Source organism: Hipposideros armiger, unplaced genomic scaffold (assembly GCF_001890085.2).
Source record: "Hipposideros armiger isolate ML-2016 unplaced genomic scaffold, ASM189008v1 scaffold_1437, whole genome shotgun sequence".
Classification (NCBI taxonomy): domain Eukaryota; kingdom Metazoa; phylum Chordata; class Mammalia; order Chiroptera; family Hipposideridae; genus Hipposideros; species Hipposideros armiger.
Genome location: NW_017732787.1, coordinates 36,262 through 108,350, shown reverse-complemented (window position 1 = coordinate 108,350; position 72,089 = coordinate 36,262). Strand labels below are relative to the sequence as shown.

The following is a 72,089-nucleotide window of genomic DNA, read 5'->3' as shown; positions in this document are numbered from 1 at the left end:
TCTACCTGGCTTCTCTCCAGGATGTAGCTTCTTATATTCTTCTTTAGTTACATTCATTGCACTGCCCATGGACAAGTAATGCCCTGGCCCAATGCCAGAACCTGCCCTGCACTTTCGTGCAGGAGGCAGGGGCATAAGTACCTGCTTTAGCTTAGCTCTTTTCATTGCAGATTCACATAATTTTTGTGATACAAAACAACAACAAAAAACTAAAGTGGATGGAGCCGAGTGCAAATATTGGTCCAACTGCAATATCAAAACAATAAAGTTAATATTAAAACTATAAAGACTTTTTCTAGGCTACTCACCTATAAGTGAAATTATTGGATAAACCAAAAGCCAGAAAATAACCTTAAGTTAAATGCAGATATTACAATGCCTTTTTATACAAATCATAGATTCTCTAAATCTATAGCTTTTCACATTTGCAAATAAATGGATATTAAATAAATTTATTTCTGGTCTTGGAAAGATAACTAAGTCATTTTATATTCAATCTAACAGTATTTCCTAAAATGGGGTTTGATGTTTATGACCTTTTTCAATAGGTTGGGATGTAAACAAGGTCATATCTTCATTTTTTAAATTGATTGCTTAAAATCTCACATGTCCTTATTAGCAATATGTTCAATTTCTCCTTTTTTGAGGGCTTTAGCTTGCATTTACCAAGAAAGAGAGTTTACTTGGTGCAAAGAAATCAATTCTTCTTCCAAAATCTACTCACACAGAGAGCTCGAGAGTCTGGTTCTAATACCATTGTGTTGTCATATGAAGTTGGACTCTAGTTCTCTGCGGTCTGATGGTTGCTTGTCCACTGCTGAGGTGAAGTCTTTGATGGTTTGGATCCTTTAAGGCACACAGGGGTACCCTGGTCTAGGGCTCCAACTTTACTGTTGTGTGTGTGTGTGCTTGCGCATGTGTGTTCTTAATGTGACACTCCCATTTTCAGTCCTTATTCTTCAAAGTAAAATGGGACCGCCTCAGAGATGGAGCACCTATTTCTCAATCGTGTGATATAAGCCCAACATATTTCCTTTGAATAAGAGTCCACTGATGGGGTGGCTGGTTAGCTCAGGTTGTTAGAGCGCAGTGCTCACGACACTGGTTGCCAGGTCGATCCCCGCATGGGCCAAGGAGCTGTGCCTTTCACAACTAGATTGAAGACAACTACTTGACTTGGAGCTGATGGGCCCTGGAAAAACACACTGTTCCCCAATAAAATCCTTAAAAAAAAGAGTCCACTGATGGAAGTCTCCTAATAGCTTTCATGAGTGAATGATCGTCCGATTTTTCTTTTTATTTTAAGTACAAATAGAGCTTAGACACTTAGGAGTCATTCTGGATTTGGGCTGTATTCAGATTCTTGTCTGGTTATTTCCAGTTTTTTAACATTGCCTTTGATAATTACCAGAGCATGTACAAACACTGTAAACAGATACCATAACAAACACAAATAGTTCTTGGTAAACATTCATCTCCCGTGGGAGTGGGCTTACAGTAAAGCAGCCTACTAGACCTGAGTTTTGAGTATGCCCTGGGCATCAGTTAGCTTGCTTTACAGAAACAGTGGAAAGTGTTAGTTAATTTAGTTGAGGAGAAATAGGTTCCTTACAGGGGACCATGATACATTAAAATGACATACGAGGTCGGACAATTAAGTTTGCAAACTCATCCTAGATAAAGCACTACATACCTCATTGCTGAATATCACTACAGTCACCTTTGAAGTAATCCCCTTGGGAAGCTATGCAGTGATGCCAGCACCTAGTCCACCCTTCAAAGCAATTTTGAAACTCTTTTTCTGGAATGATCATCAAAGCTGTCATCCTATTACGCTTGATGTTCTGAATGTCATCAAAATGTCTTCCTTTCAATATTTCCTTTATCTTCAGGTAAAGAAAGAAGTCATTAGGGGCCAGATCAGGTGAGTAGGGAGGGTGTTCCAATACAGTTCTTTGTTTACTGGCTAAAATGTCCCTCACAGACAGTGCCATGTGAGCTGGTGCGGTGTCGTGATGCAAGAGCGAGAATTGTCCAAAAAGCTCAGGTCGTCTAACTTTTTCACGCAGCCTTTTCAGTACTTCCAAATAGTAAACTTGGTTAACTGTTTGTCCAGTTGGTACAAATGCATAATAAACGAACCCTCTGATATCAAAAAAGGTTAGCAACATTGTTGCAACAAGTTCACAAACTTAATTGTCATGTCTCGTATAAAGTATGATAGTACAAAATAAATCTGAACTGGGAGACACACGTGTCCCTACATTTACAATCTTTCACTTAACATACCTTCACTCATCCCTGATTAATATAAGTCTTATAAATGTTTGATTTGTATTAGTATGCAGATCATGGTTTACCCAAAGTGAGCTTGGTGTATGTTTTTTATAAATACTACTTAGTCTGAAAGACTAAGTCTCAAGGTGGAGAGAAAGGTGATTAGCAATGGCCAGGGGTGGAGGAAAAGGGTGAATGGAGGGTCAGTCCTGAGCTGAAGTCTACTAACAGGAATAAAACAAAAGGCAACTAGCAGTGCTTTGTTATCTCTTATTCCCTGGGTATAACATAGCTTTAGGCCTCCTTGTAAAAAATTAGTTGGCAATAATGAAACGACCTTGATGTTCTATCAATTTCAGATGACACTAGACAGAAATCACAGCTCTTTTACTTAATTGCATGGCCTTAGGTAAGTGGCTCAAACTTTATGCAACTCAGTTAAGTCACCTGAAAAGCAGTGCTGGCACCTATCTCTTTGTGAGGTTGTATTCGTTTAGTAAATTTAAAAAACATGCATTAAAACACCTAGAAAATGCTAGCAGTGGATAGGCACTCAATAAATTATAGGTAACAATAGGATAATGTGCAATGATAGTGTGCATCTCTCACACATTAGGTCATTAATACACGTTTCCCAACAGTTAAGTCTTTGGCAGACCTTGACCGGTCATCTGAGTGATGTCCACAGTATCCTTTCTCTTTCCCAACCTTCTGGCCATACTTGACAGCGCACCGTAACAAGGTCTTATAATGGAAGTGTCCTTGCCTCAAATTTAAAGCAGATACCAAATAGAACAGATTTGGGGATGCCAGAGTGAGGGTAACAGAGACTGACTCTTCCAATTACTGAATTTACAAAGGATACAAAGTAGGACCAGTTCCATATCTCTTGATCCCCTCAGCCTGATCAACAGCATAAAAATAGATCTAGAATGGAAGCAGCACCCCTTAAAAAAAAAGAATAGGTATATATGTTCAACCTGAATCAAGCATGAGCTACAAAGTTTTAGTGCTAAATGAAGTTTGGAGTTTTGATTAATATATTGCATCTGAACATTCTAATCACTGAATCGAGATTGTATTCACCACCTAAAGTGACAATGGGCGTTTCTATTACCTGAAAGGGTGGTATCTCACAGATACCCATGAGCTCTGTAAGAGATTTCAACGAAGAGTGGAGGAAGGTTACCCCATACTAGAAATGTTTAAAGAAACATTGGAGGAAAGAAAAACAATTAAGTTGCCTTTTTTTCTTCCAATTTTTTTATTGTGGTAAACTACACATAAAATTTACCATTTTAACCATTTTTAAGTGCAGGGTTCAGTGGAATTAAATGCATTCATAATGTGCCACCTTCATCACTATCCATCTCCAGAACTCTTCATCTTGGAAAACTGAAACCCTAAACCCATTCAACAATAACTCCCCATTCATCCCTCCCCCACCCCCACCCCCCAGCCCCTGGCAACCTCCATTCTACCTTTTGTAAGCTGTCTTTTGAACACGTCTTATTTAAACAGATGAGTTACCCATAAATGGTGGAATCACTTCCAACTCTTCACTGTTTGTTTTTTTAAAGATTTTTATTGGGGAATTGGGGGAGGGAACAGGGTTGGGGAATCGGGGGAGGGGAACAGACAAGTTGCTGTCCTTTTGTTCTTCAGTCTAGTTGTGGAGTACATCGCTTCACTGGCCCATGTTGGTATTATCATTGCGCTCTTCCCTGGGTGAGGCAGATCGGTCGCCGGCCATTGGACAGCCACTCACATGGTGGTTCACGGCAGCTCACGCCGGCTGCCAGCCACTCATGGCAGCCCAGCTCCAGGTCTTAGCTGTAGAGGGCCCAGCGTCACTGGCCCATGTGGGATCCGAACTGGCGGCCCTGCTGCTCAGAGATCGTGCTCCCAAGCCAAATCTTAACCGACGAGCCACTCGGCAGATCCCCAAATCTTCACTTTTTAATATCCATATATCTTGGTTGTTTCCAAACAGACTTTATAATATCCATATATCTTGGTTGTTTCCGAACAGACTTTATTATGATTTATATATATATATATATATATATATAATGATTTTTAAAACTTTTTCTTGGAGTCATTGTCAAAAAATTATTCAGAATACAGTCAACTCTAACTTAATCTAGACTAATTACTTCTGATCTCTTTCCATTTAAAGACTGTTGATTACCACCAAACTATCCTCATTTATGTACATAATCTACTATCTTTACATTTGTTCTGATACTTCTCAGAAGGTATGAGAAGGCAAAAAAAAACACTTTACAAGACTAAACATTGCAGCATTAGCAGATACGCTGAGAAACTCAGGCACGTTTGGAAAACCATTTGGAAGCGTGAAAGAACAATGGACTGGTGACAAAGCCACTTAAATGCTTAGCTTCAGTAGGAAAGAAGTCTGAGAACAGAGATCAAGCACAGAGTGAACATTTCTCAGTACAGATTCAGCAATACCATGTCTGGATTTTGCAGGACACTCCAGATTTTGAATATTTTTCTTGGTTGTCCCTTTAGAACACATAGTTGGTCAGACCTTGTGTCCCAAATTTTGGTTTGATGACATGCTGGTTGGCAGGGATCTAGCGTGGTAATGGCAAAACCAGCTGTATAGTCAGTAAAACGGCAGTGGAAACATTATCTCAAAATATGCAAAGAGTTTTCAGTTAGGTGAAATTGCTCACATCCAAATGAAATTCCACTATACTTCAGGGAAAGACAGTTCTACATATTTCCTGGGGAGAGACAAGGATATTCATGAGAATTGCATGTCAGGCAAATAATACAGTATGGGTTTTGTGTGTGTGCGCACACATGTGTATGTATGTGTTTTCGGACCATTTGATACACTGCTTGCTTATTACAAAAAAAAATGTCGGAATGTGGATCATGTGAAAGATTGAATATGATAACAGCAGAGAACAAAAAGGAGTGAGATTTTTAAATTGGGAAAAAGTAAATACATATATGTACTTTAGAAATGCCTTCTAATTGTTTTTACCTCTCTCTGTTTCTCTCACTGGAATTAGGGAATGGAGTAAACATTGAAAATCATCAGGAAAACACCATGAATCTAAAAGGATATGATAAATGAAAATTGAATTAAGCATGGAATAACTGAAAATATTTTGCATCAGGTCTATCAATAATTAAAACCACACCCTTTAAAATAATTTCTATTTTAGTTTTGCTGACTGCAAAGCACAACTTTAATGTATTTATTGTTCTTCTATTATTTGATCCTGCACTTGGAAACTTGAGCAAAGATTGAAAACCAGATTTAGTTTTTCTCCGAAAAGGAAGCTTGTTTCTAACAGAGAAATGTACACAAGGAAAGGCATAAGGAACAGTAGTGCACATCAATTAAGTCAATAAAAAACATATTAAAAACATAAAAAGACCCAAAGCACACACAACACACACAAATTATGTACTGTCCCTCCTGGGCACACACAAAGCATTAAAACATATGACCAAAGAAGTGTCCAGAGATTAAAATGAAAGTGACAGTATACTGGTAAAATGATTCAAAACAATTTGAGAAAAATGGCAATAGATATTGAATAGAAGACTACATTAGGGGGAAAATGGACTTCTCGAAATCTGCTTTCTCTGTCTTGCTTTTACAAAATTGGTTCTATCTTGTTAAGAAGTAGTAAAGGGTTATCAGAAATCACAGCTTCACTTAGTTCACTGTAGGGCGATGGTGTCAAAACAGGATGGGGGTGTCAATCAGCTTGATTCTATGCCAGCTATGAAAAATCGGTCACTGCGAGGATTACTAGCCTGTCCTTCAGTCGTAATTGTCAACGGAAGTAACTAATAACTTTTACTTATCTTCTAGTTTTTTCTCCTGACCTACCAACTATTCATATAGAATTGAGCTTTTATCATTTTTAAAGTAAACTTTACTTGTCCTCCACTTTAGTTTTCTCTCCATCATCCTGAAAACCCTGTATCCACTCTCTAGACATGATGGTCCCTGGATCAACTTTCTCAAATGCCATCTTTAGCTTACTTTTTGCTTCCACAGGCAGTTCCTGTTCTCAGCACTGTTCACTGGCACACCAGTTTTTGTCTGTCAAGTGATCGATGAAGAAGACTATATATAAGTTTCCTAAGTCTAAGAAATGGGTGGCTAAAGATAAGGAGTTTAAAAGGAGTCCTGACAGTAAATGTCAAAGTGGCCAGAGTTTGAAACCACAACAATGCAGCTTCATCCTCTTCTTTTACCTAGAGATATCATTTCCAGGCCTGTGACTCTTCCTATTTGATGGTCTTTATCACTGGGGATTAGCTGCCCTTTTGTATTTTGTTCCATGATGCTCTTTCAGATGACTTGGATAATTGAACTTCTGCCTTTTACTTCTAGATCCCTGGTCGTTTATTTACGTATTGTGTAGCTGCATAAATGTCTCAAAGTGAATTCACAAGAAGCCAGGGGTCACTCTTAGTGCTCTTCAGTCTCTTTTTTTTTTTAAGCTGAGCCATCCTGCCACCTGTTGGCAGCTCAGCAGCTGCTCAGCTCGGGCCGGGAAACAAACCGCTGTTGCTCAGAGCTCGCACTCTTGAGCGAGCTCTTAACCAACTGAGCCCCTTGGCTGGCCCTTATTGTTCCTCAGTCTTAAAATCTGTTTTTTAAGGTGACTTTGGAGAGGCATCATAACTTGTCTTTATCGGTCAATTAACATATGATCAGAATCTTGGTACTGCATGGAGAATCACAGGTCTCAGAAGTGGAAGCAAAACAAAACAAGGTGGTTTAGAACTAGTGTGTCAAGAATACACTGATGCCAGTGAATGTAGACAATGCTGGCTATTCATCGCCAATGGGACCCAAATCAGTGGCAATTAGAGTCTGCCGATAAGTGGACATGAAAGAAACACCATTTTCTTAGTCACCAGTAATGTGTTGAAGAGTAAGAAAGAAAATGGAGAATTTTTTTATTCTCTTTGCAGCTGCTCTGATACAGCTACTTGCAATAGAGGTTGAACCCTGAGAGACCTGAGAAGATGCTGTGGATCAGGTGCTTCTCAAACTTTTAACTTGTACATGAATCACTATGGATAATGTTAAACTGCAGATTCTGATTCCATAGGTCTGGGGAGAGGCCAGGGAGCTGTATTTCTAGCAAACTCCTAGGTGAATCCAGCACTGCTGGGCATTCTTGAACCACAATTCAAGTAGCAAGGACTGAGAAAACCAGGGACGGAATCTATTGAATGAGCAGGTGGGGAGAGGAATAAGGGATAAATGTGGGTTTTGATAAGGCAAGCAAGACGTGGAAGACTTTACTCGCCACAGCATAGCACCCTTACCCATGACCTCTCAAGTAGTCAAAAAAGTTTCATAAATTCAAAACTATATAGCGCTGGGGTGACCAGATAGCTCCGTTGCTTAGAGCACAATGCTGATAACACCAAGGTTGCCGGTTTGATTCCCACATGGGACACTGAGATGCACCCTCCACAACTAGATTGAAGACAACTACTTGACATGGAGCTGATGGGTCCTGGAAAAACACACTATTCCCCAATGAAAAACAAACAAACAAACAAACAAAAAGCAACTATGTCGTGCTATTTGATGTGTTTTTCCCGGAAATTGGTGAAGGGGCTGACAGTTGCACCTAGGTTGGTTAGGGGTAGAACCGAGCATTGTACTAGATGCAGAGCCATTTACAGAGAAGAACGGAAGAATCAAGAATTGGGTTTTTGGACTCCAAAAAGGATTTTGGACTCTGAAGGATCATGAAATTAGAGATTCAAACCAAGTTTACCTAAATGTCCCAGGGACTAAAAGGCCCTATCTGACATCTGGATTATAATAATATAATAATTATGATTAGTGCTTACCATATGCCAGCTATTACACATTATATAAATTACCTCATTAATCCTCACAAAAACTTGAAGACATAAGTACCACCCCGTTTTATAAAGGAGGGAACTGAAGTTAAGGGCAGGCCCAGATCCATACAGTCAGTAGGTTGCAGAGGGAGTATCTTATCCTGGGTCTGGCTGATTCAAAACAAATTCCCATTCTTGTTTACCAAAGACCAGAAAGCTTGAAAGTAGGGAGAGGGGGAGGGGGGGTTGTGAAACAGGTAGGCTATGGAAAAGTTGAAAACAATGATTCAGGGAAAGACAGAGAGCACTGATCTTCATATTCTGATATTTCCACTTAGATTTGTTTGGACCTGAATGAGCTGACATTTGAATTTTGACAGACTGCTGACAAATCATGCAGTACTACTGACTCACTTTACAGACACATTTTAAAAGGTGAAATTTAGAGGTGAGAGCTACACGGAAATACAATTCCTAAGAGATCATTTTTCCACTAGCCTCAGTCCCCTAGCGTTGCTGACATTTAAGACCACCTTTTGGAAATTCCGGAGAGAAATCGCTTAACTGCATTCTTCGACTTGGAAGCAGGAGTATAAATTGCTCCAGGTACGCTTTCTACTTAATCGTTTTTTAATTTCAGTCTTTCCTTCCGTTAACTTTGAGCCATCAGCATACTTGAGATGTAACAATTTGGGGTTCATCTTTTTTCTCATTGAGACTGTGAGTCTTTCAGGCCACAAAGGAGAGGCGGGATCCACACTTCCTAATGAAAGAGAACTTGCTTACACTACAGACATAGTCCCTACCAGAACACTTAGGAAGGGCTCCCAGCCACGGCAATTTTGAGCCTCTATTACAAGAAATGAACACATGGAAGAGAATACAACAGTGCTAATCATTATGGATGAAAGTATTTTTGAGATGAGAAACTGACACTGTTGCAGTCTAACTTGGGGAGTGGGGGGGGGGTGATCTAAGCAGTCATTTCTTAGATTTTTTTTCTATCTAGTCACAAACAAGTGCCTTCATTCAAATATCTAAGGGTAAAAGGTCTCTGAAAACTCACCAAGAAGTGCACAAAGATGGCTTTAGGGTAAAATCTAAAGTCACAGAGGGGGCTTAGCTCCAAAAAGAGCTCCAAAAAGAGCAATAGAGAGGGTGAACAATTTCCCAGGGTGATTCCCGAAGTTACTCTAACTTCCCTTGGCTTGTGTTTAAGTCAATGGCTAAGTCATGATTCAACACTAAATCCCTTCAAGCTCCACCAAGCAGAGGCTAAACTTGCTCGTCCAACCCAAGTATTCGGCTACTCAGGGTAACCATTTCTGAGGCTTCCAGTGCTCCATTTCAATTCAGTCCTCACCATGGCGCACACCACAAGAGAGGTAGAAATGATGCGTCACGCTGATGGTGGCCAAGAATAACAGAACTGCCACCAGGATGAGAATATGTTGGTTAGGCGTGCACTTGCTTCAGAGTAACCAAAAGCTTCAATTTATAGTTGTAGGAACAAAGAGACAAAAAGTTTTAAAATGCAATCATGAGGTACTTGAAGTACTTATACCTGGTCATTTCTCCACAAAGCTATACATGAATACAAATAAAATATAAACATGGAGGAAGATTTGTGCCTATGAGTGATTGTTAAGAAAAAAGATGCTTTGAAAAACTGGAAAAGGCATTTAGATGTAGTCCCACTGGGAATATTCTAGTTTCCCCTATATTCCTACCTCCTGGCATCTAATCCACACTCTTTTCATTACAATAAACATATTTATTTAAAACTAGTCTTTCAACTCCAGTGGCCTCTTGTGTTTTCACTTCCATGATTTATTTCCTTTCTTTGTGGGAGAGTAAATTATTATGGTCATAGATAGGTACTACTGCAAAACACTGAACTTGAAATCAAAACATCAACACATAATGGGACCAGTGAGTGTGCTATTACTAACTCTAAGAGATTCAACAATATCATGCATTTTAAAATTAGAAAACACATTAGAAAATGATGGAATTTAGTTTTTCGGATGTGGAGTATTTTAGGAGACTTTGGATTTTTGTTAAGATGGCTTATTTTTCTTATTTTGGAGACAGTACAGAGACAAGTTTGTAGGTAGTACAAAGAAGGATGGAGTCACTCAAGGAAGCAGTTGAAAACAAGTCAGACAAATAAATCAAACTAGAGTGGGGGTGGAGGAGGAAGAAAGCCCAAATTAGAGGCAACAAAGATAAGGAAAAAACATTGGCTGACTAGAAATGGAACTTAATGAAGGGCAGGTGATATACAACCTGAAGAAAAGATTTCTTTGTAACTTTGAGGACATAGTCAAGAAATTTTCTTAAATATTTTCAAAAGTACATTATAAGCAATGAACATAAATCCAGGTAAGAGAAAAATATCACAATCCTAGTCATCCCTATTAATCACCTTGGTTTTTAATTTTTCAGTGTTCCATTACGAACTGTTTTCAAGGAGAAGCACTTAAGCTTCTTCCTACTTGGGAGGTTGGGAGGCCAAGGAGCCTGTTAGAAGTTAGAAGTTAAGGAGCTCAGAGTGCTCTAGGCATTCTTTATTAATGGCAGTATCATGATTGAGGGGTAGGGGAATGTTACCAGTTCTCTAATTTCCAAATATAAGAAAACCATGGGGTTTTATTTCACACTGGGTTACTTCTTAGTCTGAAGTCATTTGACACTAACTCGATTGTTTCTTGCATTCAAAATGTTGCCTGGATCAAAACAGTCAGCCTCATAGAAAGATGAGGTTAGAAGGAAGGAAATGGTTACTCATAAAAATTATAAAATCCTGCAGTGTCAAGGACAGTGTTAAAGGGAGAAGGCACTTCTTCCATTCTTCAGATCTTAACCACTATTTGGGGTTTCTCCCAAAATTTTCCGAATGGTGCAAGATCTGGGAACACCCCCTCCCCAATGATCAATAAATTGTTTCTCTTATAGGAAAAAAAATGGAAAGTAGTTAAAGAGACACAGGAAACAGATGACCCACGAAATCACAAGCTGAACTAGTCAATTACAGAATTGCAAATTCAGTTTCGAGGGGCGTTTATTCCTCACGTACACGGAAAAATAGAGCGTTTCCTTACTTAAGAACAGGGGCAAGGTTGTATTTGGCTGAATCCTTAGCTCGAGTGCACAGTAGGTGCTCAATAAATATGTGTAGATTGATTACTTAAAGATATTCCACTTTTCCTAAGCCAGGCTGTGGGCTAGATCTTGCGGTGCATAAAAATAGGTTAATGCCCAGGGAGATCCAGTTTAGCATAATGCAAAGCCGAATGAATAACGGTTTTAGTCAACACGCAGCGAAAGAACACAGCAGCGGGGAAGCAAGTGAGGTTTACTTCACATTTTGCAGGAGCTTTCATTCTCATGTTAGCGCCTGCGTTCCCTGAACAATCGCCCTTCGTAGGGGGCGCAAAAGGAGGCGCGTCCAGAGAATAAAAGCGGCAGCGGGCTTGGAGGGAAAGTTAGGAAACAGGGAAAACTGGGTGATTCCTGGTTTCCGTCCCGGGTTTGAAAAGAGAGGACGAAATACCTTTTGTCACTTTTCTCCTTCCTCCAAATCCCTCAGGATAAGAAATTGACGGGGCGCTGGTGGTGGTTGTGTTACATCACAGAAAAAGAGAAGACCAACGGCCACTGCCCAGGAAACCTAGGGATCCACAGCTGACGCCTTCCAGAAAAGGACCCACCCCGTCTTGCTAAGAAAAGGAAACCCACGTGATGGCGGGGGGTGGGAGCGGGAAGCGTGGCGACCCCGGAGCAAGCGCAGCCAGGGGCGGGGCCCGGGGCCGGGCAGCTTCGAGGAATTGCCCCGCGCAGCCAGTCAGGGGCGGAGGGCACGCGCTGGGCTCCGCGCGCACCGGGTGCGGGAAAAGTGGACTCGCTCCGCGCGCGCCGCGCGCAAGAGGCGGAGAGTGGGGCCCCGCTCCGCGCGCACCGGACAGGGGCGGGGCGGGCGCGAGCCTCTTACGCCCGGAGCCGGGAGTCGGAGCCTGACCCCGCCCGGGTGCGGACCGCCGCCCCGCCCCACTCGGCGCCGCCTCCCGCAGCCCGGGGAGGAGCCGGGGCGGAGCGAGCTGGACTGCGCCGGGGCGGAGCGGGCGCGGGCTCTGGCAGAGCGCGACGAGGGACGGTGGCGAAGGTTCACGGCGGGATCGGCGTCGCTGCGGCTGCTGACGACCCCCCCCCCTCGCCCCGGCCGGTCGCCCCTGCAGATCCACCTTCGCTGCGGCGAGAGGCTTGTAGCCCCGAGGGAGCCAGTCCACGCGCGCGGCGGGGCTGCTTCCCTCCGAGGGAGGTCGGCCGCCCGGCTCTCCGGACCCGCCTGGCGTCCTCGCCTCCGACTGGCCGTCCGGCTGCGGCGCCCGGGACATGGCTTCGGCGGGCAGCGGCATGGAGGAGGTGCGCGTGTCGGTGCTGACCCCGCTGAAGCTGGTCGGGCTGGTGTGCATCTTCCTGGCGCTGTGCCTGGACCTGGGGGCCGTGCTGAGCCCGGCCTGGGTCACGGCCGACCACCAGTACTACCTGTCCCTGTGGGAGTCCTGCCGGAAGCCCGCCAGCTTGGATATCTGGCACTGCGAGTCCACGCTCAGCAGCGGTGAGGGCCCGGCGCGCCGCGACCCCTGCCCCGCGTCCCCCGCCCCGGGCTGCCCCGCGCCCCACTGCCAGCGCCGCCACCGCCTCTCCCCCGCCTTCTGTGGCCCCTTCCCTTGTCCGCCCACCCTGGCCCCTCGCGGATCCTTGGGCTCCAGCCGCCTCCCCGATGCCCGCCCCTTGCCTCTCCCCAGCCCTGGTCGCCAAACCCAGTGCGACGTCCCGCGCCCTCTCCCTCCTCCCGTGGCCATTCCTCGGGCTCTGGAGCGACACGGATGCCATCCGGGGTCATGGTTATCACTTAAGGCGAGAACCGTGTGGCTGTGTTAAAAATGCAGCGCCTTCCTCGCCCCCGTTAAAAAGGAGAGCAAAAGCCGCCCCAACTCCACCGGGATGCCCTGGGTTCCCTCTCGGGCTTCTGCGCTCCCTTCTCCCTCCTCTCGGGGAGGCATCTGCCTGAGGAGTTGACCTCTCAGCGCCCACGTTCCTGCCTCTGCTCCTCCGCTTTACCTGGGTTTTCCCCAGTGAGTTTCGGTTTGGACTTCTTTTCCTTAACGTTTTCCAGGGATGTGGGGAGTTGGGAGAGAGACAGGCTGAATGTCTTTTCCTTTTTTGGTGACACCGTCGTTGGTTGTGAGCTGCCCTCGCTTCTCTCCCACTCCGAGTACCTCCTCTCTCCTCCAGACCTTTCTTTCTCTCCATGAACTACTCACAGGAACCTGGGACTTCATAGCATGTTCAGCCAGCACTGGAAGCTGCACATGGATGGTATGGAGGGTGGAAAAGAGGGTAGTTATTGGGGCTACCAGACCCAGGGGGGCTTTATAGCTTTACTCCCTCCTTGACCCCCAGTTGCCTTCCCCCGCGCCCTTTACTCCCTTAGCAGAAATCTGCCAACTTCCGATTTTTTTTTTGCTGCAACCCCTTTTCCTTGATAATTTTGATTCTTCAGTTGCTGGTGTCAGTGCAGAGAAAGGGGGATGAAGGGAAGAGGACCTGCCCGTGATTTTAGACACTTACACACGCACCCCCGAGAAACTCATTAAATTCCTTCGTGACAGTTTCATGTCTTTGGGACTATTTATAAAGCTTTACTGGAAACGGTTCAAGTTCCAAGAAAGTTGAAATAACACAAAAATGCACAAGAATTCTGATTGACTTTAGTCTTTGGTTTCTTGTTAGAAGAGAGATTAGTTCACTTGGTTAAGTTTCTTTTATAAATTTGATTTTCTGTTTACAAAAGGCTTTTTCTTTGATATTTCCTCAAAATTCCCATTGAAGGGCTTCGGCTTTGTTGCTTAATTCACTGTGGAGGGAACTGGTTGGCAGCAGGAGGTCAACATTTAGGTCTTTTAATTCTTTCAGGGTTGGCTGTTTACAACTAAAGATAAAATAAATTGGTAAAATGCCTTTCTTCGGTAACCAGGGGATCCAAATAAACTTTGGAGAAAATATCTTTTCTTTCCCCTCTCCAATAGAAATGGAAATTTATGTAGGAATGCCAGCTTCAGAGTGTCTCCTTAGCAACGTGAATCTTTTGCCCGTTTCTGTCTCCTGAAATAATAGCCCCCTGATTGCATCAAGACTTTTCAGCTAGGTTAGACAAACCAGCTTCAACTCCCATTTTCTTTTCAGGTCGGGATCCTTTTCTTTTGGCCAGGAATGTGGGGTATGGGGAGAAGCCAGCTCGAGTTAGTTCAGCCATATGCAGTGCTTGCTAATCTTTCCTTAATTGCCTCCATACCCATTTATCTCGGCTCGCTCTCGCTCTCTCAGGAAATAGGGAGACAGGAGCTTAAAGCAAATATAGTGATAATAGGACTGGGCAAGGTAAAAATCAGGCAGGTACAGTTTCTGATGTTTTTCCCTAAACCCGTTTGTTATTCCGCCCTCTTGCTGAAACTCATACCCCAGCCTTTACTTCTATTTGGGTTCCTGAAACTAAGCTTTAGTTTTCTTTTGCTTCAAAAACACTTTTCATCCTAGAGACAGTACACTTCGCAGGCAAAAGGGGGTGGGGTGAGGAGTCGAGTTTGTTGGAGGCTATCTGGAACAAGTTCTTGGCTTTCTTTATGGAATAGCAGTTCATTCTTACCTCCCCAAGGTGGTGGGGGGAGGGAAACAGTATGGGAAGTTGCTCTAGCTCCTCACTTTACAAAATCAGTTTTCTCCCAGTGTTTCGTGGACTTGAAGCTTCTATCCACCAGTGTTGTGAAACGGAGGGCAGGCGGGGGGGGAAGCTTGAATTGAAAGGAGCAATGCTTTCCTTGCCTGTTCCAAAGGGCCGGTCGCTTTTCTCAGTCTGTTTGCTGTGTAGAGTAGCAGAAAGCAGGGAGGGAAATGTCTTTTCTGAAGATTTTAAGAGATCCACTTCATTGTCTCTAGAAATGAATTACCTCTGGAGGAACCAGCAAGGACAGCTTTACGGAAGGCCCTTCACCAGGATCTTCAGGGCTTAATTAAAAACGTTTGTCTTAATTAGAATTAAAATTGCCGGGAAGAGGCCAGCTTGTATTTACAGAAGGGAAATTGCAGGAATGTTTCTACTGACAACAATATGCCCTACTTAGGCCCAGCCCCTACAGAAACTTTGCCCGCAGCCTTTCTTTTAAAGCTGCATTTTAATTTGGGGGACCTGATAAGCGTCCTTTGCTGCTTATAAGCTGCTTGATGGTTTTATGCGAAAGCAGAACCATGTCTTTTGTGTCCTGGTGTGTTGAAGGTTGCGTCAGCACTTCTAGTACGAACCAGTCATCTGGGTGTCAGTCAGCCGAAATGCTTTTCTCCAATGCCCCAATTCAGTGTATGGGGGACAGTCCAGGCACGTATCATAAGCTTTAAGTTCTCCAAAAATACAAATGAGGAAACGACTAATTGTCATTTGCAGTGGAAACAAATAATACAGAGTATGGTTGTTAGGAAGTTTAGAATCCGTAGCATTCCCATGGCTGCTGGCCATAGAATTTCTTCCTAAGGATCGTTTTCCCCACTACCGGTTCTGGCTGTTAATAAATCCTTTTAAATACATGTTTAGTCTTATTTTTAAAAAGTGATAGTAATGTTTTAGACTTTTGCTTAGTCACATTTAGTTGTGATAACTTTTTAAAGAATATATTGCAGTTGTTAGGGTTTCACAGCCGTAGCAATTACAAGAGAATCTTTAGTGCAAATAGGATTACTCAAGTGTGTTCAGAGTGCTGCCACCCTGAACTTGACATCAAACGTGCTGTATAACCAACCTCTAGGGTGATTGTACGTTTTGTCTTTAAGATTTATAAATATGTAGCTATCGCACATAAAGCAGATTGATTTTTTTGATGTGTGTGTGATTTAATGACTAAACAAAAAGCAAGGACATGCAGATGGCCAGATGAACACATTTTACTGAGAGTAATTTGGGAATATAACAAGTGCATTTATCCATTTTTCCATCCACAGAATACTTGACCAAATAGTTAGTGCCTTTTTCAAGGAATATTGTTAACATCATTCATGCACCATCCTAAAAATAGCTGCATTTGTAACATGAGTCACTTGGCAGTTTTGAAATGGCAGTGCACCGTATGCTAATAACAGGTGAGTATTACTATTTTCAGTCGACAAGAGGTTCGTAAAAGAGCACTTTATATGTAGCTCTTTTTTTTAAATGGTAGTATAAAAATCCACTTTAAAGGACATTATAAAAAAACACGTCATAAGTGGTAGTTGAAGATAAACCGAAGTGTGTAAACACCTGCAAATCTTAGAAAGGCTGAGATTCAATGATTCTGAATTCAGACATGTATTAATATCATCTGTGCATATTTTAAATCCATACCTTAATTGGGCAACATAATTTCCTTGGGAAACCTCACCGTGTGGCTTATTCTGGGGAAGGTTCAGCTTGTTGCTTGAAATGAGTTGCTATTGATGCATGTTTACAAATAGCTCTGCAAGCCTGGAGGTCACAACAGTTACACCCTCTTCTGGCTTCCTGAGAAAGAACAGAAGTCGAACAAATGCCATTTCATTGAACCTACACAGCTTAGACAGGTGGCAAATTATACAGAGAGCAGCACTTAGCACCAAAACTTTCTCAAGTCATAAACTGGAGAAAACCAAGTAGAACTTATTTCAAGATCTTTATGATGATTTTCTTTTAACATCTAAGATGTTCAAGTTCCCCATGTTGACTTTTACAAAGGACATTTTAATTTGTGGGCAGATATAATTCCTCTTTTGCTCACATTTATAGAATGATTGTAATCTCCAGGGAGCCATTTAGATCAGCCTTTGCCAGCTAAGGGATTTGAGAGGTATGTGAGAAGGCTGGCCTTCCATAAAACATTTCACAACAAACAAACATAACTTAAGCAACAGACTTTGCCTGCTGTCAGGAGTACATTTTAGGAATTTCTTTCAAGTTTCTGTTTAATAGTAAGATCACTCTGTGAGACCATATATATACATCCAGTGTTACTAGACATATTAGTGAAAAAGTATATAGATGCTTCTAAAGTCCCTGGAACACTTTACCTAAATACCACAGTAAACTTCTGTATGAACTAAGTTATAACGTAATTCTGTAGCAGGGCAGAGTAGTTTGGAGAATACAGGAGGCTTTGGATTCCAACTGCCCTGAACTTGGCCACCTATCAATCACGTGACCTCATACAACTTCCTTAACGTCTTCAAGTGGTTTGTTATGAATATTAAATATACAAAAGTACCTGTTCATTTGGCTTGTGTTTCTTCCTTATTGTATATTCAGAAAAACCCAAAGTGATTTTTTTTTCAATAATAGAGGACTTTTTTTCCCCCTGAAGTGGCCAACTTTCTTTGCCTTAAACAAGGAAGTACATTGTTGGTTTCGAATTTAAATTTGGATATGCATTACCTAGCATTTAACGATGCTTTTAGTAGGTCAAGATCACAAAACTATTATCTAATCGCTACCGTTTATTCAGTACTATTAATAGGACAGACATCTCAATTATTCCCAATGTCACAATAAATTTGCAAGATAGCTAATATTATCCCTATATATATTTTTGAAGAGACCAGAGATTTTTGTAAGTTTACCAAGCTCTCAGTCAGTGGTTTTATCCAAGAGTGTTCCAGTTACTAATGCTGGGAAACAAACCACCCCCAAAGCTAGTGGTGTAAAATAACAATCATTTGATTGTGCTCATGACTTCTGTGGGTCAGGAATTCCAATAGGGCTCAATGAGGATGGCTTGTCTTTGCTCCAGGATGGCTGGGGCCATAGCGAGGGTTACTTGAATGGCCGGGGACTGGAACTTTATGAACTACAGGATCCTCTTCCTAATGGTTTCACTGGAGTTGGCACCTTGGTGGGAATGGCTGGGAGGCTGGACTCAGCTGAGACTGGCAGCCTTTCTAGCATGGTGGTCTCTGGGTAGTTGGACTTCTTACAGGATGAGCGGTTTTCTCCAGAGCGAGGATCCTAAGAAACCAGGCTCTGTCTGAACATAGAGGAGCCCTGTGACCAGCCCAGATTCCAGGAGGGGAAAATCTTGATGCATCAGTGGCAAGGTCACATTGTAGAAAAACATGGAGGATAGGAGATGCCGTTGGTGCATATCTACAGCATATAATTTGACCCTGGAGCCTAGCCGCAAATCTGCATTCTTTATTGCCTCTGGAAAACGAAGAACCACATAGCTTCTTTCCTTAAGAACTTTGACTTAATTATATAAATAATGTCTGGCTAGGGCAAAAACTGCCCTCGGCCAACACATGGGTTCAATGATTGGTCACTTGTAAGGGGTTACTTTGGATTTGGATTCAAATGAACTCAAGAACCTTAAGCTGTCCATAAATAGAGAACTTTTTCCTCTCTCTATATAACCTTAGGTCATCTTTGCCTTACATTCTCAAATGACCAAGCCTCAAAGTGGTTAAGAATCTGGCCTGTAATCTGCTACTTCATGTTGCATGATAAAATTTTAGTCTTTTTTTTTTTTAAGTTTTGTATGAGTCTGACGAGATGCTTTATACATGAATACTAAACATTAAAATTCCAGACAGGAGCCAAGTTTTGTAGTGCTAGAAAGGGATTAGAGTTGCAGTTGTTTTTTGTTTACTTTTTTTATATAACAATGTTTTTGATAGCTGCCCATATATAGGATCGCAGAGTCGTAGCACATTTGGAGTAGAAAAGATTTTAAAAATAAAAATAAAAAATAAAATGAAATAAATATCAGATTGATTGCATGGATTAAGAAAAATGAGGCAAGGCACGATGTTAAAGACTCAATAGAGAGAGTGTACTTAGCCATAGTATTTTTGCAGGGTGGCTTTTCAGAATTTCCTATAATAGTGCAGATAACTATCTGTTGGTGTTTGAAGGATTGTTAAATGCTGTCATGTATGAAATTTTGGACTAAAGTTAAGGGACTATATGTGAAATAGATGTCCACTTTTTATAAGATTATCATCCAAGATTTGATTTCACATAGATTTTAAAGAGTCTTCAAATAGACTCATATATGTTGATAAGTTAATTAAGTTTTAGGTGTTTATTATCATCAGATTTACATTGTTACCATGGCTAGTCCTTAATCAAAAATACTTTTTTCTTTAAGTTTCTCCATGATAGGGTACTTGAAAACTGCTTAATCTTAAATTGAAAAATAATTCCAAAAGTATGTAGAAGCCAGCCATGTAAGTTTCTTAAATGGATTAAGTGAATATAAATTTCACTAGATCAACTTATTACTGCATTCTGGCTTTATTTTTAAATAGCCATATTTATTTATCAAAAGAGCCTGATTTTTCCTTAAGCAGAATTTCATCCTCACATGTCAAAGGCACTGATAATTAAATCTTACCAGTCTTCTCAAAGTTTTGGGTCATCATCCTTGAAAATTAGACAGGACACCTTTCCTTACCCTCTTTTTTGCTCCTGTATTTGTGGGATTTTGAAACACTAGTAGATCATCAATTTTCTATTATTTTGTAGTCTTGCCTTTGGCACCAAAGACTCCCATTAAAAACACAAAGCATCCTACAGAAATGAGGCAAAGAACCAGGAAGAAATATCTAGATCATTTTTGTCTCTATCAGCTTAATTAACTTGTGAGATTTCAAGTGATAGCTTAGTGAGCCATATTTCAAGATATATCACAGAAACGTCAATTCTGTCTTTTCAAAATACCTGTTTGTTAGGCAAAAAAAATGTTAAAAAATGGAAGTTGGGACCCCTGAGTCACATATTCACTATGCATAAAAAGGCACACCCACAAAAGAACTCAAATTTCCATCAAAGGGGATTTTATTGCTGTCATGCTTTTAAAGTCCCTAAACCAAATGTTCATTAAAATGCTGCCATAGTGCTTTGTGAATGCAACCGGGAGTCTATTCCTAGCACCACTAGGTGACTTAGAGACAGAAATGACCTTTCCCCTCTTTCCGATCTCACATGTACCCAAGGAGTTAATTAACTTCATTGAAACATTCATTGATTTCCTAGCAGGGAGTAGGCATTTTCCTGGTACAAAGTCAGCCAGTCAGTCAGTGTGCCAGGCACTGTGCTGCTAGGTGGTAAGAGTAAGGTGATGAGTGAAACAGGTTCTTTTAAACAAATTAATGAAATAACGTTAATGTACAAGTGCTGTAAAGGAGGAAATACAACTTTGACTTCTGCAGGGGAATCGAAAAAGTGATCTCATCTAAAGAACCTTGCTAACGGAACTGGTGGGGGCACTAGTTTGCCAGTTTGATCCCTCCATGTTTACTAAGGCAGTGTCTTAATACTGATGGTGGGTGAGTGGCTGTCTTCTGTCTTCTCTTTGATTTTTAGCTACCATTAACCCATCAAAAGCTTTTTAGTTGCTTCAAGGATGGTCACCCACTCCTAGTCCTGGCGTGTGTTTTCTTCCTGCTTTTCCAAGTAGCTAATGTTTTCCAAATTGTAGCCTTAGGTTTTTTTCCCAAGAGTGGAGAAGGAACAATGTTCCAGGTAACAAACTCATCACAACTTTGTAGAAATACTATGATTAGAAATTACTATTGATAAATACCAGTACCCATTTAGATAATACTAGTTACCACCAAATGCTAATGAAAGCTTTCTTGTATAGTACATGGTAAGAACCAGCAGTCATTAGGGGTGACGGTATCTTCTTGTTTTTGGTCTAAATATGGAAACATGCTTTAATAGCAAGGCTGTTTGCTAAGCACTGTATACAGTAGTTTTATTTGGGAGAAAAAATATGGTATTTAGATGATAAATTGCATTTACACCAGATTTTCTAAGATAGAAATTTGTGAAGCAGCTAAAATGCCCCTTTATCTGTTGAAGAAAAAAGGTTGCATATTCTTTGAACATCAACACAGAAAAACTCAAAAGGCTTGAATGAAATTGTCATGGATTGAAAATTATTGGGTTGTCAGAAAAGTCATGACATATATTTCTATGTTTTTTGTTGCAAAAATGTGTCATGACTTCGAACAACCCAACAGTAACCTGTCTGGCACTTTTGGACAAGTAGAGTTTTCAAGAAATTTTTCAAAATTGGTCTGCACTGTGCTCATTAAAGTTGGTGCGTCCCAGATGTTCCATTTACTTTGTGCAGCACAGCACACACAATGTCTCTGTTGTTGGTCATTTTATAAAAGGACATAGTTTGCCATAACTATTTGTTTGCACATGAAGAATGTTAGTTTTGATATGAGTTGTTTGAAAAAAAGGTGGTCATTTTAATTATTGAAATTAAAATACAAATTTTTTTCACTGCCTTTGTGTGTACATCCCATAGAATAGTGGAAAATTAATGCAACACTGAGGGATTTAGGTCAGAATGCAACTTAGCCAAGAAAACAAGGTTTAACCTCCATCAGTAGTGGTCTCGGTTTCCCACTTCTTTTGCCACATGTAGACTAACTTTAAAAAAGTTAAAGATATCATTTGATATCTCTGGAAATATTTCGGTTGTTGAGTCTGTAGTTACCTTTTACACAAAATAACAGCATAATTTTGGTTCGTTCTTCATATATGAGGATATGGCCTTACTCTCCAAACTCAGAGGTATGAACCATTAATCTCAAAATAAATTTTTAAATTATATTTGTTGGATATAATTAAGTGCCATAATTTCTGACACTGAGCTGGTAGGGGAAAAAAGACATGATCTTCAGTGAAGAGATGGATATCTTGGGGAATGTGGGTTTGAAATGTTATCCTGTAACTGAGCTTTTTTTTCCTTAAACAAATATAAACCATCCCAATATTTCCAATTCCTGATGATAAAGTGGAATTAGCCATACTGAGTATGCTTTCTGAGTTCTCACCAGTATACCTAAACTACATTTAAATGTTTTGCTGAAAATGTGTCCTATAAGTGAAGAAAGGTATTTAGAAGAACTGAATGTTTGCTGGGGGTGAGTGAAATGATCAAGTTCACGTGGGTGAGTTAGGGAGAACTTGTGGATGACTTGTGAGGCGGTGTCAAGATGATAAGTTGAATAGTGAAGGATTTTGATTGTCATCATGGATATCATTTTGGTTCATATAATTTTCTTTTGGAGAATTCAGAGGTGAAAATATAAGTAGTGCCTGTCTGGCAAATTTGAGTGTGATTATAAAAGTTATTAAAAATCAGTATTTTAATCTGTGATGAGAATTACAGAAAAGTGAGAATCATGCATTAAAACAATACATTTAGGGAACTATTTCCCCACCCAAAGTGTGGGAGTTGAATTTGTAAGGTAAAAAATCTGTTTCTTCATTGCTTTCTAATTATATCAAATTTCCTAGAAGAAGTGGCAATTGTGTGCTTAGGGATTTACATGCAGTAGAACTAATCTCAGTGTATAAACAATACCTATAGAAATAAATCAGTGTTTGACAAGTTAAAGGTTTTGAAATGAGATGGATGGAAGAAAACGTTAGGTACTGGTGTGGTACATTGAGCTTAGCTCAAAAGTGTGGAAAATGTATCATCATTAAGATTTTGCCTTTCATGAAAATCGGAAGTCAGTTTTGACCATGAATTCCCTAAGGGAATGTGAATTCTCCAATTTGGCAGTTATAATGTGGCCCATAGAATTCTCATAATGCAGCAGCAATTTCAGAACAGTCTCATGTTAGACAGTAAGGTAAGTCGGCACAATTCTGCAGAATACTAAAGCATTTATAGACATTGGAAACTGGTGCCAGCTAATAAAAATACCTTAAAATAGAATTTGAATTTAGTTCCTGAGTTGCATATTAATAATGGATTTGATGTTATTGTGGGGCAGGAGTGTATGCTAATCTAAATTTCTCCCTTTTCCCCTTTTAGTTCTTCTGGCTGGCCTAGGAATTAAATTGACATGAGACAGATTAACAGGAGAAAATAACCAAATTTATTACGTATGTACCTACTGGGGTTTCATAAGAATATGGGGCTGGGGGACAAATAGGGCAGTTGAGGCTCCTATGCCATCCAGAGCTAAGGAGAAAGGGGACTAGTGGTTGGACTTCAAAGGGGAGAAGGCAAGTCATATGAAGATGGAAAAGCAAATGTTTGGTAAATAGGTGTTTGCTGGGCCATCTTTAACAATGAGTGGACTCTGATCAAAGGGGCCTTGTTAGGTTACTCCCTGTCTGTCACACCTAGTTCATATTAAACTATTATTACCTATGATGATAGCTCCCTTCCTGGCGCAAGTCTTCTATCTAAATTCTTTTAGGCAGTTAGGGGGCAGGTCAAAGTTTTCTGAGTCTTTTGTTTCTTAAAAATAGCCAGTTTAAAATACTGGGTTGTCGGAAAAGTCATGACGCATTTTTGTAATGAAAAACATAGAAAAAATACATCATGACTTTTCTGACAACTCAAAGTATCCTCAAAAAAGAATATTTTCGGGTGGCAAGCTCTCATTATCTTTTCCTCTCTTTATTTCCTGTTAGAGAAAGCACAGAGAAATAGTGGAGAAATAGACACTTATCTCGAACGTTGGTTTTCGTAGGTGCAGTTCCAATGCCTCCAGTGTGTCATTGTGTCCATTTTGCCAAAGTACTCTTAAGTGTAACCTGACATATACTGTGACAGCCTCATTTCCGGTTTGATTTCGGGATCTAAAACATCCCTCTCAGCCCGTTTGAGCCCTCACCGGTTTATGGACCAAGGACGTACAATACTGCCTCAAAACTGATTATCCCTTGTTCTCTCAGGTTTAGAAACCCCACTCAGATTTCATATCAGCTGGTCTGACATTGAACAATGACCAGCTTTAATTGTGCAGAGCAGTGCAATTTGTAAAACAGCACCATGGCCATTGGTGTTCTGCAAAGCTGGTTCCCCGTTCACTGCTCCTCTACGGTATCAGTATATCATTAATAGAAATGTGTAAAACTAATGCAGAGCAATAAATCTCTGAGGATTTCGAACATTTCATCTGACTAAATACTGTGAGGGCTATAACATCAGGGAACTAAGATTGATACAGAAATTGACCAATTCTGAGAACTTAGATGATTTTTTTCCTAAGAAATGGGGCTGAAACTTGAGAATTTTATGACATTTTCATTTGTTTTGTCAATACTGAATATGGGCTAGCAAATGTTTGTGGCATGCAAACCTTCTAAGAAACAAACTATTGGTGTAGAGACAAGTTTTCTGATCATTTATTATCATATTTCTGTAAAATTGCCCAAGTTCAAGAGTATATGACAAATTCTGTTATATGTATATATTCTTGTCAAATCTACATTCGGTAGATTATAAAAGTAGTTTCATTTTTAAAAATTCTCCATATTCTAGTCTTGTTCGGTAAGAAGGAAGTGATATCAGGCTGATCTATTGTTCTAGTCGCTGACTCGAGCCCACCTGTAAGGCAAACCCTAGTCTAATATTTGGACGATGGTTTCTAGCTGGCTGCTGAAAGAGATATGATACCACAAGCATGTTCTCCGTTCCAAAATGCATAGTGCTGAACCCTGAAAAGTGCCCGGGGCTTCCCTTACTATGGCAGCCATCATAGCGAACTACTTTTTCAGCTTCCTGATTGATGTTCAACTGGTCAGCGAGTTAAAGCTTTGGCCCTGGGCAGCCTGCCTGAGCGAACCATTCCAAATGGATATAATGACAACAATCCCCAAACTTGGCACCGTCTGCCAGAGATAAAGCCTCAGTACTGCAGTTTGAGCCCCTGCCTCTGGCCAGGACAGTGACAGACATAGCCCAATTCTAGTCTCTCTTGGAAAATAAAATGGCTTTTCTGTTTGAGCAGGCATATCTATGGTTGTGGACCAAAGGGAAAGGAAGGGTAGCAGTATCACAATAGGGTGACACTGGCGACATGCCTTTTTGACTTTCTGTCTAGAGGGACACTTTCTTAGCCACAACCCTCAGTACTAAAAATAAATACAGGACATTTAGAAGAAAATCAGAACTGGTTGTATTCATTTATGTTTTAGAACTATTTGCTGTACTATAAGAGATTCCTTTCCTAATTAGGTTCTAGTCCCTTTTAATAACTGTCATTCTTCTGGTGGTTTCTAGTGCATTTTATTGGTTTTTCATATGAAATAAACTATTATTATTGTAAGGAAGTTCAACATTATTTGAGATTAGGAATTTTTTTTGCATTTTTCTATTGCTAAATTGCATAAGCATCACTTTGTACTCCTTTATTACTCGTTTATCAAATCAACTGACTTCATTTTGAATTTATCAAGGTCTTGAGAGGCTTTTATCTAGAAAAACAGTTGAACATTTAATAAAATGGTGCAAAGTCTAGACCAGGGGTCAGCATACTGTACCCAGAGGGTCAAAACCAGCCCACCACCTGTTTTTATAGATAAAGCTTTATTGGGACACAGCCTTGCTCATTCATTTACGTATTGTCTACAGCTGTTTTCACACTACTGAGTAGTTGTAACAGAGACCATGACCCACAACCGAAAATATTTCCTATCTGGCCCTTTAGAGAGACAGTTTGCCAGTTTTTTCCCCCCTATCTCAGACTATCTTTACATAATGCAAATAAATATATGTAGTTTAGCTATTTTTCAAGGATATTTAAAGTAGAGAAAGTGATCAAAAGTAATTTCTGCTTTATTTGGGGTTGAAAGTGGAAATAGTCACATGTGTGGCATTTTATGCATATTGGGCTATATGAAAGAGCTTACCAGAAAAACAATCTATTTTACTTTTAAGATTTTTAAAAGATTTTATTGGGGAATTGGGGGAGGGGAACAGTGTTGGGGAATTGGGGAAGGGGAACAGCCAAGTTGTTGTTCTTCAGTCTTTGTTGTGAAGGGCGCCAGTTGCCATCTGGCTTCCTGTCGGCAGCTCGTGGCCTCTAAGCTCAAGGTGCTGTGTTCAGTCTTAGTTACGGGTGGGCGTAGCCGCCATCCCATGCGGGAGTCGAACCGGCAGCCTTGTTGTTAAGAGCGCACGCTCTATGCACTGAGCCATCCCGGCGGCAGCTCAGCTCAAGGTGCCGAGTTCAGTCTTAGTTGAGGGTGGGTGTAGCCACCATCGAACAGGCAATCTTGTTGTTACACCAGCTGAGCCATCCTGCCACCTGTTGGCAGCTCAGCGACAGCTCAGCATCACTGGCCCATGTGGGAATCGAACCGGCGGCCCTTTTGCTCAGAGCTTGTGCTCTTGAGCCAGCTCTTAACCAACTGAACCATTTGGCCAGCCCCTGAGATATTTTTTTAATGAGTAAATATTTAGTTGTATCTTGATTTAGACAAAATAGATACTTGAAAAATTCTTATTTAAAATAATTTGTAGGAAGATGCTAAAAGTACTAATCATTTTATAAAACTAATAGTACAACTAGAAAGTATTCAGCATAGGCTCTCTTAAACCAAGCCTCCAGGAACTGGATGGAAGGAAGGATGGGAGGATAGATGGATGGAGGGATGGATGGATTGATGGATTTTGTTTTTCTTTGTATCCCAAACACTGATATAATGAAAATTCTATTTATTATTCAGAAATTCCAACTTATAACTTTTCAGAAGTGTTTCTATTATGTTAAAGTGCAGTATAATTGTGCTATATGTAAACTTTTTCAAAGAAATTTAGAGACTTCCAAGTATAAGTATTATTCTTTTGGTTTTTTTTTTAATTCAAAGCTACATGCAGTTATGGAATAAAAAGTCATAGTATGGCTATCCTTTTAAACTCTAGTTGAAAGCTAGATAGACTTTTGTTTGAAGTTATATAGCTGTTACAAATAGGTGGCATAAAAATGCTCTGAACTTTCTTGTGATTCATCTTTATATTTTAAGAAATGTGGATTTGTTCTGTTTTCCCGTTTGTTTGTTTGTTTGTTTCCTGAATGCATTGCAAGTTCTAGTTCAACACCAGTTATATACAGAATTTATTAGGAGGAGAGGATATGGCAGAGGACCTTTGAGGCGCAGGGGTAGACAAGTATAAATAAAAGAAGAAAATAGAAGGTATTGTAGGCCCCTCAACTCATCCCTTATCCTTCAGCGGCAAACAGTGCACTTTAGGTTTCTGGAGAGATAATTGGAGCACGCAGTATCAAAATATCATGAGTTCTCGACTGTGGATAGACTACATTGCAATTTAACCATGGATTAAAGTCTATTTTCATTTCCTGCACATACATTAAAGTGAGGGCCAGAAGAGGCAGCCCGGGATTTCAGAATGTTCTAACCAGTATCATTTTCTCTGATGCTTCCTAAACAGGATAGTGCTTTCATATATCCACTCTGCTGCTTCTTAGAGAACATTCTTCTCTTCTCATGGAATGGAAAATGGGCCAGTTTTCTGTCATACTATTCTTACATCTTTATATGAAATGACAAACACATTTCAATGAGGTTTATGTTTCACTCAGGGCATGTAGAGAGGCCTGCACCATAAGTAGTCAACATATGCTTACTGTTTCCGTGTATAAATGAAGAAAGGGGCCAAGCAGCCATTGAGAGCCTGTTCTGGCTCCCATGGGAAAACATAATTTCAGAAACCATCCCTATGGTACTGAATTCAACAGTAGTAAGATTAGAATGAGATGAAAGAGGAGGACAAACACAACAAATCCTCCTGATAGTCATTTTCTGGGGGAGTTGTTTCAGTGAGGGGGAGGAGAAGAGAAAGGCAAATAAAAACACGGTCTGTTGTTTTTTGTGCAGAGAAGGAAGGCATTCCAAGAAACGGCAGCGATTTAAAACAATAAAAGACTGTACTACCGACACACACAACAACATGGATGAATATCAGAGACATAAAATCCAGGCACAAAATAAATATCACACTTAAAAAACAGACACAAAAGAGCTCATACCATTGATATACAGTTTAAGAACAGAAACAGGAATCCATGGTGATGCGTGTCCCGCAGTAGCCTCCGTGGGAGGGTAATTATTGACTGGGGAGAGGCACGACGGAGCCATCTGGGTGATGGAAATGTATATCTTCATCTGGATTGTAGTTACATGAGTGTATAACTATATATTAAAATCTATCAAGTTCTCTACTTTCTGTAGTTAAGATTGGTGAACCTTGTGGCTCACTACAAAATGAAGTAATAACAAGTCATGAAGGGGGCACGAAATTTAGCACGAATGTTTATAATCGAGTCCTTGGAAGAAAAGCATGGAAAACCCATGGTCTAAAAACTGCTGAGCTTAACTTAGGAAACTTTTCTAAATAAGGACATTTATAGTAATTTTTGTTGCAAAACATTGCAGATCCCAAAGGATGCTTAGTATGCAGTAAGTTCAGATCTACTTAGCTGCAGCAAGATGAAGGCTGCTGAGCTGAGTTTTGCTGATTCCTTGAGGACTTACTGCTTAAAAGCAATGTCTTTCTTTTTTCTTTCCAGATTGGCAGATTGCTACTCTGTCTTTACTCTTGGGCGGCGCAGCCATCATTCTCATTGCATTCCTGGTGGGTTTGATTTCTATCTGCGTGGGATCTCGAAGGCGCTTCTACAGACCTGTTGCTGTCATGCTTTTTGCAGCAGGTGAATAATATATTCATTACTTTTCACAACGGTATTAAAGTTGCATGAACCTTTCTACCAGCCTCCCTTCTCACAGGAGGCAGCATGTGATTGCTGCACTACATACCAATTGAGAGGCCTTTGTTGTATTTTAAGGTAAATTGGCTAAAGGTTTATCATATTAGCAGTTTTTAGTGTGTTAAGCATTTCACAGAGCACAGTGGCAATTTCTAAACTTCCAAATCATGAATAAATAATAGTTCTTGACAGAGCTGTTGCCTTAGGAATAACAGCAGATGTATTTACCAACAGTCTTTCTTCACATCCATTTCCCCCACCCCCTTTTACTGCCCCACTGGTGATCTTAAGGTGACATTATTTTTTCTGACGTGAAACTGAAAAAATATTTCAATCTATGTACCCTTAAAGGTATGAATCTGTTTTGGACATAGACATGGTTATGCTGAAAAATCATAATGTATAACTTCAACCATCAGACAATTGAATGGTTTGAGGCCAATGGCATACTAATTAATTTAACAAGCATTCTATGAAGCTCAGCTTGGATTAAAATAGCAACCAAGGTAAAATGGAGGTTTTACTAAAAGGAAGCTATTTAGAAAAAGGGCTTATAAGACTAAAAGCCCAGTACATTATTTTGAGTGTTTTAATTTTCATTTATAAAAATAGCCTTGAATGTATTGTTCCTTTTGACTCCAACTGAAATATTCTTGTGGTGCCTTCAATTTACCCTGTCAGTCATTTTTGATTTGAAGACTGCAAAATAAGCCCCTGTGACTGTCAATAATGAAGACAGTGACAGAGCCATCTAGGCTGTTAGATGGATTTTTTTAAAGCTGTTTAGAGATGGGACTTGGTGAAATTTCTCAGAATTTGAAGGGCAGTTTGAGCTAAAAATATAATATCAGAAAGTGTTCTACTGCCCCCTGCTGTTTATGTTCATCTTCTCCCGATGAATACTGGTCAGAATGTGGGTGTCATAAAAATGAAGGCACATATGTGTGTGTGTGTGTGTGTGTGTGTGTGTGTGTGGAAACCAAAGAACAGAATAAATGAGCAAAGTAAACAGAAATAATCTCAGACACAGAGGAAAAACGGATGGCTGCTAAATGGGAGGGGGTGGGGATGAGGGAGAAGGGGAAGGGATTAGACAGCAGAAATTGGTAACCACAGTATTGCCACAGGGACATGAAAGACAGTTTGAGGAATATAATCAATAACATAAATACTTTGTGGGGTGTCAGATGGGCACCGGACTTGTTAGGGAGACCACTTCATGGACAGTGTAGATGCCTGACCACTGCGCTGTATACCTGAAGCTGAATAATATTGAATGTCAACTATAATTTTATATATATATATATATTTATTTATATATATATATATATATATATATAGTCACGGGATGTGGAGTATAGTATAGGGAATAGAGTCAATGAGATTGTAACAACTATATACCATGTCAGAGGGGTAGTAGATTGGGGGAGGGGAATTATCACTTTGAGGGGTGTAAATATCTAACTATTACATTGTTTTGTACACCTGAAAATAAAACAACAACAACAAAAACGAAGGTCCAAAGTGCTGAAGGAATCTCGAAGTACATTTAATTCAGATCTCTTAAGTGACTTGCTCAAGGTCACGTAGTGGTTCATTCACAACTGACTCCCTCACTCATTCAACTGTCTACTGGGTGCCTATTACCAGCTTCTAACAGAGTAGAAAACACCATTACAGAAAATATTTCAACGCCTTAGGCAGTGGCCATAATATCAGTATTTTGTTGATCTCATGTGTAATAACTGTGGATGTTTCCTTTTTTTTTTCTTAACCAGTCCTATACATTTTTCAAAGTATAGCAGAGTTTGTGAAAATAAGTACCAGTTGTAACAAAAAACTTAACTGTAAATGAACATAAGTTTAAGGTAATGCATTTGGTCAAAATGAAGATTTTGATTGAGCTCTAGCTACCACAAATATCAGTCAATTATAAAACAATGAAAGGAATCCCTACAGCAATATTCATATAGTGTTAATCTACCCCCTGAGACCTAAAATGAGCATTATTTCTGCTACATTTTAAAAATGTACGTGTGCTGAGATTTAATTTGACTCATTCTCTTTTAACACTGTGCTTATTGGAAGCTTTTTTGAAATAACTACTAGTTTAGTGTTCACTGTGCATATAAGCAAGGTGAAACTTTCTGGCTATTTGAAACATGTTACGAGAAGGTTTCTCCCTCCCATCTGCAAAAGCCATTAATGAGTTGCCTGCAGCTGATTTCTGGAGAAGATATTCATTACACATAATAATCCATTATTGATTTGGCCCTAAGATGAACAGAGTTGGAAAAGCTGCCTATTTGAAACCATCCAAGCTAAAATCACGGTGGTTTATTTTGGTTGCTTCTTAGTAAACAAATATTCTAATGGTTGGCTTGTCTCATTTGTAATTCAGTTTAGTGATTCTTTATAAATGTATATTTAAGGCCATTTCCCCTGCTTATTCATTACAGTCTGCTTGAAAGTGGTCTGCATTTCTCTTCTTTTCTCAAAATGTTTTCTTCTCCAAATAACATCATCAGCCTTACCTTGGTGTTCACACACATAGAGAATGATAGCTCTCTCAACAAAGAAACATTCTTTCTTCGGAAACATGCAGCACATAAAAGTAAAAGCAAACATAACACTGCCACTTGGAAACATCTCTGCACAGGACTTCATACTAATTCAGTACCATGTGCTGTGCCTGGTACTCTGAGGCACTCAAGAAACAGTTGAAGGAATGATGGAAAGATGACTAATGTAGCTTATTATTTGATAGGGGAAAATAGGCACGTAAACAACTAAAGAGCTGTCATTCAGTTTATCTTAAACCATTTCTCTCTTTGCTAGTTATGAAGTAGCAAGTTTCATGTGATCCCAAAGCTAAGACCAAAATAGCTCCAAAAAAGTAATAATTATCAAAGTAATGTTTTCATTCACCTATGGTTTGTAACCATCCTTGGTTAGATAATATACTCTAAGGGTTTGTTCTAAAAGCTGATGACTAAGTCTCAGAAAGACAGCCAAACCGATTTTCAAGGTTTTTTATCTTCTCTTATTTTCTCTGAGATCCTTAATTTAGAGTGGGCTTGTTACTGCTCGCATAGTTTCTAGAAGAGCTAAGCACTAGCCACCACTACAGCCCTTCTGAAAAACTGTCCCATGTTCCTGAGCTCTTACTCACTGGTCCTAGAAGTCTAGACTTCAGAATAAGACATTATCTATGATAATAATGTTGATAATAATAATTAACTGAGCAGCTACCATGTGTCACACTGCTAGGCACTTAGCATTACCATATCTCTGATATAACAATCTTAAGATTAGGTATTTCTCTTCCCCATGTTATCAGTGAAGAAATAGGTTCAGAAACATTGACTAATTCCCCAGGATTATTTAACTACCAGTTTCCCCCAAAATAAGACCGGGTCTTACATTAATTTTTGCTCCAACAATCTACATTTATTCATGTACAAAAATATACATGTATTCCAACAGTCATGTCTGGCTGACGATCTTAACCGGGGCTTATGTTTGGAGTAGGGCTTATATTACGAGCATCCTGAAAAATCATGCTAAGGCTTATTTTCCAGTTAGGTCTTATTTTCGGGGAATCACTTCAGGGCATCTATCTGACTTGAAAACCCAAGTGAGGATTCATGAGCCATCTTTACTTGGGTATGTATAATGTAGAAAAACAGGAGCAGAATCAGCGTTGACTTTTGAAGTCAGCTGCCAGCTGTGTGCTGTAGTTGAAGTCCATCCTGTAACTCCAGTTACTCCATCTCGTGGGAGCAACAGCAGAGAGAAGTCTGCAGCTTGAGATGTCACAAAGACCACAGGCTGATCAGCGCAGCATCGCTGAACTGTAGCACATCACGAACGCTGTGCACGTTTCCAGTAGAGTTGACTGACAACAGTAGCTAATGCATGATGAGATTTCTGATAACTGGCATCTAGTTCTCACTTAAGACTCAGTGAAGTTAGAGGCATTGGCTTTTTCTGGGCCCTCTTGTTTTATTGTCTTGCTTTGCAGATCTTTGTATGTCCCACTGGGACTTGCTTTCTTTTTGTCCCAATTTGATATAAATGGCAGGAACTTCCCAGTCTTTTATCATGTATATGCTAAACAACAGAATCCCCACTAACTTTATGCTTCGTGATGTTTCCTTTCTGTTGTATCTGCAGAAAGTTGCCTGTAAATGCCTGTTTATGTGGCACGATGGTTTTTTTTTTCCAGGTCCCTGCAACTGCTTTCCATCTCTGAGCTATCTCTGATCAGAGGCTTGTGTTTCAAAGTCCTCCTCACCATCCTGTAATGGCAGTGACATGGCTGGAGGGATTATTGTGAGTCTAGATTTTGACAGAAAAGTCAGGGTCCAGCTCAAATTTCAAACTAAAAGAGTTCTAGTCACAGAACTTTGTCAATAGCACACTATCTTTTGGCTACAACAATTTAAGAACAATTTCTAGTCTCACTGCCAGTTATTAATTTCCTATGTACTCCTATGTTTAGTCACGATAGATTGAATTTTAAAAAGAAAAGCAATTGATCACTTCATATTAACCCTTCACGGGCAGATGTTTTTATTCTCCAAATGATCATTTCCTTTATGTACGTGCTAAGTCCTATCAGTATTCTCTTTAAATTGTCTTCTGAGTCTGTAGCTTCTTTTCATCCTCCACCATTGCTACCCTAGCTGAGGACACAACTCTTATCAACTGGATCCTCTCAGCCCCCAAATTTGGACCTCCCCTATTTTGTTTTATTTGTGCATGTGATGGCATCTGACTTAAAATGACTAGGTGACTCCTGACTTTCCCTTTTCTCGAGTGCAGTTCTTCAGTTTCTCTTTTGTAGTTTTTTGTTTTACTTTTTTATTGTTAGTTTCAGGTGTACAGAACAATGCAATAGTTATCCTTTTCACCCTCACAGAGTAACAACCCCCTTGCCCCCATGTATTGCCCTCCCACCCCCGATATCATGCTTATCTATTACAATTCCATTGATTCCAATCCCCCTCTCTATTCCATGTCCCGAGACTAAATGTATATATAATTATAGTTGACATACAATCTTATTCAACATCAGTTTCAGAAATACAGTGCGGTGGTCAGGCCTCTACACCGACTATGAAGTGGTCTCCCCTACAGGACATGAGTCCATCTGGCCCCCTAAGAAATATTTACAACATTACTGATTATATTCCTCAGACTGTCTTTTCCTATTCCTGAGGCCATATTGTAATTACCATATTGTATTGTCTCATCCCTTCCCCTTCTCCTTCATCCCCACCCCCTCCCAGCTAACACCCCTCAGTTCTTGTAGTCTTTTTTACATTCCCTGATATATCTTTCTCGCTGACATCTCCTTAGTTAACCGTGTAGACAGGTATCCGTGCTCGGACTAACCTCCTAGGGGCCTGTCTTTCTCCGGTCTTGTCCCCAATTAGTCTGTCTTGCACATAAACACATGAAATGTAGTTCTGAAATACAAATCTGTTCTGGTCACTTGTCCCTCTGGTTTCCCCAGAGGCAGAGTCTAAGACAAAGAATCAAGTCCTTCATCTGGGAGGTAAAAGAAGCGATATGGAAAGTGAGACAGGGAGGGGAAGGCAGCCAATAGAGAGTACATTATCAAACCTGTAAGCAGCGGGAGCTTAATCTTACTGGGGAAAAAATCTAGAAACCAGTGTAGAACACACACCTCAGAGGTATCTTACTACAGGGACTGGGGAAACAGGGTATTTATAAACCAAATTCAGAGGGTCATGACTAAGGGCTATTGGTGATGATGGGGAGATAGTGTTCATTTCCCAGAACCCCAGGCCCACCCCACAGCCAGGCAAGGTAGCTTCAGTAGCCAGAGGAAGTCAGGCTGACATATCCTGGAGTGATGAGGATGAGAGGATATGGACAGAGCACCAACCACATCTACAATTAAAATAACCTCTGAGATGTCTTCCTATAGAACCCAGTCTATTCTTTTTTGGATGCACTAAGTCTTTTATAGTCTGAACCAATCATCACCATGTGAATGTCATTTTCTAGAGGCACAGTTCTCAACGGCATACAAACCACTTCTTCCTAGAGGTCTTTTCATCTCTCACTTCTGCCCAAGTCCTGTCTATCTTCAAGAACCAGTTCAAATGTTGCTTCCTCTCTGAAGCCCACCCTCCTTTCCCCAGGCAGATGTGGTGCTTGGAATTTTCTTAGAGCTCAGTAAAAGTGTGATGACTGGATTATAAATGAACAGACCTTTACTGCTACTGTTGATCGTATTCATTTGCAATTATCTGTGTGCCTGCCTGTCTCTACCACACAGTGTGAAATATCAAAGGGCAAGAGCCGTATCCTATCTGTCTTGTCCCTTTCCCCCAAAACACAGGGGGCATCCAATAAATGTTTATTGAAATATTGCAATATCCCCTTAGGAGAACAGACTGCATATTTCAATATTGAATACTATGAATTTTTCAGTATTGAAGACCTTGAAAAATACGCCCTTAGAGAAAACTAGCAATAACACAGGAATTCATACCTCTTAAGTTCTTCTCATGCTTCTATCCACACAATTTCATGGTTGGTAGCTTCGTTGCATTTTTTTTAAGTGGGGAGGGAGATTAAAATGAACCTCAGATACGCTTCAAATTCTCAAATGCTACCACCCAACTTTACATGTGTTGCCTCTGAGGTAGAGTGTAGGCACACTCGGTGCCGATTATGTTTCCTTGATTGGTGGTAAAGTATGGGGGCGTTTTCTTGAGTTCTGAACCCTTTAGGTTTGTTTGTTGTTTGTTTCCTTTGCAGCATCTGCGAAAGGCAAGGTGGCATTTTTACTTGCACCTGTGGATTTTATTGAATGGAGAAAATTATTTGCAAATGCAGGATTATATATTTTTTTTCTCTATTTTGCTATTACATGCATTTTTCTCAGTGGTTCCAAAGAGAGTAAAATAATTCCAAGGCATAAAGCATTTTAGGGTAATTTTCATCTGGCTACAACACAGTAAACTTTTATCTCTAAGAAAAAAAGGCTGCTCAGGAGAGTATGCCAATGGAGCCTAACAGATTTGTATTTCCACTGCAGGAAAATTAAGTCATTATATTAGACCATAGAGGCCAAATAGTTGCTAAATAAAACACTTTGAAACGAATATTAAAAGCCATCGAGCTAAACACCTCACTCTGTGGACTGGCAGAGTCACAAAAGAGCAGTATAATCCTTTTAGAATATAATTCAGATCAGTTATTATTTCTCTGCTCTACCTCCTCTAGCAGCTGCCCATCACACTTAGAATAAAATCCAGACCCCTGGCCATGGTTCGCAGGGCCTTCCTTCAATGGCGGCACCCCCGCTGTCTTTCCCATCTCATGTCCCTCCCTTCCTTGCTCTCTGTACTGTAACCAAAGCGTCCTCAGTGATGCTCCACAGCACCCAGTGTGCCCCCCACCCAGATTGCTAACTCCCCATTATACTGACCTGCACCTCTCACTTCATTCAGGTCTGGGCTCTCATGACTCCCCCCAGAGAGTCCTCCAGCTTTATTTAAAGAGCCTCCTGGCCTTGCTCGCGCTCTGTGGCACTCATGTTCTCTCGCCCTCGCTCTCTCCCACTTTCTCTCTCTCTTTTCCTCTCCCCGTCTCTCCCACCGTGACTAACCTGTTCTCTTTCCTAAGGACATATCGCAAATACAAGGAACCTATGTCTCTCGCTCCCACCTCGGCTAGGCCTGTTCTCTTGCCTGAGAATGTATCACTAATAAACCCTGTGTGCATAGTAATCAAAAAGTAAAAAAAGAAGAGCATCCTGAATGCCTCTGTCACTTATTTTCTTGCTTTCTTATATGTTCATGTCTCTTAGCAATACCTGCCACATTCTGTATTTATTTACAATGTACTGCCTACCCATGTGAGTAGTAAGCAACGTTTGCTACCAGTGCCCTAAACAGTATCACTTGAGAAACCTTCAAATATTTATTGAATGAATGACTTTGTTGCATGAGTGAGTGAATGGATTAGTATTCCTAATTCACATTCATATTTCAGTCCTCTCCTGCCAGGATCAGTCATGATTTGACTAGTGAAACCTTAAAGAGAAATGTATATTTTTTTTCACTTAATAACTTTGGATTTCTTTTTTTCTCTTGTAGCTCATGGTTGATAGTAATTGACTTTTTATTAGTTTCAAGACATTTAAAACATGAAAGCACCCTTTCACAAAGGCACAGAGCCAGCTGAAATTTCTTGAAATTAATACACATTTAGCACTTGCTGGCTGGAAATAGCTGAAGTGCGTGCGGGGTTATATAATATGCTGTCAGTTGTCCTAACAACGACTTCAAACTTTCTCTGAGATTTGAAAACTGTAAACACGGATTCCATTCTTGATGTAGAAGTCTGGCAGGCCAGTGCTGGCCCAGAGACTGTTGAACCGTGTGGCAAAAATGTTTAGAATTCTGATATCATCTTAGGTTCCAGAAAGGCCACTTGACCCCTAGTCAGAGCCTCATAGAAAGTAATCATTTTGAGGACTCATGCCCGTGTGGATTTTCTGTAGTTGGCCAGTTTTATGCCCGCGATAGATGACTGCTATATAGACTTTCTAGGAACATTAATCATGTTGGTAATAGTGATATTTTACAGATACTGACAGTAGATGAGAATAGATTTTAAAGCACAAAATTCCAGTTTAATTAAGCACACTATCCACCCTATTGCTCTTTTTTTAAAAATATTTTTATTGGGGAGTTGGGGGGATGGGAACAGTGCTGGGGAATTGGGGGAAGGGGAACAGACAAGTTGCTGTCGTTTTGTTCTTCAGTCTAGCTGTGGAGGACGTGGCTTCACTGGCCCAACTTGGCACCATCATTGCGCTCTTCCCGGGTGAGGCAGATCAGTTGCCGGCTTCTGGATGGCCTCTCACTGCGGCTGCTGGCCGCTCACGCTGGCTGCTGGCTACACGCAGTAGCCCATGGCAACCCACTGCCACAGGGGCTGCAGCCTCAGCCTATGCTGTCGCCGGCGACCCACGGCAGCCCAGCTCCAGGTTGAGCCGTTGTATAGCATCTTAGCTGTAGAGGGCAGTGTCACTGGCCCTCATATGTGGGATCCGAACCGGGGCCCTCTGGTGTCCCAAGCCAGTTCTTAACCATTGCGCCACTCGGCCGGCCCTATTGCTCTTTTTAAAAATGTAACAAGCTATCTTTTTTAATTTATCAAAGTTTATTCTTGTCTCCTACTCCTGAATTGTTCACATTTTGTTGTACTTTTGGAATTTACAGTATATTTAAGATGAGTTAAATAATTATTTTAAGCAAAAATGTACTTTATATATCAGGGGTTGGCAAATTTGTTTTATGAAGGGCCACACAGTAAATGTTTAAGGCTTTGTGGGCCACATGGTTTCGGTTAGAGCTGCTCAGTTGCCATTGTAGTAATATGGACAGTAAATAAATGAATGAACCTAGCTGTGTTTCAATAAAACTTTTTTCTTCCCCAAAAACAAACAGCAGACCGGATTTGATAGTTTGCCAACCCCTGTCATATAGTATTGTACCCCAGATTTTTCGGGGAGAAGAATCTCTCTTTCATATGGTAGAGAATGCGACAGATGCATCCCGTAAGTTCTAGTTAAATTGATCTAAATAAACCAGAAATGATACAATAGTTGATTCAATAGGAACTTATGATTTTGAATGGAAGACATCATCTCATGTGTAATCCAGCGTCTCCTGTCTAAAAATACCCACAGGATAAATACCACCTTATTTAGATATTTTTAAAAACCTCCTTCCTGATTAATTGGCTTGTTCTATTTTATGATATATGACTCATCACATTTCCCCTTTAGCCCTGACTGAGAACTAAGATTTAACTAAGAACTAAGAGCTAAATGTTGGGCTCTATTGTAGTAGCCATTATTACCTTAGGTTTTCCAGTACCATTATCTCCCCTGCCTTCATCAACTTCATTCTTTTTGGAAAGTGAGTAAGGAATAAATATATAAATGTCATGGTTTTTTTCTAATAGAAAGAGTATAATCGGGTGTGACTTCTAGATAAAGATAACTTTTGAGCCCCTTTTTGAAGATGAGAGGTATGGACTGGGGGACAGGAAAGGAATGAAAATAGTTTTTGATCAATAATATGAGCAAAGACACCAAAGTAGGCCTTGCAGGAATATTGGGCTCAGTTGGATGATATTAAGAAGAACAACAAAAGCACATCTTGAAAACTCGTTGACCAGTTTTATCAGTACAAATGAATTCAAATTCCTCAATTCCTTAAGAGCGTAAATAAATAATAAGGGTTTTAGCTGGTATTTGCGGTCACTGTTCTTGGGGAGCTATTTACAGATTTTGTATAGTGGAACAGTTTAGCTTGACTAGTACTACTTGCCGTAATAGTGATAATTATATATGTGTTTGTAGAGTGAGAATCACTGCTTTGTATGCTCATATAAATTACTGTAATGCACTAATTCTTTTGTCAAATACTACTATAGTGATTTACTAATTAATAGCGTAATTCTTGCTATATTGTGAAATAGCGTTGAAGAAACAGTCTTAATATTTTAAAGATATACCATCTAGAATAAGCAATACTTTAAATGCTTTGGCTTTTATGTTCAGTTGGTTAAAAAGTAATTCTCATACATACGTGTATTTGTATGTTAGTCCCTGTAAATACAGTTTTCTAATTTGGCTTTGCTTTTCTTTCAGTTGTTTTACAGGTTTGCAGCCTGGTCCTTTACCCAATCAAGTTCATTGAAACTGTGAGCTTGAAAATTTACCATGAGTTCAATTGGGGTTATGGCCTGGCGTGGGGTGCGACTATATTCTCATTTGGGGGTGCCATCCTTTATTGCCTGAACCCTAAGAACTACGAAGACTACTACTAGAACCAGTAGTCTAGAATCGGGAGAGGAAAAAAAAAACCCATCCAGCAAGGATTGCGTCTGCATCTTTTCTAACTCACTGTTTTCTAAAACATTTGTGGAGCATCAAGCAGTTTGCTCAGTTGATTTAATATCTTTTGCCTTTTGGCTGTCAACATCATAACCAGCTTTTACATCCATTTTAGGGACCTGCACAAATTAAGAGAGCTGATTAGACATAGGCAAATGCTGCACACTTCCAATATGTTCATGTCATTTTTCTTGACAAGTGAAGGATCTATATGACAGCAGCCATTGTGAGACTAGTTGGAATGAGAAATGCCTGAATCTCCTATTGCCTGCAGGGGAGCAGCTGGCATAAGCAACATTTAGAAGTTCCTTTGCGCTGACAAGAATTCTACCGTTAGGGTCCATATCACCTGCCTTTCCCACCCAGCGACTATATTGGCCATTGGTTATTTGCTTGAGTGAATTTTTGAAAAGTGAACTGCCCATCAGTATCTAATGGGAATTCTGAATGGAACGAGTTAATGGTACATAGTCCACCTTCAAGAGTACTCTTTTTAATGGGAGGTTATGCCTTGGCAGTCAGCGTATCCCTGGGAAGGGAGTCAAGACTTAGAGACATGTGCTTTTCATTACGTGGTTAGAAATCGTGCCTCAGCCATAGTTAGAATGAGGAAAATTGGGAGTCTCTACTTTCCCTGGGGTGACCAGAAAGAAATATGCATGAGTTGCTTTTGTCCTAAGTACCCTTAAATCATTTACGTAACATTACAGCAAATAACTGTGCATATATAACAAGCTTAAATATTTTTATAGAAGATGGACCATTATAAATGGCAATAAGTTGTTCCCTAGCCCCACACTTGCATTTGCCTGTTACATATGAAGTTAATATTTGCTCTAGTGAAGTGATTTGAACACTAACCTTGTACACGTTGTTAAGAGGCTTAGATCGGTATTCACACTTATTTACCATACAAAAGTACATATACCTTAAAGCTTTTGCTCTATGTTCTCTGCTGTTTCACTGGAAAGTTTTAATAGAATTGTATAAGAAAAAAAATTAAAATTGTGTTGATCTGAAAATTCATGATTCTCCTGTAAGCACTGTAGTTCAAAAGAGAGTAGCAATTAGGATGATCATTTTGGTTAAAATGCATTAAAATAGAAGGCTGCTTTTTTTTCAAGTATTTTAAATGTCTTGATTAAAAAATAAATGAATAGCGATAGATTTATATAAATGTCTAAATGTCTCAGTAGAGGAGTAGAATTCATCTGGTTATCACCTGGTCCTCTGACATTAATGGGCTGATTTGTGCACACAATTATGATGGATTTATGTTAAGGGAATCATTTGTTGACTGTTCAAATGGAAGGAAATATCAATAATAGGGAATAAGTTTGCAACTAATGTCACACTGCAAACTTGTTAATCCTGTTTAATATACAAATTTGGATAGTTTAATTATAAACATATTTTTATATCAAATATACAGTTCTAATATAAAAGTTATAAATAATTATTTTTGTTAACAAAGACACTACAACAGTATGTCCTGGTTTGGGCCCTCTTGCCGAAAGAAGCATTGGAAAAATCATTTAAAACATACCTATGTTGTGTTGTATTGCAAAGTCTGTTAGGAGCAGGACCACATCAAGAGTATTTAATAATTTGCTTTACCTCCCTCCCAAAGCAGAGTTCTGCTTTCAGCTTGTCTTAAGAACTGTTGCCAAAACAACAGAAAAAAAACCCTATTTTTTATTCAAATGCTTAAAAAGAAACTCTTGTGACTTTTCTATAGAATCTCAAATTAAATATGGAGAACCAGGCTTATTATTTTATCAGTGACAGACAAAAGTGATTAAATGCATCTTAGAGAGAAACCTTTATAAAAGTATATGATTCTATGTAGAATCATAAGAAACTATGAGTGGAAATTTTCCAGAAAGATGTTAGTATTGTAGAGCCTTTTGAAGCAATTTCCTTGGGAAATACATAGTAAAATCTGGGCCAGACTGTCGTAAAGTTAATTACATATTGTCAGAGCAGCATGAGAAATACGATATTTGTTGGAAAGAGATTTCGGCTACTAAATGCTTTCTATTGTGAGAATCTCTTTATTCCTGAATAATGGAAGAACAGTACTTTCGTGCTGACATCAATGAGGCACTTTTCTTAGTCCTAGTAGAGGATGCAGTGTGCTGTTAGACCAATATCCCATCTGAAGACTTAGCAAGTTTTCATTCTCTGTCGACAGGACAAGCTGGAAAGTGACAGAATATGGTATCGGCTAAGGCACACACATTTGCAGTTTTATGGAAAGTAGATTTCTTACAGAGCTTTTGTCCCCTTCCCAGTGAAGAGCCCTATGCTATATTTCTACCATCACTAACGTTTGAAAGTGTTTCATTACTAACAAGCTCAAGACAACATGAGTTGTTGCTCATCTGAAATACTGTTTTGCCTATCAGAATAAACACAAGTGAGTTTTTCACCTACATTAACATTTTGTCTTTGCAGCTTTAGCTTTGTTTGATGTTTTCTTACAAGCAAAACTGTTAACTATAAACCCACTGTTATCTTAGAGAGAGACACATACCACATGTATAGCAGAAAGTACACAGCAGGGCTAGGTATTCGGGTTTCTTGCACAACTCTAGCTTTTTGTAAGTTCCACATAAATTTTAAAGACAAATAGAGAGACCTATGTGTTTGAAATATAAATGATATATATGGATTAGCATGTACTTGTATATTATTAAACATGCAATGAACTGACTGGTAAGTGACGTCTAATTGTATGGCTAGCAATGTAATTTATTCAGACTGTATTTTTGTACAGAGCAGCGCACACTAACCTATGCCTCTGTGTCCTCTTCAATGCCTAAAACTGTGCCTAGAAATTTCATCTGTCTTAAAAAATAAAATATTCTTCATGCTGTTTATGCTATTAGTTTCTCTACTGCTGTTCTATATTTATTGTTTTGAAGTCTATGACATGTTTAATACTACTTAAATACAAATTTATGGTATCCTGGTTATTTTTTCTAACAGCCTCTGGAGGGAACCTGTTTATTACTCCAGTGGTTTTTGAGTTTGCGGTTTCACGATCAGTTCTTCATTTCATGATTTTTGTAGCTGACATGAAGTTATCTATGTGGAAACAATAAAAATAAAAGTGGTTTCACTGATGTGATTTGACTTTGTGTCTTCTCTGCTGTGTTGACCCTTTAACAGGTTTCCAAATTACGTATCCTCAGTTCATTTTCTCCTTTATAATCTATATTATTTAGAAAACACAGCTTAATAGGACATGGTCATTTGGTGTAAATACATGTTTTTAAACTTTTATTTCAAATTCTCCTCCAAGATCCCTTTTACCCTCTGCAGCTGAGTTATAGGAACAGTGAAAGAAATAATATTAAATATCTTTTTAAAACTTTCTGTTTTAAAATGCACACGAAGGAGATAAAGTGTAGGCTAACGTATTCCCTACTGTAATCACACTACAAACAGGAGTAGCGAAAGGGTTTGATACTCTGTTTTGGTTTTTGTTTAGTTTTTAGTGTTTGCCAGATATGTCAAAGCAGTCTTTCCTACATTTCTGGTTTTTAATTAGAGAGACACTCTAAACTTTCAGTACACATGTGCACGTGTGTATATGAAGAAATTCATAAAATTAAAATCAGAATTTCCCATCACCCTTGGTGAATATAAAATGGTGAATATACTTGCAAAGAAATTTAAATTAGACAATAAAATTCACTTGTATGATTGTCAGAAAATTTTCTGGAAGTTATAAATAAAACCATAGATAATTGAGCAAACTTCCTTGTTGATGAAATCAGTTTGAATAGAAAACATTTTTGTCATGAAGATACCCTTTCATGTCTCATAAACCCTCAAATTTTGAGAGCTTCACAGTCTATTTTTCTGCTAAAAATATTGTAAATCATCTGCAAGCATACGATATATTGAATATCAAACTTTCAAAAGTATACATATTGAACAGTTGTAAATGCTAACATTTTTGCAAATTTTCTGTCATTTTGGAAAATTTCCTTTTCAATGGCCGTATTCTAATTTGATGGAGTACCATCATTTATTTGATGTAGTATATTTTCAGGATAAAGTATTCAGTTTTTACACAGAATTCTCACAAACAGTACACCTTTACAAACATGTCCTGCCTGGTAATTGTCCGTGACCCATTTTCTCTGAATTTAGAAGACATGGAGACATAACTTCACTAGGATTTGACAGGCAAAATCCTTTGCCCTCAGAGATTTCATTGTGAACATGAAACAGGAAGGCAATTTCAATTTGCTTTGCCATAATGGTCTCATAGCCTGTTAGTTTGTTTTATTAAGTCAGGCCCATACCATGTCAACACAATGTTCCATTTTGATGGTTTTTAAGTTATTTTGGTTAGAAAGTAAATTGGTAAGTGAAATTATTTTGTACTCTAGAATAATCCACTGAATACCTGGATTTACTAGCTTATCAAATTTTCATGTTCTGGCACGTTAATCTCTTTTAAGTGCAACCTTAAATAAGATTAAAAGAGCAAATAAAAATAAAGTGCTTAGTATTTTCACAGGAAGCACTAATTTGAATAATTTAACTTCTGTCAAGTATTCCAACATAGTATCGTAGCTACTTAGTGTCAAAGCTAATGTCCAAGTTAAAATCAGACTAAGTAATAAAACTGTAATAAAATGCTAACAATTTTTCTTATATAGGCAGGTTTTCAGACTGGGAAATGTCCTCACATTTTTAACAACTACTAAATGTTGCCATGAGCAGAGGGTTCATGTATATATACTTGAAAAATCTGTTTTCAAGGAGTTACCAGGTAGGTGACTCACATTTATATTCCAGCAGTAAGTAATGGTTCCAAAGTATAACCAAGAGAACAGGAGCTGAACTGTTCAAGTGGGAAGGATAATATGTGGTGTTTTTAAGCCAAGATTAACAGCACACAAAGAATGGTGTTCTTTGTAAAAACTAAAGCTGTGTTGAGTGGTTCACCAGAGAAACTCAGTTTTGGCAAGAAATTATTTCCAAGTTGAATGACTTCATAGGAATAATGATTATAAAAGAAGCTTGGAACAAGTACTGGAAAATCATGTCATCAAACCAGCAAAAACCTTGACTACTTCAATTTCTGCATGTGACAAGGACTAATGAAAAAAAATAGTATGTAAACAGTTTATACATACATATACTATTTTTGGCATGGGTGAGGATGTGTCTGGATCAGGGGTCGGCAAACTGGCTCACCAGTCACGTGCGGCTCTTTGAGTACGTTCCATCTGAAAAGTTTGCCGACCCCTGGAAGAGCCAATCCTGTCCCTCACAACAATTTAAAAGTTATTCGAGAGCCATAAATATATTTTTACATAATCACCATTATGTGGATAATATCCTTTAAGAAGTTTATAAATGAAACTATGATAGGTTTATTTTCATTTTCAATTTTACTTCAGAGCCACATGTATGTACCCAAAGAGCCGCATGTGGCTTGCGAGCCGCATGTGGCTCGCAAGCCGCAGTTTGCTGAGCCCTGGCGGCTCTTCCATCTCAAAAGTTTGCCCACCCCTGGTCTGGATGATCTGAAGGCATTTCTTTAGAACAGAAGAGAGGCAGTCAGGGATGGAGTTAAAACATGACATAAATGCAATGATAGTACTGGAAACTACCATCTTGGTTGCTTTGAATTTATAAAGGTTAAAATAAAGGAATGTACAGCCTATTGAATTTAATAAATATAAGGAAGAGAAAGTTCAACAAAGTTTTAAAACTGAACAGAAGACATTTCTCTTTAAGATTATAAATGGGGAGTTAAATTAGAGTTTAAAAATGGAGGAGAAACACTACTTTGCTGGTCTTTGATGCTGTGTGTTGACTGAAAACACAGATATGACTGTCACACTTGGCATCCTCTCCCAGGCATAGTTCTCCATCAAAGCGTATGAGACGAAGTCCCCCTTTGTGACCATGTCATTGTTCAGTGATAATGTGGCAACTCCTGACATCAAGAACAAGTTTTCCAATTTTTAACTTTTAGGTGGTTCTTCTTAAGCATTATATAGCTATTAGGGTTGTGTTAATGATTTGACTAGTGTATCTAAAAGAAGCAAAAGGAGAAAATGTAATAAAACATTTAACGCTATGATCATGAACAGTATGTTTCTCATTCAACTCCAGGCTATGAATACCGTTCACTGTTGGAAGAAATTTGGCATGAATTTGACATAATATAGAAATCTTTATGGAGGCATAATGTTTCATGTAAATTTTCCAGTTATATTTTCTGAAGACCTTGATATTTTTAAGTGCTTCTTAATGAAGCAGAATTTTGGAAAATTCCATTCCCAGAATATTGCTTTGCAAACCTCAATATTTAGCACATATCTTTCCAGCCAACTTTCAAGACATGGAATACTTGGACTTGCTTTCCCACATTTTTTCAGGCACGGATAAAAATTTCTTTGCCTAGCTATATGAGAAAGTCAATAAACATGAGTACAAGTTAGCCATGCATTTGAGCTTCAGGAAGTTCAAGTATGATCCTAAACACACTAACCTCCTCCTGCTGCTGATGACTACATGAATGACATCTTTGAATCAGAAATGCTCTAAACTTGAGGCAACTATTAAGACTTAACATTCATTCATGCCAGCACTGTTTGATTTCATTTAGGCTTATTTGACTATTATGCTGTTTGGATGGGGAAAACCCATGTAACGTGCTGTTTTCCTAGAGTTAGGCTGGTTTTTAATTATTAATATAAATATGTACAAATTTCCTACATTTATATACTTGGAATGATTTGCATATTTATCTACATTGGAACTGGAGCATTTTTAGAATTATTTACAATTTATGGAATTACAAAGTTAAAATCAGAGTAAGGATTGGGAAAAAATACAGGAAAAAGATGAAACAGGTGGATCTTCCAAGTTTTACCTTTTAGTCATAAGTGTGTGGTATGGACTGTGCAGATAGGAGAGTAGAAACCTGACTGGTTGATGTAATTGATTAGCTTTGGAGTCTATACTCCACCCATAGTGATTTTTCTGTGAGTAACAGAGGACTTGGCAGGCAGCCATATTTGCACCACATGACCCTGCACCCCTGGTCAGAGGTGATTACAGCAGAGATGGTTTCTGCCTGAGGCGACCTCCCTCTGTTTCTCTTGCCCATTAATTTGGAATTGGTCTCTGCATGTAGCTAGTAATAAAATGCATAAACTATGGGTCTTGGAGTACGTGTGCAGGGATACAAAGAAAAACTGCAGAGAATAAAGGAATGATATAGATATTCAGAGAAAAGCAGTCAAGAGGGACCATGTAAGACCCAGAGAGAATGAAAGAGTGGGTGGTCCCTGTTCCTAGTCAGATCAAGCTTCCAATACTATCTGTGCTTCCAATAATATCCTGTTTTGATTCTCCAGTTTTAGCTGGAACCAATAGAACCTTTTGTTAGACAAAGCACCCTTTGTTAGATGGTTCAATATTCAGGTTGTGCTAAATCTCAAAGAAAGGATTGGGAAGTACGTGAAGATTTCTTGACACACTTCCCACCTCACCCCAGAGTGCCCAATACTATATTTCCTTGTCATATATTGCTCCCAGTTGTTTCATTCACAGTAAAATGTTACTAAGTGAAAATATTTTAGTGTAAACTCTCCCTTCTGTGTGTATATTTTTTCTAATATCAAAGTCATATGCTGAGGGGGAAAGATCAATAATCATCAGATGGCATGAAAGCTGCTTTGGAATCTAAAGCCACTCATGGTAATTTCTCCCCCATCTTACATTTGAATGCATTGGCAATCTACATTAGCCCATAAGAGCTGTTGCGCTGTACAGCTCTGGAGAACACCATTCTCGCATGTGTTCTCCAAGGACACCTGTACTGCTGATGTTGCCTATTTCTTTGCACTTATGGCTCCTTTTGAGTTCAGGGTAATACCTCACACATACAGTACTATCAGCCAAGGTTTCCATTGCCTTCTGTGGACGGAAAAGGGGTTGCAGATTAAACCTGACAAACTCAGGAGACTGAAAATAACCATATGGGATGGTGTGAACATAAAAATTCCTAACTAAGGTGGGCCATGGCGGGAAGTCTCATCTTTAGCCTGAAGCTTCCTTCATAAAGTTAATCTGTGTCTTTAAGTGGGCCTGTCTATTGTCTTTTTGCACCTAAAATGACATCCTTGGAATGTCAGTAATCCCTTTTTTTGGACCAGAGCAGGAAACTACAGAATCCCTCATTATCATTCTTGTCCCCTGATTGCCATTTCTATGTGCTGTAAAAAGCAAACTATTAACTATCCTGCACCCACCTATGTGAAAGAAGCACCTGTATCTCCAATTTACTTGTATCCAATCCCAGAGATTTCCCCACTTTGCTTTCCCCCATCCCCTTAATCTACTACCAATGGATTTCATGTAACCCTCCTCCTTTGATTCTACCTATAAAATAATCTGCAATCTGCCATTTTGCGGATTATTTTCTCAATCTGTTGCGATTTTGTTTCTCGGCAAATGTCATCAGTTTGGCTCAAATAAACTCATAAACTTTCCCTTAGGGAGAATGTTTTTCGTTGACACTTCACTCTAGTGCTGCTTTGGGCTCAGGTGAATCAAGCCCAAGTAGAATCAAGCATGTTGGAGCAAACCCATTAATTGTATTTAGTAAAAGAGTGTATTCATCCAACTCTGGAGACCCCATCTGCATGCCTGCTTAAGCAAGTCAACCTGCCGATTGCAGTTATTCTTGGATCTTTCTTTGGATAACACAGGGGCTCCTTACATGAAAAAGTAGTTATACACAGCACGGACAACTGCACCCAAGCTCAAGGATGTAATCTCCCCCACATTTGTGTTCCCAACTCAACGTAGGATTACACGGTAGATGGGCAATCACCCCTCCTTTTCTTGTTATTGTGTCCTAAAGGCAAATCTCGTGTGTGTGTGTGTGTGTGTGTGTGTTTTAAGTAAAGATCATTATTTACAATATCCGCTGATGTGTGTATTTCAGTATCAGATACACTATAACATAAACATCTTCAAAAGAAGGATTGTTCTTTCTTGCAATGAGACCAAAAATATTTATGTGTTTAAATGACATGTTAGGATGACTTTTGTTAGTTCTTAGTGCAAAGTATTACACGCAGTCAAATTATCTGTCATCCCTGCAGCTTTCATCCAGGGACTAAGTCATTCACTTTGAAAGGTTTTTTGGTTTCTTTTCCCCCGTTTAATTTCAAAATGAAGTTCTATTGATTGATGTGAATTTCAGCTTTGAACGACATTTTTTGTGATTCTGTATGACAGCAGATGGCCTCGAGCCCTTAAGACAAACTCATTAATCACTAGAAGCATCCACTGTTACAGTACATGATCCCTGCTTTTTGTGAACAGTATCTTTAAATTGTCCAGAGAAGTCACATGTGTGCAGAACAGGAGACAAAAGAGTGGTGATGACAACTGGTACTACTGAAAGAAGGGCCCCTGAAGATTTATTGATAGAAGACTTCAGGGATATGATGGGACTTCCCCTGGGCCATTTTAGTTGTTTCAGTATTTAATGTCACTACTACTCTACATCATCATTTTCTCATTTGTTTAAGTTTCTCAGGCCTTCAAAAGGTCCTTGAATCTGACAATTAAGTTCGCGAACTTGTTGCAACAATGTTGCTAAACTTTTTTGATATCAGAGGGATTATTCATTATGAATTTGTACCAACTGGACAAACAGTTAAGCAAGTTTACTATTTGGAAGTGCTGAAAAGGCTGCGCAAAAAAGTTAAACAAAAACGACCTGAACTTTTTGCCAACAATTCGTGGCTCTTGCATCACGACAATGCACCAGCTCACACAGCACTGTCTGTGAGGGAGTTTTTAGCCAGGAAACAAATACCTGTATTGGAACACCTTTCCTACTCACCTGATCTGGCCCCCAGTGACGTCTTTCTTTACCTGAAGATAAAGAAAATATTGAAAGAAAGACATTTTGATGACATTCAGGACATCGAGGGTAATACGATGACAGCTCTGATGGCCGTTCCAGACAAAGAGTTCCAAAATTGTTTTAAAGGGTGGACTAGACACTGGCATTGGTGCATGGCTTCCCAAGGGGAGTACTTCAAAGGTGACCATAGTGATATTCAGCAATGAGGTATGTAGCACTTTTTCTAGGATGAGTTTGCGACCTTAATTGTCGAACCGTGTACATTTAACAAAAAGTCCAATCCTTAGCATATTCTCTTTTCTTGTGGCCTGAGCAGCAAAAGCCATTTATTTTTGCCTTTTATTTATGTATTTATTTTTAAATTAAATTTATCAGGGTGACATTGGTTAATAAAATTACATAGGTTTCAATTGTATAATTCTATAGTACATCATCTGTGTATTGCAGTCTGTGTTCACCAACCAAAGTCAAATCACCTTCTGTCACCATATATTTGATCCCTTTACCCTTTTCTACCTCCCCAACCCCTATATGATTTCACTCATATGTGGGATATAAAACTGTAAAGAGGGAACAAACAAAAACTCATAGACACAGACAACCATATAGTGGTTACCAAAAGCCATTTGTTTTTGAAAAAATAGGCAACTGCCACAAATGCTGGGTCAAGGGAAAATAGATGCCTTGTTATTTTCCATTCTTATTTGGACCTAACAAATAATTTTGCCTTCCTTACTCCTTCATCAGGAAAATAACATAAGAATCCACATAAAAAACACAGCATGAGGCAGTTAGGAATGCTGTATTTTATACACTATGTTTACATGCTGCAGGAATAAGAATAGAGTCTTAAAAAAATCCGGTCAGGATTTGCTTCCTCCTTTCTCGTCTTTAAATGCAAACACATGCATACTGACAGCTCTCAGAAAAATAGCCCTAATGAGAATTTCTCTCTTTCCCCAGGGGTGCCCTCTGCCACCATCTATTTAAGGAATAATAACGGGCTCCCTACTTCATTCTCACATCATACGTTTAAAAGAGCAATTTCCATTTTTGAAGTATTGCTGAAAGGAAAGAAGTCATCTTTCATCACAGCCGGGAAAGGTCAGCAAGTCAGTAATCCTCCATTCACTTCTTGACAGAAATATCTTCTTTCCTTCCACAGCAGACCAGAAAAGTGATTTATTTGCGATTGGCATTAATACATAAAATGGCCAATGCACCTAGCTATGCCTGGACAATCCCTTACATGGTCCAGAGGCTTCTTTTATTACCTGCTAAGGCTGTGAATTGAATCTGTTGGAGCAAGCATTGTAGATAGGGTTCTCAATCCCCTCCCATGCGCTCTTCCATAATATCGAATCCTAGCAAGGCCAAAGTACGTTTGTAATGAAGACCAACTAAGAAGATCTTCTTGCTCCTGTGCCCAGATATTGATTGACCTTTCTTTCCTTTCCATTTGGGCACAGGCGCATGCACACGCACACACATTTTATTTATGGAACTTGAGTTTGTTTCTTGCAAACCTCATATGTATGTTTTTCAGCACTCCAAACATTCCCTGAGTTTTATTGCATTTTTAATATGGGCCCAATACTGTACAAGGCTATGGGACATTACGAAAGGTACAATTTGAGACTTCACGGATCTTATAATTCAAGTGGGGAACACAAAGCATGTACATAGAAACAGTAATTCTGCCTTATATTGTGGAATGACTTACAGATCTCAAAGTAAAGGCATTAATTTTATTGCTGCCTGATACTTTTACTAACAATACAGACAACGTAGCAAGATTTTGACCAAGATGAATAGACCATTAAACAAAACGATACATGCAAGAATCAGCTTAGGTTTTCCCCGCACAATTAATTGTAGGCTAAACATTTTCTTTTGGAAAAAGGGAAATGTCTGATTGTGACCTGTATTTTGTATAATTAAGACACCGCTGACTGCAAGATTTGATGTACCAGTAAGAAAGGAAAAACACAACCAAAACTGGGTGGAGGGGTGGTCTAGGAGTCCTCTGAATAAAACTGAGTCACCAAAGGCAAAAGCTTCAGTATAAAAGTGACTCAGTAGAGTAGTTACAGAGAAAGAAACAGCGCGGGAACCTTAATGTCTGGACCTTGGCACTGGGAGGAGAATTTGAACAACTAGTTAGTACTTGTGCCAGTTTGAGATCTGAATTCATACTTCCAGTGTGGTCCAAAAAAACCTCAAGCAGAGAATTTAATTTAAAATGGTCTTAGATGGGTAGTGCCTGACGTTGGCTGGCAAAAGCAAATAAAAATGCTCTCTGGAAGACCTTAACTCCAATCCTGGCTGACTAAGATTGAGGATGCAGTTGATTATAAGATGCACGTTGATATCATAGGTGTGAGAAAACATGTTTCAGGATTAATGAAATATGGTTACTACTTATTTGTAAGCGATTAAAGGACCTTCACCTCAAAATTAGCTGTTAGTGATGATTAAAATACTTGATATTTAAGAAGAGTTCGTTGTCTTACATATCTTTGTCATTATTTTTCAGTGTCTTTAACTTTCGGAGATTTATGAAGTATGTTTCTAGCCTAGCAACTCCAGGCTAATATGTCACTTGTTCACAAAATAAGAATGGTGACAGATACCAGGTAAGGCTTTAACTAGTTTATTTGAAAGATTTGAGCTATATAAAAGCAACTGTTAAAAAAAGTATGATGCTTAATGGCAGTTTAGGTTAAATGAATGGAGATGAAACAGGTAATCATGTAGTGATGCTTCCATACATGACATTCCAGTTAGTATTGCTTGTTTGTTTTTAATCTTTTTTATTATGAAATAAAACACACACAAAGCGTGCAAATACAAACGTAGAACTCAGTGATTTATCACGAAGTGAACATCCATAGAACCATAAGCAAGACCAAGAAACAGAAAATTGCCAGCACGTCAGAGATCTTTCATGCTGTTCCCATCACTGTCCTCCCACATCTCCCGCCCTAGAGATGAATAATTTTCTTGTTTTCATTTTTTAAAAATAGCTTGACCACGTAACTATTCATCCCTATGCATTATAGGTTTACTTAGTGTGTTTTTGAGCTCAAGAAAATGGATCTATGTGGTATTTGCTGTGTTTTTGTCTTATTTTGCCCAACATACATTATTCAGATGTATGCATACTGTTGCATATAAACTGTGGTTTGTTCATTCTCATTGTTTTATAGTGTTTCATTATATGAAGATGCCACTATTTGTTTATTCATTCCACAGTGGCTGGACATATATTTTGCTCTCAGTTTGGATTCTTGCAAGTATTGATGGTGTTGACAAAAAATATCCAGCCTAAGAGGAAACTTTTAAGAGTTTATTTGAGCCAAACTGTCGACAATTGCCGGGAAGCAAAATCTCAACGGATTGAGAAAATGCTCCGAAGAATGGCAGTTTGCAGTTTATTTTATATATAAAATCAAAGGAGGAAGTTTACATGAAATCCATTGGTGATAGATTAAGGGAGTGAGAGAAAGCAAAGCGGGGAAATCTTTGGGATTGGATAAAAGTACATTGGAGGGCCGGCCGAGTGGCGTGATGGTTAAGAACTGGTTTGGGACACCAGAGGGCCCCAGTTTGGATCCCACATATGAGGGCCAGTGACACTGCCCTCCACAGCTAAGATGCTGAACAACAGCTCGACCTGGAGCTGGGCTGCTCTGAGTTGCCGGCGATGGCTAGGCTGCAGCCCCTGTGGCACTGGGTTGCCATGGGCTACCGTGTGTAGCCAGCAGCCAGCGTGAGCGGCCAGCAGCCGCAGTGAGCAGCCATCCAGATGCCGGCAACTGATCTGCTTCGCCCGGGAAGAGCGCAATGATGGTGCCAACTTGGGCCAGTGAAGCAACGTCCTCCACAACTAGACTGAAGAACAAAAGGACAGCAACTTGTCTGTTTCTCTTCCCCCAATTCCCCAGCGCTATTCCCATCCCCCCAATTCCCCAATAAAAATCTTAAAAAAAAAAGTACATTGGAGAGACAGGTACTCCTCCCACACAGGTGGGTACAGGATAGCTAACAGTTCCCTCTTTACAGCATGTAGAGATGGTAATCAGGAGACAAGCATGATAATGAGGAATTTTGCAGTTTCCAGCTCTGGTGGGGGAGGGGGGAGGATTAAAGATGTTATCTTAGGTACAAAAAGAAAAAAACAGACCCACTGAAAAGGCACAGGTTAATTTAATGAGGAAGCTTGAGATGTGACTTCCCACCATGGCCCACCTTAGTTAGGAATATTTATGTTCGCACCATCCTCTGGTTATTTTCAGTCTCCTGAGCTTGTCAGGTTTAACATGTGACCCCTTTTCCATCCACAGTGGTATGATTATTCTTGCATAGGTCCCTCGATTAAAACTAGGCACACAATTCTGTTGTGTATTTATAACTTGGAATATAATTGATGGGTTATGGGGAATTCACATGTTCAACTTAATAAGTATTTCCAAAGCAGTGATATTAATTTGCATGCCCAACAGCCATGTGATAGAGTGCCAATTTTGTTGTTGTTTGTTTGTTTTTTAGTCATCTGGCCTCTGAAAATGTTTTTCAATGACTTTTAAAAATACCTAAAAATGTGCAAATAGCGTTGTAGGATTATACTGTCAGGATTCAAAACTATCGACAGGCTAGGACAATGAAACAATGACAATAATGTGAAATTCAGCAGGAAGTATCCAAAGCTACATCATCTGACCAATCACAGTATGAGGAGGCTAAATGTCACAGAACTTCACATGAAAAAGATGCTAGGATGTTACCCAGGTACAGTTGTCAGGGAAAAAAAAGTGCAATCTAAATCTACATCACCTTTCCCTAAGCAGAGCTTCTGTATGCCAAACCCCTGATGAAGAGTTACCATTTCACTTAGTAGATGAATGAATAAGTGAATGAATGAATGAATGAATGGTTAAATACTTTGTGTTCAAAGCTGAATATTGAGAAAGTACAGACACTCAAGAGCAAAACTCTTCTGCGTGTTCTCTCCCTCTAAATTTACTTTTTATTCAAAGAAAGACAAAGAAAATTAAGGTGACAATTATCAGAGGAGACGCAAATGGCTAAAACAAGAGCCAGTTAAATCAAACCTAGCATTTTGGGGAGACATTTATGAAACAATAGGTTTTGCATAAATCATTTAAATCTTAGTTATGCTTTCCAAAGCAGAATTTTCCTATTCTGTTTAATCCATTTCTTCTGGGCTCCTTTTTGTTTTTTTCTTCTAAGTTCTTTTTTCCCCCTCTTTTTTTAAAAGCGTCATTTCAATGTTTTATAAAAAAAGGAATCCTGTGGACAAAAACCTCCCAAATCAAGAAGCCCCACTTCTGTCGTGCCTTGCTCAGCTTATGAGCTGGGCACTTCCACAGAGAGCCTTGTCTCCCTCCAGTTTTCTCCATTTTTCATTTCACCCAGTGCAGCATTCTAGTTTTATTTTTTGAGGAAAATAACTTGGGGGGGAGGTCGATATATGTAAAAATGAAAAATCAAAATGGAATTTTAAAAATTCATGCCCATAGAGAATATTCTATGTAAATAAAGTCACACCTCATAAACTTAATGCCTATTAGCATCTCCAGACTTTTCCTTTCTATGTTTATTCCGATTTCCAGGCATAATCAGCTTCCTGTTTTGCACCATTTGTATTTACATGCCTCCTCAAAGCAGAGGAATAAATGCCCTGTTTCATTGCTATTCCCCCAGGTTGTTTTGGGTCGATGGTCTGATGTGTGTAACGCTTCATAAAATTAAGAAATATCTTATTAATGCTTTCATTTCCCCTTCAGGTTTTGTTGTTGTTGTTGTTGTTGTTTTTGCCTGTATGATCTATGCTGCAGATTACATTTACTGTAAACTTAATCTATTTTTAATGACACTTGCCAAGAAAACCGTGGCTTTATTTTTCTGTTTACTTGGTAGTTGCCTAGCAAATAGCGGCGGTCTATCACTGATTCGGAAGGAAGATGGCATGTGAAATTTCACCATTTATCAGTTTTCCCTATGTAACTGGCATATCAAAGAATGGTGCACTTTAAATCATCTAGTGCTTGCTTGGGGTTTCTTGTTTTTATGAGACAAAGAAAAAACTTAGCTGGAATTTTACAGCATCTTTGAAAAGGAGCTGCAGCTTCATAATAATGACTTATATTTTAAGTGTGCTTTAACATTGACAAAGCACTTTCCAAAAAAATCTCATTTCATCTTCATAAGAACAAAGCTCTTTTAGTGTACTGATTAGAATATGGCCTCTGGAGCCAGGCTTCCTAATTTCAAACCTGTCCTCTGTCATTTACTGTCTGTTAATATGACCCAGGGTGATTTACTGAACTTGTCTCTAGGTCGAAGTCTCTTCTTTTGCCCAGTGATGCTTTAGAACAGAAAGCATTCGTCCAGCCGGCGCTAGCAGAGCCAAACACTAAACACCCGGAATCGTGGAGAAATATTGGCTATTTTACTGATGAACGGTGCCATCCAGGAGAACGGGTAGCGAATGCTCAAAAGCCCAACTCCCCGATGGTGTGTAGGTTTCAGATTATATAAAGAAATATCACAAGACACTGTGGGTTAGGGGTTCCGGGTCATGCTGGGAGCTGATTGTTTGGAGGTGAGGTGAGGGTAATGAATAATTTCTTCAGGTCTTGAGGACAGTTCTGAGGTCTGTTCAGGTGTCTCTTTGCCTGGTCTCATGGGAAAGTAGCCAGGGGGTGGTTCCACCTTAAGGCTCAGGGGCTGAAATATAATTTAGGACAAGATGCTATCTGTAGCCTGCCAGAGGTCCGGACCATGTGGCCGTAAGTCAGGGTTGGGCTATTGTCTTCTGCTGCCATGGGGTGGTGTTGCTGATTATTGGAGGGGGGGAGGTTCGGCCTTTGAGAGGTGTAGGGTAAGAGAGAGAGGGATATGATTTCTAGAGCTAGGGTTTAAAAGTAAATTTAATCAAAGTTATAAGGACCCTCGGTTTCAGTGAGGATGATAATAGTGCCTATAGGTTTGATATACGAATGAGATGAGATAATCATTTGTATCTGTTATTGGCACAATAATATGTGTAGTGATATAGATCCTCAGTGGCTTACAACTAAAAGCTTACAGCTGGAGGTTGGCTAGAGGTCGACTATACTAATCATCCCTAGTCTGAATAAGTCTGAGAATTGGCTGGATGTCATTTTGGCCTAGCCTGGGATTATTACGTGTTCTTGATCCTGTTCTAGATGTGTCTCGTTCTCTATCAGTTTATCCTGGACGTATTTTCAGGTCACCCAGAGGGCAAGCCCCGTTGCTAAAGTTCATTTCAATCCTCTGTGCTTGCTTACCCATGCTAACATCCCATTGACAAAAAATAAGTCAAGTTGGTGAGCCCAGACACAAGGGACAGGGTAGGTCAGCCCAGTCGTGACAGGAGGATACTAGAAATGCATATTGCAAAGGGCACGGATATAGGGACGGGTAAAAATCTGAAGCCATCCTTGTAGTCTACTATAACATGTAAAACAATTCAAAGTGCCTATAAGACAGAGGAGTCAATAAATGTTATTTCTATTACTATTAGGTTGATCCGAATGAAATGATCATTTTTGTATATAAAAATTATCAACTATCGGCAATTTTATGATTCAACCTCAAATTACTATTACGACATTCTGTATAAAGGAATTATTATCTACAATTTTCAGTGGAAGAAACTGAAGCCTAATTAATTTTCAAGGTTACTCAGCTAGTAAATTTTAGCTTTTTATTTCAATGTAGTCTTCTGACTCTAAATCCAGTTGTCTTCTCTTATATTACAGCTGCATTTTGAGCTGTATGGTGATAGATAAATAATTCTAACTGTGACATGACTTTATATAGAAAACACAGAGACATAATTTCCCAGCTCTCTATCCTCATAAAACTTGTGCACTGCCAGTGAGTATTGACATCGAAACACCTGGTCTTTTGCCAAAAATAACTCTGTAGCATTCCATCTCTTGGTTACTAGCTCCTAGAAATAGAAACGAAGCTAGTAGTAGCTAAATGCTATATTAGTATTCCCAGAAAAGCCATCTCAAAAGCACTTGAGAATTTGTGAGTTACAGCTAAATACATCATTTCATGCTGCTCTCACTTGTATTTTCCTAAACAGAGTGGCTACGATGTTTTTTTCACATTTATTTCTTGCTTGTATATCTAATTGTTTTTTAGCCAGTTAAACAGATACATTATGTATAAGTATACATTTGGATTAGTTTTACATGTGTGCCTATTACATAGTTAGCACTAAACTATGCACCACATGTTTCTAGAAATGTCCTATGTATAATATTGTATCGTCTTTTGGATGGCCTCTACTCAACCAATTCACTAGATTAGTAAACAGCCATATAGTTACAATAAAATTGATTTCCTTATGTGTGCATTTAGATGAGTCAATTAAATGAACGTCCAAATCAAATTATTCTGTCAATTACAAATAATGTTTCATATAGCTCTGAGAGATTATTTATAAAGATCAATAAACTATTGATGCTCCTCATTATCATATATTATGGAATTAAGTTTCCTTATCCGTCATTTAGTGTCTTACTGACAGTAGGCTCAATTTAATTCCCCCTTCCTACTGCCACCATGGTCAGGAGCATTGAAGGATTAATCATTCTGTTACAAACTGGTAATTTTGTGACTGCAGAACTGTTACTTCATGCTTTTTAAATTGAATGATTGCACTGATTGAATACATATATAGATAGATATAAATATCTATAAATATATATGTATATATAGTATAAAAAGTAATAGCATCTTATCAGCACTAGTGACACCCTAAGGACTCACCTTGACTGTTCTCTTTTCTGCTCTGAACCTGAAATCTGTGTGTACATGGAACACCTGCCATATGCTATCTAAAGGCAGTGTGAGAAGGTTACGTGACATCACAGGTTCCATACTTAATTCCTATTTCTGTCATGTACTAGTTGGATGACTTTGGGAAAGATATTTAAGTTCAGTATTCTGTCTCTAATATTTGCATAAGCCCTAATTCACAGTGTTACTTGGCATCAAATGAGATCTTGTGTACACTTAAGCACCACACAGTTATTGGCTATAAGCTCTGAATTGCAGAATCCAAAGAGATCTTTGCTTATATATCCAGTAAAGGAGAAAATGAAAAATAGCCCACACAGCCTCTAAAGCTGAGGAAGTTACCAATCAAATCCTTCAGTTATAGTACTTTATTTTAGGGGGTTTCTTTTTTTGCACATTTATATAATTGCCACAGATTCTTTTGGTTTGAGAGTGTGGACTGCAGTACTTTTCAAACCTCTTTTTTACTGTGATACAGTAAGAAGTGCATTTTTATTTTAGATCATTATACCCATGCTGCATACAGACACACACACTTGAAAGAAGAGTTTCGTGGAGAGTTTCATGAACGGTTACTACCTGTGTTGCCATCTAGTATTTGCTGCCTTGCTCTATTGCAATTTATTTTATTTTTTTAAAATGTTGGTCAGTATCCCAGCAGCCATGTGTCACAACGTATGTTTTAAAATACTTTGAAGAAAGCCAGATCACAATTTAAATCTCACATCATCCACGTATTTGCATAGTGAGTGTGAACAAATTAAAAATCAGTTTCCTCATTTGTAAAATAGGAAAATAGAAATAAACCTTATTTCACAGAGACATCATGAATATTGTATCAGATAATGAATAAATATAAAGCACAAAGTATAGTAGATGTTCATTACTTGGGAGTTTCAAATCACTACCTTTAATTGCATTAGAGATAAAGTTTAAAATATATTTGTATTCTATCAGAAATAGAAACGTTAGACAATAATCTGGACAACTCAGATTCTTAAATGTATTTCTCTCTTGACTATTTCATGTTGAGAGAAATCAAAGATTACTTTAGGATGTTCAATAACTATTGAAAAACAAACTTACTATCCAAATACCACTGACCTAGTTTGGTGGGAAAGGCCATGAATGCTTTGGAAGCATCATTCTAGAGCTTGACAAGTGCCTCACTGCACAAAGCCATTCAGGGCACTGGTATAATTTAAGTCTGTTCCCGAAAGCTCTAAATCCAGGCCAACATTTGTAAACACCAACGCACAACTGATTTCAATGTCACTTTGTTCTCTCTTTTCCCTCCTCACCCTGCTTCATTTCCCAAACATGACTCAAAGTTTAAATTTATCTGAACCTTCCGAGTGTGTCTGAAAAAAATTGTATCCTTGTTAGTCACTTACTTCCCTTTGGGTTTAGAATACTTGGCCAAAATCAAATCTCATATTTCAAATTAGACCTTCCTCTGTTTACTACTAGTGTGAGAAGCAGAAATTCAACTTAGTTTAATTTGTATTTTCTTCCTAAGTTAGTAATGCAAATTATTGTATTTTACCCTGTAGACACTACAATGCAACTGGGAACCTGTTGACTAGCAACCCAGATAAGTGAATAGCAACCCAGATAAGTGAATCAGTGGCGATGTTTACAGGGAAGCAAATGACATGTTTACTTAAAATTCATTTCCTTTTAACGGTAAGAAAATTTCTTCTCAAATTGCAATCTACAGGTGTGTGCCAACAGACCCTGTCAGTTGGTACTGCTTTCCTTCTTCTCCACCCTCTTTTGCCATGATCAGTAAATATTGTTGATAATGGGTTTCAAAACATTCTGCTAGTATGTTATGTTTCAATGTCCTGTGGATTGCTTATCATATTCTCTTGATACCATCTGAAACATAATGTGTTTTTACGAGAGAACCGGATGATTACTTAGTTGTAGTGTTTCTGTTTTCACTGGTTGTGCTACTGAATAGAAATGAGAGAAATATGGCCTTCTAAATAAAATTCCCTAGCTGAGCCAGAAATCTGATTTTCATGTCTCACGCATCAGGTGAATCTAAGCCCATATGATCCTCCTTCTGAACGGAAATGGTTCACACCTAGTATCTGATGGAAGATGAAGTTTATTTTAATCTAAACTATTTCAGTCGCTTTTCCATTAAGAAATTTTTAAAAACATTTTTGTGACCTATAAAATGTTCAAGCAGCCTTAAAAATGGAATAATTTAAAAATAGCAGGAAATTTCATTAATAAACTCACTTCCATCCTCTGTGTCTCATTGCAAGCCCTTTGGGAAAAAATGTCACTGTGCACTGAGATATACTCAGAGATTTTAATGATACTTAGACTTCAGGATTTGATGTCTTTATAAATTTAAACTCAGAAAAAAAACACACAAAAAAATCATTCATAAAGTAGTGTCTTCATTATGCATAGGCATTCGGTATTTTTTATTATTTTATTACATCTTTGTACCTTTATAGAAGGTGTCTAGCTCCAGGGTATCTGGGTCAATGGTATTGACCTACTTCTGCGTCGTTCCACTGCCTAGTCTATCAAGTCAACTGGGCTTGTCATTGCAATGAGGAAGTGAATATGCTGTTTATATGCAGGTATCATTTTAGGATACTCCCAGTTTGCCCAATAGGACAACAGTCACATCAGGAGTAAGGACTAGAAATTGGACCAAAGGACCAAACAAAAGAAAAAGTCCTAAATGGATGAAAGGGATATGTCCAGAGTCATGAACTCAAATACCTATGTGCCTGCTTAGGTAACAGAAATGAAACTGGTTGGATACAACACACACTGAAAGAGTAGTGGGTCTATGTCCAACTGGGATGGTAAGTGTTTATTTGTTCCTAAGCCCAAATGCTAAGCTTATGTGAAAATGTGAGTTCAGTGTTTCCAGGTCTTTACATTTTCTATAAAAAGTCAGAAAACACAAATTTCTAAATTGAAGATATTGGCAACCATTTAAACATTATTCAGACGTTTAGTTATTAAGAACTTTTGTTAGGTTTTCACCTTAGAGTTCTCATGCTTTCAAAATTTTAGGTATAATTTACATAAAATAAATCACACAGATTTTAAATATACAATTTAGTAAATGTTGATAAATGTATATATACTCATGTAACCTTTACTGCAAACAAGTTATAGAATGTTTCAATTCCCACCCCCCCCCATTACCTTATTCTCAGTTCCAGTCAATTCCCCATCCCCAGAGGTAACAATGATTTTGATTTCTATCACCATAACTTAGATTGGCCTTTTCAAGAACTTAATATAAATGGAATGACACAGCCAATTTGGGTTTGGCTCTTTTTGCTCAATATAACATTTCTGAGATTCATACATATTGTTACATTTATAGTTTACTTTGCATTGCTTAGTAGTATTACTGTATTTCCCCATGTATAACAGGCACCATTTTTTTGAAAAATTTGGGGTCTAAAAACTGGGTGCGTCTTATACAATGGTTGTAGATTTTTTTACTTGCATTTCCTGCTTTTTCTCACTTGTTGTCTTTGCGCTTATTGTTTTGCACTTGTTACCGGTATATTAGGTTACATTTTGCCACGTTCTGCACAGAAATGGCTCAGAAAATAGTTTTGTACAGTGCTGAATTCAAGTTAAAAGTGATCCAGTTTGCAAAAGTGAATGGAAATTGTGCTGCTGAACGTAAGTTTGGTCCTCCTCCAACTGAGAAAACAATCCGAGACTGGCTACGGGAAGAAGAAACCCTACTGAAGGGCCGGCTGTGCGGCTCAGCCGGTTAAGAGCTCGCTTGGGAGCACAGCTCTGAGCAGCAGGGCTGCGGTTTGGATCCCACATTAAGGGCCAGTGACACTGCGCCCTCTACAGCTAAGATGATGAACAACAGCTCGACCTGGAGCTGGGCTGCTGCGAGTTGCTGGCAATGGTGTAGGCTGCAGCAGGGCTGCACTGGGCTGCCGTGAGCTACTGTGAGCAGCTGACCAATGATCAGCCACTGATTGCCTCACCTGGGAAGAGCACAATGATCATACCAACATAGGCCAGTGAAGCGACATCCTCCACAACTAGACTGAAGAACAAAACAGCAATTTGTCTACCTGTCTGTTCTCCTTCCCCGATTCCTCAATGCTGTTCCCCTCCAATTCCCCAATAAAATCTTTAAAAAAAAAAAAAGAAAAAGAAACCCTACTGAAAACGCCACGGCAGAAGAAGGCCATGAGAGGCAATATATGAAGACAGTGATTCGTCATCAGACACAGATGAGGACAAGCTAATGGTTGGGGGTTTTGACAGTGATGAGGAGTTGTATGAATTTTATGATGACTAAAACTTGAGTTCAACAACTTTGTGTAATACTTTTTTTTTCAAATTTTGGGCTCCAAAATTAAGGTGCGTCTTATACATGGGAGCATCTTATACATGGGGAAATATGGTATATTCAGTTCATTTTAAAGCATGATGTGGCCCAAGTCTTAAGATAAGACTTGGCCTGCATGAAAATGATTGGTTATTTCTGGATTGGCAAGAGGATAATGGGCGAAGGCAAAGAATCTTAAATGCAGAAAGGATGGGAGAATAGTTATTGTACTAGCACAGTGTTAAAATAAAACAGTGTAGAGCCAGCTGAGTGGCTCAGTTGGTAAAGAGCGCGAGCTCTGAGCAACAGGGCCACCTGTGCAAATTCCACATGGGCCAGTGAGTTGCGCCCAAGCTGAGTTGCTGCTGAGCTGGTGAGAGCGCGTGCTCCTAGCAGCAAGATTGCCGGTTCGACTCCTGCATGGGATGGTGGGCTACTCCCCCACCCCCCAACTAAGATTGAGCACAGCTCCTTGAGCTGAGCGGTGTGACTGGAGTTAGAGCTGAGCTAGCTGCACCCTCCACAACTAAGATTGAAGGACAACAACTTGGCTGTTCCCTTTCCCCGATTCCCCAACACTTGCCCTTCCCCAATTCTCCAATAAAATCTAAAAAAAAATAAAAATAAAATAAAATAAATAAAATAAAACAGTGTAAAATGATGGAAATAGAAAAATGGGAAGACAGAAGACAGCAAAGGCATCCTTAGGTAGGCCTTTCAATGTTTTAAAGAATTTGAGTGTGATAGGGACGCAGATATGACTAAAGAAGTGAAAAAAAAAACAACAGCTGAGGAACGAATGCACAATTTAGAAGGTACATTGTAAAAAGTAACATGGTTTTTGATACCCAAACTCATTGAAATGCAAATGTTTTGCATGTTTTTAAAATAAAAGGATAACACAACACCCTCCTTGTTATCTTATAGTTTTCTTATAATTAGACTAGGGTCATGTGTTTTGCGGAGAAGGACCACAGAGATACAGTGCCATTCTCATCACGTCATGTTCAGGGTACATACTGTTAACATGACTGATCACTCTTGATGTTGACTTTGATCACCAGGCTGAGCTAGTGTTTGTCAGGTTTTTTCTATTGTGAAGTCCATTGACAGGCTTTTTTTTGCCTGCTCCCTCTGGGCTATGCCTGGGTGTATAGCTGTGGGAGGGGGATACCCCTGATCCCATTAATAACTGTTTCTTTGTTTGCTACAGTTCCTGAAACTGGTGAATGTAAGCCCCACTGGGTATCAGAGCCAGGGTATCTCAGGGCCCATCCCCTGGGCAGCAGCCACAAAAACTGGGTGCCAGGCATGAGTGCAAGCTTCTCCCAGGGAGATATTGGCAATTATAGTGGGCTTGAGTGAAGAATCACAGTCAGTACCTGGACTCATGCTAAATTAGAAGCCTGACCCCTCAGGGGGCAGCATTTTAAAGCCTCCAAATAGGCCTTTTTCAGGGAAAACCTGGGAAGTTTTCTGCCTGCTCCCTCTGTGCAGTTCTGGAGCAGAGCAATGATGAGTCTTCAGAAACTTGTCAAGAACTGTTTCTTTTCTTTTGGCTATAGGCTCATGGATGCAAGCAAGCCCCACTGGCTTTCAGAGCTAGGTGTTTTAGGGGTTTGTTCCACAGGTGAGAGTCATATAAAAGTTGAGGTGCTAGATGTGGGATCCGAATCCTTGGATTTGACAGAAGCTGGGAGTTGGGAGTTCCCTCCAGATGTATGGCTCTGTGCCAGGGGTCGGGTGTACTGTGAGAATGTCTCAGCCTTTCCTACTCATTTCAGTGTGGGTGATGTAGGTATTTTCTGGTTCAGCGAACATGCAGGGCTTGCTCAGTCAGTTTCTGGATTTCTTCCAGCGGGAATTGCTTCATGTGTAGCTGTAGATTCAGTGTGTCCTTGGGAGGAGCTGAGTTCAGTGGTTCCTCTGTCACCATGTTATCCTGGTACCTTTCTTACGGCTTTAATAATAATCTCGATATTCTAGCTACATGGATCACAAAGATTGTGCTTTTTTTTTTCAGGATTTTGTTTCTTTCCCATCTTTTCATCTCATCCTCTCACAGTAGTCTAAGTCCTTGACTATTTAACAATGGTTGATTTCATTTTCCTAACTCTTGAAGGTTAAGTTTGCATTGGAAAATGAACTCTGTATTGATGGTACTTTCAGCACATGTCATAGACGTCCTGCTTCTTACACTTCAGAGAAATAATCATCATTCTAGTTTTCATCAGTATCTTATGCTCTGCAGTGAAATGGAATTGCAATTCCCTCACAGTACAGAAAACTCCAAGACCATTGTCATCTATATGAGCATTCAATAGTCAGAGAGCAGATATAACAGAAATTACTTCTCCTTGAATCTCAACACTCTAAAATTGTTATACTTCAGTCCAATCTTCTTGCGTTTCATTCATTATTGTTTGCGTCTGTTTCTTGTAAGAGATTTTAACACTTGAGGTTTTTTTCAGTCCCAAGGTTTTCCATAATTCAGAGGATTTGGGAGTCTCTCAGCTACGAACAATGCTATCTTCTGATATTTGAGATGGTTTGGTAAATCCCTTCGGAATTGGATAACACTATATGAACCAAAATATATTCACTTATTTTCTGTTGCTTGCAATGTAGGCAAGTACCATGAACTATGATGAGTACTCTACTCTAGCCTAAAACCTAGTCCAACAACAAAATATTTTACTATGAATCAAGGCCTGAGTATCGATGTGTTTCCATGTTGCATAGAATATTTTCCTGATAAGAAAAACTAAGTTAAACTTTGCTAAACAATATGGAAATGTATTTCCTTGCATACCAGGAAGGCTAGAGGTAGGGCAGGGTCAAGCACAGAGATGTCAGTGATTCAATGATTCAATAAAATAGCCATCTCTCTACTTTGTCCTCCTTTAACAACAACTTTTTTAAAAAACTTTATTGGGGAACAATGTGTTTTTTCCAGGACTCATCAGCTCCAAGTCAAGTTGTTGTCCTTCAATCTTAGTTGTGTAGGGCACAGCTCAGCTCCAAGTCCAGTTGCCATTTTCAACCTAGTTGAGGGGGCACAGCCCACCATCCCATGCGCGAGTCGAACCAGCAACCTTGTTGTTAAGAGCATGCGCTGTAACTAACTGAGACACCCGGCCGCCCCCAACAATGACTTATTTACAAGAATATACCAATGGTAACCCGGGTGTTAATTTTCTTATTCACTAAAACAAAATATCTTTTCCTAAAAACACGGAATAAAATTTATTCTGATTAGTCCAAATTAGGTCACACTACCTATGTTTAGCAGGAAGAATAACCAAGAGAAATCCGATGCTCTTATTCCATTGACAAATGGTAATTCCCTCTGAAGCTGGAAATGGAGTAGATAGCTGAACAAAACTGAGGTACTGTTAGGAAAGAGGAAGTGTGGGCTTCAGCTGTTTCCCTTCCTGTTTCATCTTCTACTCGAATATCTCCCGAGATTTTGTTTACAACACGTGAGCATTTAATAGTGGTTCATGCCATTTAGCATGTGAAAAGGCGAGTACTAAAAATGATTGGAGTCTAAGTACAAAGTGGTTCATAAAGTGCAGACACGGAATTTTTATAGTGAAGAAATTATCCATAACTTTCAGAAATAAAAATCTTTCCAAATTGTTTCTTTTAATTGGATTTGTTTCCTGGCTGTAGAAAGAAATAAAAAACTTCTTCGAAAATTGTGCAATATGCTTTCAAACACCAGAGATGTGCTGAGTCACTGATAAATAATTCATTTAGCCTGGAAACAGATGAACCAATTTCTGAAAGCTGCAGACATCTAAGTTTCCCCATACCTTTCCTTGTTGAGATTAGCTAGAACAGATGAACGATGGCATTCTAATCAGGACAAGAAAGGGTATCCCCTTTTAAATTTCCAGCAACCTGCCATGCTGAATTACTGATGTCATGCCTAGTTATACTATTTGTACCAAGAGTCCTCTGGTCTGCTGCATCTAAGTGATGCAAATAGTGAAGAGCTGATATTTCCTCCAGAAACATTCACATTTGCAAATTATCACATCTCCTTTAGATGTCAAAGGCAGGGGAGTGGGATAATTCTACTCCAAGTAATTTAAAAGTAAGTTCAAATTCATTTTACCCAAACCACTAATGCAGTTCGAGGATTTTTCTCTGACATTTATCCAACACTGCAGATTACAAGGTATCTTAGGGAGCATTTATTGAATCATCTGCCTGGTTTATTCTCCAATATCCTTGATAAAATAAAATAAAGAATATCCCGTGGCCCCCACTCCCCCCCCCCAAAAAGCAATAACTTAGATTCACAGGAATCATAGTAGTTAGTTAGTTAAAAGCTAATATTGACTGTGGAAACAATAAAAATTCTTTGGTGACTCTGAATAATGTTTAACAATACAGCCACAGAACAGGAAGTTGTTTTCACTGACATTTCACAAATACATATCATAAAATATTTGTAGGTCAAACAAACTAGATCAGAAAAGGAAAACAATTACTTGCGTGCTGAGCAAATTTCTCCTTGTATTATTCAGTCCAAATATCTTTTCTCAAAGAATTAACTTGTAAGCTTTTTAAATTACCAAAGTCAAATTTACATATAGTGAAATAAACAATATTTCAGTGTATAATTCAATATTTGATTGTATACACACAAAAACACTCACATGTAATATACACACATGTAATCTGCAGCCATTCAAGATAAAATCAAAGGACATTGGTGCTTCCTTATCCAATCATATCACATCCCCAGGCATACAATCACTGTTCTGATTTCTTTTTTTTTTTTAAGATTTTTATTGGGGAATTGGGGGATGGGAACAGCGCTGGGGAATTGGGGGAAGGGGAACAGAGAAGTTGCTGTCGTTTTGTTCTTCAGTCTAGTTGTGGAGGATGTTGCTTCACTGGCCCAAGTTGGCACCATCATTGCGCTCTTCCTGGGCGAGGCAGATCAGTCCAGCTCCTGGACAGCCGCTCACAGCAGCTGCTGGCTGCTGGCTACACATGGTAGCCCATGGCAACCCACTGCAGCCTATGCCATCGGCAGCGACTCATGGCAGCCCAGCTCCAAGTTCAGCTGTTGTTCAGCATCTTAGCTGTGGAGGGCAGTGTCACTGGCCCTCATATGTGGGATCCGAACCGGGGCCCTCTGGCATCCCAAGCCAGCTCTTAACCAATGCGCCACTTGGCTGGCCCTGTTCTGATTTCTATAGCCATGGTTAGATTTGTATGTTCTAGCACTTCATCTAAATGGAATCATAAACTATGGAATGCTTGGTGTGTGTCACCTTTCAGTCAACATTGTGTCTATGAGATTCATACATGTTGGCATGTATATCAACAGTTCATTATTTTTTATTGCTCACTATTATTTCACTACATGAATATACCACAGTTTACTGTCTTGTTGATAGACTTTTGGGTTATTTCCAGCTTTTTGGTTATTATGAATAAAACTGCTATAAACACACTCATACAAGCCTTTGTGTGGACACAATTTTTAATTTTGTTTAAGTAAATACCAAGGAGTGGAATCACTGGATCTAAGAGTGGTGTATATTTAACTGTTTAAGAAATAGCCAACCAGTTTTCCAAGGTGGTTGTACCACTGTGGTTTTAGTTCTTATTTCCCTGATGCCTAATGACATTGAGAATATTTACATGTAATTATTGACTATTCACATATCTTTTGTGTAGTATTTGTTCAAGTATGTTGTCCATTCTTTACTAGTCATTTTTGAAAGATCTTTATATATTCTGGACAGAAGTCCTTTGTCAGATATGTGTGTTGCTAATATTTTCAACCTCTGTATAGCCTGCATTTCTATATTCATAAGGACGATTATTGACAAACAGAATTTTTTATTTCAAAGTCTGATTTATCATTTTTCTTGAAGTTCAGTGGGGTTTTTTTGTGTGTGCGTGTGCTTGTTCTAAGAAATCTTTCCTGAACCATGTTCAAAAAGATATTCTGGAATGTTTTCTTTTAAAAAATTTTATAGTTTCAACTTTTACATTTAGATCTTAAACCATCTCAAATTAATTTTCGTGTACCACATAAGGATGGAATCGAGATTAAGTTTTTTCCATATGTTTATTTTCTCCAGTGCAATTCGTTGAAGATATTTTCCTTTCTCTTTTGTATTATGTTAAGCTTTTTCTTGAAAATCAATTGATTGTATAACGTGAGTCTTTTTCTGGATGATATTCTCTGTTCATTTGAGATACCTGTCATTTCTATTTATAATACCACAATATCTCAATTACTGTAGCATTATAGAAAGGCTTGAAATTAGGTAGTCTAAGACTTTTAAAATGGAAACTTAGTCATTGATTTTAAATCTTACTTATTTCTAAAATAAGCATGTCAAGGTATAAATTTCCCTCTAAGTATTACTCTAGCAGCATCCCACAAATTTTGGCATGCTATGTTTTCATTAGAATTCAGTTCAATATTTTTCTAATTTCCTTTATGATGCATTTGTTGACCCATGGGTTATTTCAAAGAGTGTTAATTAATTTCCAGAGTTTGGGGCATCTTCTAAATATCTTAATTATTATTGATTTCTAATTTAATTCTGTTATGTTCAAAGAACGTACCATTAGTGGTTAGTCTTTTCAAATGTATTAGTACATATTTATTGCCCAGAATATCATCTGTGTTGATGGAAATTCCATGTGCACGTGAAAAGCGTGTTCAGTAATTGTTGAGGTGGTCTATGAATGTGAACAAGCTTGAGTTGGTTGATAATATTGTTCAAATATTCTACAGCCTTATGATCTTTTGTCTACTTGTTTTATCAGTTACTGAAAGGAGTAATAAAATCACCAACTATAACTGTGGCTTTTGTGTTTCTTGTTTTAGTTATATCAGTTTTTACTGCATCTATTTTGTAGCTCTGTCATTTACTTTTGGGATTGTGATGTCTTTCTAATGAATTGACAGTTTTTTGGTATGGTTTAATTTAAATCCACCTTCTAAGCTATTTGTTTTCTATTTGTCTCATAAACTGAAAGCAGTTTATTGTCCTCATTTATTGCTTTTTGTGTGTGTTAGTTGAATATTTTTAGTCTTTTATTTTATATCATCTATTGGATTTTAATTGATATCTATTTTTCCTTTTATTAATTTTTGTTACGATTGTAATATGTATCCCAAATGTATTACTTTTTGTTAGGATTGTAATATGTTTACTAAATTTATCTATTTAGAATTAATATTATACCACTTCATGTAAAGTTCAAATCATTTGAAAGAGTATAATTCTATCTTCCCTCCTATACTTTGTGTTATTTTGTCATACATTTAACTTTCTATATATGTTAAAAACCCCACAATAAAGTATTATTCATTATGCTTTAAAAATCAGTTTTCTCTTAAAGAAATATAGAACCTAAAAGAAAAAAATGATAGCCTTTATATTTACCCACATATTTACGTAACATTTCTATTACTTTTCATTTTTTATTGTTGATTTGAGTGTTTTTGCATTTGTGTATATGAGAGAGAGACAGAGACAGACGGGGTGGGGGTGGAGAAGGGCGAGCGAGTTGGGGGTTTGATGGTAAAGGTGCACAACTGGCCCTTTGGTTTAAAAATATATATAGACTAGCCCAACCCTTCTCAGCTAATTCAGGAAAAACTGTGGGCTGGGCACAAAATCTTGACAAAAACCTCTTCAGGTCAAAATTTGAGCCTATAATATTGATGAGGACAGTTGCTTTGCGGTTCAAAAGCCAGAGGTTCTGAATCTCTTTGCCAGCTGGATACAGTCTTGCAACTTGACACATGAGCTCTTCCATCTCGCGGCAGTGAGCAATTGATGGAAATTGCCTGACTTAGGCCCAGATGTGGCCAAATGCACAGGCCAGCAACATGGTGGATAGTGCCATATACCAAGGAGTATGCAATTTTGAGTGAGACTGGTGAAGCAGCCTGAGCTGAAGCTGGCAGGTGCTTTGTCACACCAACCTGGGCTTAAGACCAGAAATGTCCAAGGCAAGGGTAAACAGCCAAGGCAGCAAGACAAGGTTTGAGGCAGAAACACCAGCAGGTTTTAAATAAGGTGCGCCTTATTGAGCATGACACTAAGGGAGACGGGAGGCCTGATGTGACAGCAGTAAAGAGAAGGGCAGTCATGTCATTGAACAGGACTGATACAATATTGTCAGCTTAAATGCCAGTATTTGTAGCTTATGAAATGATTGTGTCCACAGGGAAAAAACCTCCAATCCCCATAGCTATGTTGCAGTTTGAACAGAAGCAGGCATTCTGCTCTCAGAGCCTGCGGTTTCTAGAGAAAAGGCAAATTCAAAACTTCAACACGCCTCTCAGAAGAGTGACCCATGCTAAAGATAGAAAGGCAATGCAAGGCCACACATTTTCAATGCAGATTGTATCATAACTTTGGGGGCTTAAAGGAAAGCACTTAGTTTCTCAAATTACTGCACAAAGTAGACTGAAATGAAAATTCTTGCAAACTCCAAGTGCACTCAGAGAGCACTTGAAGTACTTGGCAATCATTCTGAAGCTCTTTATTAAAACACTAAAGCTCAATAAACCCAGCATTCTCCGATGGAAAAAAAAAAGTCATTTTGAATTACTCGCAGAGGGTACAGGGATTGCTTCAGTTGATATTTTTAGAGTTGTCCTCCCTTCTCCACTGCATTAATGACTACGCTTGACAACAACTCTATTGCCCATAGATTTGTGTTAATGATTTGGTTTTAACAAAATACTTCTGCTAAAGTTGTTTTCATAAAATGCATGAACTTCTCATACATGTGAGCAAAGATTTTTGCTATCTCTCCAAGCTTCAATATCCTTCATATGTAAAATGCAGACACTGAATGAAAAATTAGAAATCTATTCTAGTGACATAGTCTTACACATGGACCAATGATTATATACTAAAAATGTTCATTGTCAATGTAAAATACTAATTTTTAGAAACAATTTAAATGCCCAAAATTGGATAAATTAATTACACTATAGTTGTTCAATGCAGTATAAATGCAACTATATACAATCACATTCACCAACAGCTTTAATAACACGTGAAAGTGCCTGTGATAGTGTGATTTTTAAAAATTGGGAAATAATATTATGTTAGCATCACTTTAACATTTGTATAAATTTCATGCAGAGGCTGGAGGAAAAAGGTACTCCCATGCATTGCTGCTGGCAATGCAAAATGATATAACATCAAATGGAGGAGAATTTGGTA

General features: G+C 39.0%; 1 protein-coding gene across 1 annotated transcript; it reads left to right on the top strand.

Moving 5' to 3' along the window:
- The first annotated feature begins 12,445 nt into the window (after positions 1–12,445).
- On the top strand, positions 12,446–42,843 carry TMEM47 (transmembrane protein 47). Its single transcript, XM_019633911.1, has 3 exons — positions 12,446–12,766; positions 28,561–28,701; positions 39,470–42,843. Exons 1-3 carry the CDS (start codon positions 12,541–12,543, stop codon positions 39,646–39,648), a joined length of 546 nt encoding a protein of 181 aa, XP_019489456.1. The 5' UTR covers positions 12,446–12,540; the 3' UTR covers positions 39,649–42,843.
- The last annotated feature ends 29,246 nt before the right edge of the window (positions 42,844–72,089 follow it).

Excerpts from the sequence above, each read along its gene's own strand:
- TMEM47 (XM_019633911.1), top strand. The coding sequence starts at position 12,541 with ATGGCTTCGGCGGGCAGCGGCATGGAGGAGGTGCGCGTGTCGGTGCTG. Across the intron at positions 12,767-28,560 it reads CGAGTCCACGCTCAGCAGCG|ATTGGCAGATTGCTACTCTG; the intron begins GTGAGGGCCCGG and ends TTTTCTTTCCAG. Across the intron at positions 28,702-39,469 it reads TGTCATGCTTTTTGCAGCAG|TTGTTTTACAGGTTTGCAGC; the intron begins GTGAATAATATA and ends CTTTTCTTTCAG.